Source organism: Bufo bufo, chromosome 3 (assembly GCF_905171765.1).
Source record: "Bufo bufo chromosome 3, aBufBuf1.1, whole genome shotgun sequence".
Taxonomy (NCBI): Eukaryota; Metazoa; Chordata; class Amphibia; order Anura; family Bufonidae; genus Bufo; species Bufo bufo.
The window spans coordinates 313263967-313324914 of record NC_053391.1 but is presented as its reverse complement, the minus strand read 5'-3'; the positions used below and the strand labels follow the sequence as shown (position 1 = coordinate 313324914).

At 45.3% G+C, this 60948-nt stretch overlaps 1 protein-coding gene across 1 annotated transcript; it reads right to left on the bottom strand.

Annotated features, from left to right (window-relative positions):
* Window positions 1-814: 814 nt before the first annotated feature.
* Window positions 815-25468, bottom strand: SESN2 (sestrin 2). Its single transcript, XM_040424277.1, has 10 exons — window positions 25159-25468; window positions 18252-18317; window positions 18031-18177; window positions 13657-13839; window positions 13226-13402; window positions 12625-12766; window positions 12409-12527; window positions 11497-11687; window positions 11144-11288; window positions 815-1719 (listed from the first exon to the last, which is right to left on the bottom strand). The coding sequence occupies exons 1-10, from the start codon at window positions 25327-25329 to the stop codon at window positions 1633-1635; spliced, it is 1428 nt and encodes a 475-aa protein (XP_040280211.1). The 5' UTR covers window positions 25330-25468; the 3' UTR covers window positions 815-1632.
* Between the last annotated feature and the right edge of the window lie 35480 nt (window positions 25469-60948).

Sequence of the window (60948 nt, the reverse complement as noted above, 5' to 3'; positions counted from 1 at the left end):
ATAATACATTTGTATTATCTTTAACAAAACCAAAACTGATCCGTCTTGAACACCATTGAAAGTCAATGGAGGACGGATCAGTTTTCTATTGTGCCATATTGTGTCAGTGAAAACGGATCCGTCCCTGTTGACTTACATTGTGTGTCAGAACGGATCCGCTTGGCTCCGTTTCGTCAGATGACACCAAAATGCTGCAAGCAGCGCTTTGGCGTCAGCCTCCAAAGTGGAATGGAGACAGAACGGAGGCAAAATGATGCATTCTGAGCGGATCCTTTTCCATTCAGAATGCATTAGAGCAAAGCTGATCAGTTTTGGACCGCTTGTGAGAGCCCTGAACGGATCTCAAACAGAAAGCCAAAACGCTAGTGTGAAAGTAGCCTAACAGCCAGCCGATGTGTCCTTAAGGCTACTTTCACTACTGCATTATATTTCACAAAAAAAATCTAACTGTGAAAGTTAGTCAGACGGATCCGTCCAGACTTTGCATTGAAAGTCAATGGGGGACGGAGCAGTTTGAAAATTGCACCATATTGTGTCAACTTCAAACGGATCCGTCCCCATTGACTTACATTGTAAGTCTGGACGGATCAGTTTGGCTCCGCACGGCCAGGTGGACACCCGAACGCTGCAGTTCCGGTGTCCGCCTGCTGAGTGGAACGGAGGCCAAGCGGAGCCAGACTGATTCATTCTGAGCGGATCCGCATCCACTCAGAATGCATTGGGGCTGGACGGATGCGTTCGGGGCCGCTTGTGAGAGCCTTCAAACTGAGCTCACAAGCGGAACCCCGAACGCAAGTGTGAAAGTAGCCTTAGTTGTCACACATGCCAGCAGGTTTGTCAAACATCCTGGATCCTCTTGTACATGGGTAGCAGGTTGATTCATGCTACTATAGAACACAGCCAGTAGGAATCAGCATACTAAGAAATGGCTTCTTACCAGCACTTGGGACACGTGATGTAGACAACCTTCTGAGAGACAATCTAAAGACCAGAGGATGCCATAACTATCATGTAACAGCCGCATTGTTTACACTGCATCATCTAACAAATATTGAATTGCAGGACAAGCCCCTTATTGAGAAATATTATTTTAGAACATGTAGGCAAACAGATGCCCTTAAAATGTGCAAATCTTTTAAGGCCTCCTAACAAAAAAAAGGCCTAAAAGGATAAAAAGTGGTGTTTGAAACGGGACATCCCCTAATGACGACTTATTTGGCTAGAAGTCAGATGATAGATTCCCACAGGCATGAGGATGAAGCTCTTGAGAAGTGGTCCAGAGTTTGAGATCCATGTAAACTGAACAAAAACTGGCCCATACCACATAAGATTAATTTTTCAATGTACAACATTAATAGCTACAAAGCGTCACAACATGTAAACAGTTATATACAATAACATACATTGTACATACACAAAAGTATTGCTGTGCACAGTACTATACTGGGCAGCTGAGTTCACACTATAAAGAGGTCATGCCCACAACAGGAAACAAGAGTGAGTTGGTGGGCAGCACTCCTTAAAATTTGAAGATCACTCAAGTTTGCTCCTCAATTGTGCAAATTATGCATTAGAAATGCAGCAGCGATGGGATTAATACCACCTTGAATGGCACCAATTCCATGTCCCTGGTCACGTCATGTAACGGGTTATTGCTCTAAGGCCATATAGCAGAGCAGCTTGTAGTCTGGCTTCAAGCAAAAGCAAGTTCAAGTGGGCCTGCAATAAAAAAAATAAAAAAAACAATTAGCATCTCAAATACATGCTTGTATAAAACACTACAGAGGACAACACATTCAATGATATTAGCTATAATTCAAACAAACTGGTGAAGCACAAACCCTGTGAAAACACATTTGACTTGATTGCAGGCATTTTTCTGCTTCCAACGATGTCCTCCTGTCTGCATGTGTCATATCGAATAACATTGTTTTCTGAGTCTAGTTACCAACAAGTCTAACTGTCTCGGTCACAGACAATAACTCATATGGGGCCTGGGAGAGAACAGAGGGACTCCCACCTAGAAGATTTGGGCAGTTAAAGGACTCAGTCCTTTAAAGGCGTCCCACAAAAAAGATTCTAGATCCCACCTGGATCTGAATACTTTTGTAATCGCAAGTAATTAAAAAAAAAAATTGTATAGCCACAGAGTTATTCAATAAAGTGTATCTGTACAGCACCACCTGCTGTTTATAAATATTTTTTTCTTTTTGTCCAGCTCACTGAAGGTCGTACATGCTCAGTTTCATTTTTCAACTTCCTCCTGAGTTTTGATATGGAGAGCATGTGGACCCACCAACTTAGTTGCAGAAAAGACCCCCTGTGCTGCCAGCTTGATATAAATCTAGCAGAGCAATGAATGGGGAGATCTCTGGATCCATGTGAGGTACAGGGCTGGTTCTAGCTTTGTTAGAAAGAGGGTAACATTAATCCTTGGATAACCCCTTTTTTTAATCAAATCATTTTTATTAATCAGGTATAATAAATTTTTCCTGATAGCACATTGTCTTTTCCATCATAATACAGAAATTTTGAAAAGTATAAGCATCAGATGACAAATCCATCTCAGTAGTATACCATGTACACAATTAAGGGTAAATCTAGCAAATTATAGGCACAAAACATAGCATTAGCCTAACCTCACCCCCCCCCTCACCCTTTTTGAATCGGATCATTTTATTGAACAGGTATAATAAACTTTTCCTGGATGCACATTTTCTCTTCCAACATAATGCAGAAAACAGAAAAGTACAGTAACATAAGGCAGCATCAAATGACACATCCATTTCAGCAGTAGACAATGTACCCAATCACGAGTAAATATAGCAAATTAAAGGCACAAAACATAACATAGGCCTGACCCCCCCCTATGAATAGGAGCATGAGGGTCTCTGTCATATCTTATATCACAATATGGGTATGATACATCCATTCATTCCACAATCTCTCCTAACAAACACTTTTTTCCATAATCATGTCATGCACCCTCTGCACGAATTCATCCACCGTTGGCGGACTCCCCCAGATCCACCGCTGTGCCACCAGTTTCCTGGCCACATATAGCAGCCTTCCCACCGCCACCTTGACCAACTCACTTCCTCCAATCTCCGACATATAGCCCAACACACATACCTTAGGATCCTTTTGCAATCTCAACGCCAATTTTTTATTAATCATGGTCAGCACCTCATCCCAGTATCTACCCATCACTGGACACAACCAGAGAATATGCAACAAATCCACTCCCTCCTCCATGCACTTCGGACACATCATTCCTGACACCAATTTTTCGTAAAAATACCGGCGTTTTATATACTCTGTGGATGATGAAAAGCTGTGACAGTTTAGCCTGTTCACTTAAGGACACTCTGGGAACTGCCTCCAATATATCTTCCCACTGATCTTTAGACACAGCCCCCAAATCACCCTCCCATTTCATCATCCACGTCAGAGGGAACCCAGCTAGGAACTTGTCTAGCAATAGAGTATACACCTGCGATATCAATCCGCTCTTCCCCCCTTTCGGGAGAATAAGTTTATGTACCACATCCATTTTAGCTATGACACATCCTTTCCTCACCGTGACATCATAGGCATGTCTCAATTGTAGATACTGATAAAACCAAACCTTGGGGACATTAAATTCTTGCTGTAGACCCTGAAATGATTTGAACACATTGCCCTCCATCAGTTGACCTATACTCATTACCTCATGAGATTCCGAATTCCTAACAGACGTGAATTCTGGCAATAAATTATTGTTCCATATTGGGGACAGCTCTCCAACTCCTCCCACACCTCTAAGCAGTTTGACCTTCGCCCATACCTTCTTCATAAGTTCAATAAGCAAGACCTTCTCTCTCCCCCATGCATTCCCGCCCCCTCCAGTATACACATAAGGTCACGACTTCCCAACCAGTGCTGCAGTATCCTTCCAGTCACATCCGGCGACTGGAAGTCAATCCAGCCCTTAAAGTGCTGACACTGGGAGGCCAAGAAATAGATCCAGGCATTCGGAACTGCCAAACCACCTTCTGTCTTCGGGTACTGCAACGTCTCTAGTTTGATCCTTGCTTGGCCATACTTCCAAATAAGGTCCCTGAACATAGAATGTATTTTCCTGAACCTATCTAAAAGAATCCACACGGGGGCATTATTGAGTACATAAAGCAGCTGAGGAATCATTACCATCTTTAAAAGGTTCACTCTACCCACTACAGATAGAAAGAGCCTACACCAGGTCCTAACCTTAAGTCTAAAAGTAGCAAGCAAAGGGGTCAGATTTAGTTCTTCAAAATCCAACAATCTAGGTGTTATGTACAACCCTAAAAATATTTGAACTTGTCCACACAGGGAATCCTACCATTAACTCGCTCAACCGACAGGACCTGCCCATCAACAGGCATCAGAGCAGACTTTTGCCAATTAATCTTAAGTCCAGAGAACCTCCAAAAATCTGTGACATGGCCGCATCCAGGGATGTCCCAGTATCGCCCAAGAAAAGCAAGGTGTCATCAGCGTACATAGCGACCTTATTTTGTACCCCACCATATCTGAACCCCACAATATGAGGTGACAGGCGTATTAAAGCTGCTAGAGGCTCAATAGCTAGAGCAAATAATAAAGGAGATAGTGGGCATCCCTGCCTGGTGCCCCGAGCCAGAGTAGAGTAAAGTTATGACAACCCCCCATTAGCTCTAATGCGCGCCCTGGGACTCGAGTAAACCGAGCACCAAAGCCCATAGCTCTCAAGACTCCCCACAAATAATTCCACTCTACACTATCAAACGCCTTAGCGGCATCAAGAGTAAGCAAGGCCCTGTCTCCACAATTATCTGGCGGAATACTCAGACTAGCATATAGTCTGCAGATGTTTATAGCAGTCGATTTCCCAGGCATGAAGCCTGTCTGATCTGAGTGTACAATTGTCAGAATCACCCTGGACAACCTGTTCGCCAACACCTTTGCTAGGAGCTTCACATCCACTGTTAAAAGCGAAATCGGTCTATAGGAGTCAGGTAATTTGGGATCCTTCCCAGGCTTGGGAAGGACTATGATTATAGCCTCCTGCATAGAGTGTGGTAGCGAACCTGTCTCCAGTGAATGTTCAAGCACCTTAAGCAATTCGGGGAGGAGCACCCCCTTGCAATTTCTTATATACCTCCACCGATAGGCCATCTGCCACCGGGCCCTTGCCATTCGCCATATCTCCAAGTGCCGCCTCCAGTTCAAGTGAAATCGGCTCTTCTAATCTCTCCCTATCCTCATCTGACAACACAGATAATTGCGCCTCCTCCAAAAAGGCAGTCAAAGCATCCTCAGAACTAGGGACAGTAGATGCGTATAGGGACACAAAAAGCTTTTAGTATGTCCAATATTCCTTTTGTGTCCTGCCTACTGTTCCCAGTTCCTGTATACAAGAGGATCCCCGCTGAGCTTGAGAAACAGACAGTAAATGACCTACCTTCTCACCCTCCTCAAAAGATCTTTGGTGGTAAAAACTACGCTTCCGCTCTGTGGCCTGCATTAAATGACACCTCAACTGTTCCTGAGCTACCGCCAGAGCCTCACTATTAACCAAGGAAGGGAACCTACCAAACACCCGTTCAGCTTCCGCCACTTGTACATGTGCTTTAACATCCGATTCTCTAGACTTGGATTTGTGCTTACTAATTTCTTTCATGAATACTCCCCTTAAGAACGCTTTCATAGCCTCCCAGACTCAGTGTATGGAAGCCGTCCCTACATTAATAGCAAAATATTCCCTATCCGCCAGAGAAATCTCAGATAGATCACCCAGTACATTAAGCCAATGCAGGTTGCATTTCCACAACCTCAGTCCCTGTCTGAGCGCCCCCAGGCACAAGTCAATCTGCACCAAGGAATGGTCAGACAACGACCAAGGGTGATAGATAATACCCCGAATCAGAGGCAACAACGTCATTAACAAGAGCCAGATCTATGCGTGATAGAGAATGATGCGTAGCAGATCTGCACAAATATTCGCGCCTATTAGGGTTACGTACTCTCCACACGTCAAACAAACCAGTTTCATTCATATTATTCTTCAGAGCTGCACTCCCCGGTGATCCACCTGACCCCTCCACCCGACATCTATCCAAGGAGTCGTCCGGCGTGCAGTTGAAGTCCCTTACTAGTAGCCATGGTAACCCAGGGAAGTCCGCCACGAAGGTCATAATTGCACGTACCAAAGGAGAAACAAACGGCGGGGGCACATACACTGACACCAACACCACCTGGATCCCATCAATCTTACACACAATACATACAAACCTGCCCTCAGTATCCACACACTGCTGCACATGTTCATATCTAATACTTTTATGCACTAACACACATACTCCCCTGGAATGTGAGGAATGGATTGCGTGTACCACATGTCACACCCAGCTTTTGTTCAGCCACTGTACAGTATCACTAGTCAAATGCGTTTCCTGCAGGCAACAGATGGCAGGCTGAAAACGCCTCAAGTAGTGAAAAATACACTGTCATTTCCGTGCATCAGCCATACCCCTCACATTCCAGCTCAAAACTTTAATCACCTGTGTCATGACAAAACACTGACATACCTCCCTCTCACACCCCACTCAATCAATTCAGAGTTCATGCCCTGATCCCTCCCCCTACCTAACCCCCCCCCCCCATCATTATCAGATTCCTGCAAATGAGAACAGTTGTCCCCACATTTCCAACTTTAAACCCATAAACAGGGCAATCCATGAGCAACTTGCCCACTAATGAACAACAATCCCCTAACCGCCTACTCCCACCTCAGAATCTACCATGTGGTAGCATTGTAAAGTACACTTAACTGGTGCAACATTATGGTGACATTAAAGTGCAAACACATAAGGAAATCAAACCAAAATGCATATCTGCCTCCTTCAAGTGTCCAGGGACCCATTTCTCAGTTGCCGTTCGTGGACGTCCAGCCACTGTGCCGCTTCATCTGGATCCTTGAAAAATCTAGTGGATCCCAATGCCACCACTCGTAATTTAGCAGGGAACAGCATGGCATATGGAACCTGCAACCCTCTAAGCCTTTTCTTGACATCCATAAAACGGCTCCTCCTCCGCTGCACCTCATTCGAATAATCTGGAAAAATGGACACTGACCCCGTTCAGGACGATCTCTTCATCTCTGGACTGACGTAGAATAGTGTCCCGATCTTTAAAATGCAATATCTTCGTAAGGATAGGGCGAGGAGGTCTGCCTGGTGGGAGCGGCCGCATGGGCACTCTGTGCGCCCGCTCCACCGCATACAGGGAAGATAGGCCTTTCTCATGAAACTGGTGTAACCATTTCTCCACAAATTCAGTGGCATTGGCCCCCTCTGTCTTCTCTGGCATTCCTACAATTCACAGATTGTTCCTTCGCGATCTGTTCTCTAAATCATCCGTCTTGGCATACAGGGCAGCAATGTCCTTCATAGACGTCTTGGACACCATTTGCAAAGGCTGGACTACATCCTCCAGTGACGACACCCCCTTCTCCAATTCAGAGGTGCGCTCGGATATCTTATGTAAATTGTGTCTAATTATAGAAACATCAGACCGCAAACTGCTGACTTGTACTGTGAGCACTTTAACCGCCTCACGTCCGCCCATAGGATATAAACGTCCTATGGGTGGACGTCTATTTCTGACAGCACGTTTTAAAACGTCCTGTCAGAAATAGCAGCTGCACGCTAATCGTGCAGCTGCTGATCGGGTTGCCCGCTGTCAGTGACAGCAGGGCAACCCAGAGATAAGGCAGGGACAGTGCCCAGGTGTCCCTGCCTTCACGATCGCTGCAGACACAGCGCTCACCGAGCGCTGTGTCTGCAGAGCAGGAAGCGCTGTGCGCTTCCTGTTCCGGCGGTCACCGCCGGGACCGGAGAGTGCAGGGGCTGTGTGAGGTCTCAGAGACCTCGATCAGCCCTGCTGTGAGGCTGTACAGCGCAGGATTGCTGCTGTACAGCCTCTATAGGGGTGCATTTCCACTGTAACTGGGGCTACTATGTCAGCCCCAGTTACAGGAGAAATCAACAGTGAAAAAAAAAAAAAAAAAAAGTGAAGTAAATGTCCCCCAGAGGTCTTGTATGACCTTATGGGGGACGAAAAGTGTAAAATAAAATAAAGTGTTGAAAAAATAAAATAAAAAAAAGGTTCACATGTAAAAAAAAAAAAAATCCCAAGTAAGGAATAAAAAAAAAAAAAGAAAAAATAAAATAGACATATTTAGTATTGCCGCGTCCGTAAAAACCAGCTCTATAAAAATATCACATGACCTAACCCCTCGGGTGAACACCGTAAAAAATAAATAAAAAAAACTGTCACAACAAGCAATTTTTGTCACCTTGCATCACAAAAGGTGCAACACCAAGTGATCAAAAACGCGTATGTCCCACAAAATAGTACCAATAAAACCGTCACCTCATCCCGCAAAAAATGAGCCCCTACATAAGAAAATCTCTCAAAAAATAAAAAAACTATAGCTCTCAGAACATGGACACATTAAAACATAATTTTTTGGTTTCAAAAATGCTATTATTGTGTAAAACTTTAATAAATGAGAAAAAGTATACATATTAGGTATCGCCACGTCCGTAACAATCTGCTCTATAAAAATGTCACTTGACTGAACCCCTCAGGTGAACGCTGTAAAAATAAATAAATAGAAACTGTGCTAAAACAACCAATTTTTTGGTCACCTTGCCCCATAAAGTGTTATAATGAATGATCAAAAAATCATATGTACCCAAAAATAGTACTAATAAAACTGGCACCTTATCCCCTAGTTTCCAAAATGGGGTCACTTCTTGGGAGTTTCTACTGTAAGGGTGCATCAGGGGGCTTCAAATGGGACATGGCATCTAAAAACCATGTGGAGTTCCTTTCCTTCTGCGCCCTGCCGTGTGCCCATACAGCAGTTTACGACCACATGTGGGGTGTTTCTGTAAACCGCAGAATCTGGGTAATAAATAGAGTTTTGTTTGGCTGTTAACCATCGATGTGTTAAAGAAAAAAATTGATTAAAATGGAAAATCTGCCAAAAAAGTGAAATTTAAAAATTTGATCTCCATTTTCCTTTAATTCTTGTGGAACGCCTAAAGGGTTAACAAAGTTTGTAAAATCGGTTTTGAATACCTTGAGGGGTGTAGTTTCTACAATGGGGTCATTTATGGGGGTATCCACTATGTAGGCCCCACAAAGTGACTTCAGACCTGAACTGGTCCTTATAAAGTGGGTTTTGGCAATTTTCTTACAAATTTGAAGAATTGCTTCTAAACTTCTAAGCCTTCTAACGTCCTAAAAAAATAAAATGACATTTCCAAAATGATGCCAACATAAAGTAGACATATGGGAAATGTTAAATAATAACTATTTTATGAGGTATCACTTTCTGTTTTGAAAGCAGAGAAATAGAAATTTAGAAAATTGCGAATTTTTCAAATTTTTGGGTAAATTTGGGATTTTTTCATAAATAAAGGTGAAATATTTTGACTCAAATTTATGACTATCATGAAGTACAATGTGTCACGAGAAAACAATCTCTGAATGACTTGGATAAATAAAGGTGTTCCAAAGTTATTACCACATAAAGTGAGATATGTCAGTTTTGCAAAATTTGGCCTGGTCAGGAAGGGGGCAAAGGGCCCAGATGGGAAGTGGTTAAGGGTGCTATTACAACTTGCGACAGCAACCATTATGTCTTTCAGCGTGGGCTCCTCTGTAGACACGGCCCGAAGGCCCACTGTATCTTTTGCAGGGCTTGCAGGAGATGGCAAAAGCTGATCAGCCGTATCCAGGCTGTCGCCATCTATTCTATAGAACCGTCCTCCTGGTCAGAGGTGGTAAGCATTTCAGTCCCCTTATCATTAGACCCAATCGCCCACTCCGCTATCTAGACGGGCAAACTTGCTGAGCTTAGCTTCCGCGCTCTGGCTCACCACCTCTCCTCCATCGGCGCCATGTTGGCCCGCCTCCAGCCTGTCTTGTTTAGTAACTTTGCTAGACTTCCTCTGCATTTTCAGGCTCCCAATTGCAACAGCAACCACCGGACACTTTCCTCTCACCAGGTAAGGTTATTTCGAGAGAACGAAGCGTGCTACCGACAGTTTAGTACAGGATACTCGCAGGAGCAGTGAACAGTGCGTCTCACTCCATGCGCTCAGAGGCCACGCCACTGGATAACCCTTTTAAGTTGGGTGGATGTGTTCTTGAACTAGGGAATGGAACTTGGGTAAAGCCAAACCAGGTGGACTGATGTGGCCATGATGCAGACAAACTGGCGACTGCTGCGGTTTTCAGATTAGATGTTAAAGGGGTTATCCAAGGTTATAAAAAGCTGCCCCATATGCTGGGCCCCTCGCAATGAATATACTTACCTGGCTCCCCGCGCCACTCCTGGTCCCCGCACAGCCGCTTCTCCCCATGCGCAGATGAAAACATCTGGTGTCGGGGGAGCAGCCAATGGCAGGGACGAGCCTCCGTAGCATCACCCGCGATGCTAGGAGGCTCATCCCAGTCACCACCTGCTATTGGCTTTAGGAGGAGAGATGTGGGCCACAGCACCAGGACAGCCCTACCTTCAGCATGCTGCCTGGACTACCTGTAATAATGACCCCTATAGTTCTCCCAGTAATATGTACTCAGTCAGCGGCAGTGAGCATTAGCCCACCAAGAAAATTCCATGTAGGGTCTATGTCCAGTCCAACACTGTGGGTGTTGGACCCCCACTGATCAGACAGTGATGACCCATGCAGCATGGTCTGGGTATATGGTATTTTTTTTAAATGCAGCATACCCTGGGTATTTGTTTTTCCAGGCATTCTTCCTACAGGCCACCCTATAGGACTTAACAGAGGCACAGTGACACTGAACAGAAAGAAGTGAACAAAAACATGCAACTTAAAAAAATGCTGGAATTTTAAACTGTTAATCATGCACTATAAAAGAACAGGAAATAGCACTGAAGCCCCAAAACGGTTGACATTTTTCTTAAGAAATGGCTTTACAACATTACTAAAGGTCACCACAACGTTAGATGTTCTGATATTTTACTGCCATCTGAAAACTTAGTGATGTGATTAAAAGGAATATTTCTTGCAGAACACAAACAATTAGCTTCCAGACTTACCTTTTCCGAATGCTTAAATTCCCTCCAAAAGTCATTATATAGTTGGCGTGTCACCCTCTCTGGATGGCAAGTCACAGTTTTCATATAAACTTTCAAGCTCCTCTCCAGAAGCTGATTCACCTCACCGTAGTCATAATCATCATACCTAAGAGGCAAGTTACCACAGGCTTAATGGGAACCTGTCACCACAAAATGCAGTGCAATCTGCACGTAGCATACACAGTTAACAAAACGTCAATTTATACATTTATATCTCTGCTCTTTCTGAGCTCCATAGCCCAAGATAGGCATTTTATCAGGTTCTCTTTAAATGTTACAGCAAAGTTTTCCAAACAACTTGTTTAACTCCTTACCTGATCCCATAAATGCACTGGATATAGTTCCAGATGGCTCTACGCAATTTGAAAGTGTCTACTTCTTGGTGTGAAGCGATGGTATGATATGTCAGATTGTAGGCTACTTGGAACTTTTCATCCAGCAACTGACCAACCTCTGGATACAATCTATGCAATAGGGAGTATCCATGATCTTCCCATGTGTAGTCCTGGAAAAGAAATGGAATTCTAAAGTAAACTGATAAAGGAACTTTCAGCTTTTCCCTGGTAACCATTTTAGAGCCTCTATTGTGTTGCAGACTGAATTTTGTGTTTAAATTTCTTAAGTCCGCAACGAGAAGATGACTGTCTGCCTGCCAAATTGAATGACTTGCTAAAAACTACAAGTTAGTGGTCTTATGTTCAGATAAGATAACGGTGCTGGTGTTGGCAATTGACCAATTAGCCATAATGAATTGTGCAAAGTATGGCTTCAGTGCTAACCAATTATGAGTGTTATTTGGCTGTTTTAACCATTATGATGACACATTGAGAAGTTACACCCTCCACACCCTGTTGGGAATCTTGCAGAGTTCTGGTTATTCCACTGGTGCAACATCATTCACCTGTAACACGTGGCTTGATCCCCCTACACACGATAGCAGAGGGCAAGTGGTCCTTTTAAAGCCTTCACTTCATAACCACACCACTGCAAATGACTACAGCATGGTCTTCAAGGAGGAGAATGGTTATATGGACACAAACATTTATGGATCTGTTCCCACTAGTGTCTTGGGTCCAGGGAAAGCAGCTCTTAAGGAGCTTCTTATCTGCTTTATAATTTTTCTAAAATCCAGATTTAAGAAAAGTCCTCTAGGACTAAACATGAACACATTCATTTCTTATCATTTGTATTTTCTATTGTCAGAAGAGCAAAAAAGGACGACTTACATGAGCACGGAATGTAGGAGGAGTCTGCTCCCCTCTTCGAGTGAAGTCAATGTAGCCAAAATCTGCGTCATCCAGGAAGCAGAGGACACTTGGGGAGTAGACAGAATGAACCGGATCATCTGTTAAGTACAAATATTGGACTAACTTATGTAGAAACCACACATGTACAGATGTAAGAAAGCTGTTAAAAAAAAAATCATAATGCATATTGCATACCATTAGTAGTGACCATTGCACATTCTCTCTTCTCCCGTTCAAATCTAGTCTCCTTCTCTTGTTCACTTGCCTCTTGAGCCTCCTGATCCAGTTTCTTAATCTGAGCCAAAACACGCTCTGCTTCTTGTGGAGTGCTGGTTCCCTGTGTACACAATGTGCAAAGTTCAGATTCACGGCGCCACAATTGCAATGTTCCCACTTTTGCACTGCGTGAGTTTTTTTTCTCTAGAACTGCAAACCTGCATCTCCACTTTAATCAAAAGAACATTTACTGGCTTTAGTTGTGATATGTCCCCAAATGGTCAAGTGCCATTTAGGGACATTACTTCCAAAAGGAGGCCACACTTAGTATGCCAGGTACTGGAACAGAGGGGAGTGAAATAAGTTATAGGTTACATTTTAACACTCCTTTGGCCCTCATTGAATTTAGTGTCGTGGTGCGAAAAAAAAAAACTTTGTGAAATTGTTCATTTTATGCAACATTCATTTGCTTTGTCGAAATGATTGCAGAATCACACATTAATCCTTCCATTTCACATGTTTATAGTGCCATACAAATAAATGCTACCCAAGTTTCACAAGTAAGCAGTTGACTACGCACCTCGCTAATTGTGACATCAGGGGAAGGGGCCCGCTGAATGCCTTCCTTTCCTTCTGGAGGGTAGATGCCACAAGCAAGAATAAACGAGGCGAGTGCATGGAAGTGGGTGAGCAGAACAAGGGCATGGATCAACTCTGCAAGAGACCAGGCATGTCCAGCTGGAGATTTTAGAAGACACTGGGGAGCAAGAAGAAAAAAAAATCCTTTCAAGAGTGGGTTCACGCAAGTTTTTGATGGCATTTTGAGTACTTATGCCATTTTAGTGGATTTTTTGAACATGCAGTTTCAGGTGTTTTTTTGGTAAACCAGTTCCAGTATTGAACTGGGATGGTCTCCGACTGCATTCAGTTTGTCAGTTGTCCAGGTGCTGTCGGTTCTAAACTCTGAAGTCAAGTATGGCTGATACTGATCCATCCAGTACATCTACTCACCTCAATGTGTTCTTTGGTTATCAGCCATGGCCTATGAGCAAGATATTTATTTAGATCATTTAGTCTGCGCAGCTTGAGAGGTGCAAAGCTCAGTCCTTCCAACCAACGAGGATCCCCACCAACTTGAAGAAAGCATGATGAATGAAGTGAAACTAAATACACACAGTGGTGTCGAGCAGATGCCTGAAAAAAGTCAAGAAAAAGTACATCAACATTTACCGTGACAACCTCCCTTATCCTGCAGTCGCACATCACAATCCAAAAAGGATTTCCAAAATATAACTCAGTCATCCAAAATGAATCAGTTTTGTTTTCCCTTCATTGGTAGTGCGAGTGAAACAGGTGGGGTCCAGACTTGTGTTTGGGAGGCAGCTTGCTGCTGCATAAACCTTCCTGCACTACTTCCTGATCATGATGACCAAGCAAGTTAAAGGTGTTTTCCGAGTGTTTTATACTGATGGGACTTTGGCGCCCGACTGTGTGCCACCAACCTAGGAGGCAATCTTTGGCGCCAAACTTGTATATCTTGAGAACACATCTGTATTCACAAATGTGTCTGGCATCTTGGTGTGTAAATACTATACATAGATCTTTCCATGAGATTATATATACATAAAGATAATCACGCACGTGGTTATTCCTGTACCGCTTATGACGTAAAACATCCTGAGCAATTTTCCACTTACAGATATGGTATCCACGGTCTAGTGGTTCATTGCTCACTATACTGTAAATTTTAATTTTTTTTCTTCTGTGTTACCTAGATTAGGCCACCACCTAGGGACTTACCAACATCATAGGGTCAGCCTAGGGCCTACCAGGAGGTTCCAGAATACAGGATCACCCTTCTCAGGGCGGCCATTCCGTTTATAGGCAGGGTCACCGAGTATAGGGCTATATTTAGGGATTGGCCCAAACCAACTACATCAACCCTGCCTATCAACGGTTAGTGCCACTGAGCATTACAGTATGTATCCTTGATGTGCCGTCATGGTGATACCTTTTTTGTTCTTTTTCTGTGTTATTTTTGGTTTGTGGGAGTTTGTTATTTTATAAGCGATTTGTATTAAAGGCTACATTTTATAACAAGTGTTTCCTGTGACTATAATAATTATACATATACCACCTGTGGTTATTACTCCCTCTGACGGGATATTGTCATAGCTGTGATTTTGAGTGTTTTAGGCCTCATGCACACAACAGTATTTTTTCACGGTCCGCAAAACGGGGTTCCGTTGGTCCGTGACAGTTTTTTCGTCCGTGGGTCTTCCTTGATTTTTGGAGGATCCACGGACATGAAAAAAAAAAAGTTGTTTTGGTGTCCGCCTGGCCGTACGGAGCCAAACGGATCCGTCCTGACTTACAATGCAAGTCAATGGGGACGGATCCGTTTGACGTTGACACAATATGGTGCAATTGCAAACGGATCCGTCCCCCATTGACTTTCAATGTAAAGTCAGGAGTTAATATACCATAGGATCAGAGTTTTCTCCAATCCGATGGTATATTTTAACTTGAAGCGTCCCCATCACCATGGGAACGCCTCTATGTTAGAATATACCATCGGATTTGAGTTAGATCGTGAAACTCAGATCCGACAGTATATTCTAACAGAGGCGTTCCCATGGTGATGGGGACGCTTCAAGTTAGAATATACTACGAACTGTGTACATGACTGCCCCCTGCTGCCTGGCAGCACCTGATCTTTTACAGGGGGCTGTGATCCGCACAATTAACCGCTCAGGTGCCGCACCTAAAGAGTTAATTGTGCGTATCATAGCCCCCTGTAAGAGATCAAGTGCAGACCCCCTCCCTCCCCAATATTATATTCATTGGTGGCCAGTGCGGCCTCCCCTCTCCCCCCAGTTAAAATCACGTTCCGAATCCCCCATAATTGGTGGCCAGTGCGGCCTCACATCTCTCCCCCCCCCCCCCCTAGTTAAAATCACGTTCCCCCATCATTGGTGGCAGTGGACAGTTCCGATCGGAGTCCCAGTTTAATCGCTGGGGCTCCGATCGGTAACCATGGCAACCAGGACACTACTGCAGTCCTGGTTGCCATGGTTACTTAGCAATTTTTAGAAGCATTATACTTACCCTCTAGCTGCGATGTCTGTGACCGGCCGGGCGCTCCTCCTACTGGTAAGTGAAAGGTCTGTGCGGCGCATTGCTTATAGCACAGACCTGTCTCTTACCAGTAGGAGGAGCGCCCGGCCGGTCACAGGCATCGCAGGTAAGTATAATGCTTCTAAAAATTGCTAAGTAACCATGGCAACCAGGACTGCAGTAGCATCCTGGTTGCCATGGTTACCGATCGGAGCCCCAGCAATTAAACTGGGACTCCGATCGGAACTCTCCACTGCCACCAATGATGGGGGAATGTGATTTTAACTAGGTGTGGGGGGGAGGGGATAGGGAAGGCCACACTGGCCACCAATGAATATAATATTGGGGAGGGAGGGGGTCTGCCCCCTCCTGCCTGGCAGCACCTGATCTCTTACAGGGGGCTATGATACGCACAATTAACCCTTTAGGTGCAGCACCTGAGGGGTTAATTGTGCGGATCACAGCCCCCTGTAAAAGATCAGGTGCTGCCAGGCAGCAGGGGGCAGTCATGTACACAGTTCTCAGTATATTCTAACTTGAAGCGTCCCCATCACTATGGGAACGCCTCGGTATTAGAATATACTGTCGTATATGAGTTTTCACTAAGTGAAAACTCATATCTGAAAAAGCTTTTATGCAGACGGATCGGCGATCCGTCTGTGTGAAAGTAGCCTACGGACAAGGATGACGGACGCGGATGCCAATCTTGTGTGCATCCGTGTTTTTTCACGGACCCATTGACTTGAATGGGTCCGTGAACCGTTGTCCGTCCAAAAAATAGAACAGGTCATATTTTTTGGACGGACAGGAAACACGGATCACGGCCGCAGATGAACAACGGTGCATTTTCAGAGTTTTCAACGGACCCATTGAAACTCAATGGGTCCGCCGAAAATCACGGAAAACGGAACAACGGCCACGGATGAACACAACGGTCGTGTGCATGAGGCCTTATACTGATGATCTATTCTCGGATTAGATCGGTCACTGCCACAGCCTTCTTGCAACTTACCAAGCACAGCGCTGTCCATTGTACAGCAGCTGTGCTTGGTACTGCAACTCTGCTCCATTCACTTAAATGGGACTGAGCTGCCCCGAGGTCATGTGACTGATGAAAATGACATCACTAACCTTGGAAGAGACCAGTGCTCACAGGAGTTCCGCAGCCTCTTCATACAGCTGATTGGTGGGGGTGCAGGGAATCAGACCCCCATTGATCAGAAACCGCTGCCCTTTCGTAGGGATAGGTCATCAGTAGGGATGAGCGAATCAACTTGATCTGAAGTCGATTTGCGGTACCTTGGAACCGGACCCGAGTACAGTATCAAGGTTTTTTACAGTAATAATTAATTCAAAGTTATTACATGAAGTCTCGCAAGACTTCGCAAAGTAATAACTTCGGCTCATCGGAGCCAATTCCTTCTAATGCTGTACGGAGCTCACAAGGTTTTATGTGAATCGACTTCGGATGAAGTATCCGAAGTCTATTGTCTCATCCCTAGTAATCAGTATTCAACTTTCAGTACAACCCCAACAATTAAATAGGGGACGGAGGGGATGAAAACATGGCAAAAATCACTGCCAAATGTAGTGGTCATTTCCCAGGAAAAATTGTGCAGCCATTTGCCACCACAGGTTTGGCCCTGTGTATTCAGCTGGACCATGTGGTCTCACCCTAAGGTTTCTAGTGTATGCTCACAATGCTAGTTAGTGACTGAAGTGGTATGTGCCATGTGACCAGTCACAACCATCTTTTCTAATACCAGATGATCCCTTGGTTTATCTAGACAGGACCCTACACAAACATGTGTGTGGGGAGAACCAGGAGGACCCCATGCATGTTATATTTGCAGCCGATCCCACTGAAAATGGCATATTTGTTCACTTAATATACAGGGGGATGACTGTAGACAATCGTATATGGTAGTCAACTACTGAAGTACAATGAAGATGCTCGTTCATCAGGTGATCCTGTCATTCATGCAGGCACCACCGATCAGTTTCTGGGCAGCAGATCATGTGGTGTAAACAGCGATCTGCTGCCCAGTATGAGGAGTGATCCCCAGTCCTCGAACAGTGAAGGAGATCGCTGTAGGTAGATGAGTAGTCTCCTTCACCGAACGAGCAGCCGAATGTTGGGCAGGAACGCTTCCTTCCTGGCAATCAGCTGCTCATCTAAATCCACCTCAACTCACAGCATCATAGTCACTGTGAAAGCAGCCTTAGTTTTAGAATTTGTCAGGGCTAAAACCTGGGACCATTACTTACCATGATGGCCACGTAGTGCCTCTCTGGAAGGGGCAGCGCTCCATCCATACGCAAAAGCTGATGCTGGGTCTTCCAGAATATCCTCAGATATTCTGGATGGAGCCCCATTACTGCTGCGATGTTATCACTCACAACTGGTCGAGGCAACTGTAATGAAGGCACCAGTTAATACAGATTTACATAATGTAACTACAGTACACACGTATCCAGCCGCTTCTTACCTGTGACACAGGGATATACGCACTGGGTCCCCTGGTATCTCTTGGTCTTATCTGATCGCCTGAATCCTGAAACATTACAGATTGCTTTAAAACCGGAAGGATAAAATCATATCCACCCAGTGGAAAAAAAAAAAATATGACGAAGGCAATCTGCACGTGTTTTTACAGGCTTGGAGCAAGTTCTAGCATCAATTACATCAGCTATTACCATATGCGCAACTTGCCCCAGGCATTCCAATCATCAAGCCATTGGAATGCAGAAACACAGTAAATACCAGTATGCTCATGTCAAGCCCTCAGAAGACTTCATCAGGCTGGGTTCCTCACCACAGGAAATTATATAATACCGCACAGAACGTCCAGGAGCGGCCAGACGGCAAAATCTGACAGGCGTTCATACTTCTCAGGACTATTGCCAGTAAACAGATGGAAAGATAAGGATGTTTGAAATGATGGAATAAATGTGAATCTGCTACACAGTAAAACCTCTGAGATGACCTCTCAAAGATGGTAGCACTCTAGGAAAATGGCCCACTCTTAGAGTATATTATGTCACAGGAAATCGGATCTGGATAAAAACCCCTCTTTTGGAGGGGTTTCACCGTTACCTGGTTAAAAGCCATGAGATTTGGTGACCTTGAAGGGGTTATCTGGGAATTTCATATTCATGACCAGTTTAGAAAAAGACTGAGGGGAGATCTAATTACTATGTATAAATATATCAGGGGTCAGTACAGAGATCTATCCCATCATCTATTTATCCCCAGGACTGTGACGAGGGGACATCCTCTGCGTCTGGAGGAAAGAAGGTTTGTACACAAACATAGAAGAGGATTCTTTACGGTAAGAGCAGTGAGACTATGGAACTCTCTGCCTGAGGAGGTGGTGAGGGTGAGTACAATAAAGGAATTCAAGAGGGGCCTGGATGTGTTTCTGGAGCGTAATAATATTACAGGCTATAGCTACTAGAGAGGGGTCGTTGATCCAGGGAGTTATTCTGATTGGAGTCGGGAAGGATTTTTTCCCCTAAAATGAGGAAAATTGGCTTCCACATCATGGAGTTTGTTTAGCCTTCCTCTGGATCAACTTGCAGGATTAACAGACCGAACTGGATGGACAGATGTCTTTTCAGCCTTATAAACTATGGGGAACATTTATGAAGACTAGCGTTTTAGCTCCTATAGTGCCTCTACATAACTTTGGCGCATCCAGCTCCGATTCTAAATGTAAGACAGCTGGCTCGGGCGTAGCTCTGCCAAAAGTGACAAACTGATCATACAGATTTTTCTTTTCTTCTGGTGGATCAGAAAAATGGAAAACTAAACTGTAATGTGAACTCAGCCGTATGTGGACGAATTCTGCAGCATCAAAATGCACACCAAATAATGCAGATTTTATTCATAGCTGGTTTACCACAATTTTTACCCTCTGGATGTCATCCACCACATATTGACATTGTGTGAATATTAAAACTGCCCAGTGGGTCAACTTGTGTGTTAATACTGTTGCAGAATGTCTAGATTTTCAACATACAAATCCAAGACAGAAAATCTGCATCACAAGACCTCATTCACATTTTCGGGTTCATCAGACATCCATGAAAAAATAAAAATATCCATGTTTCATCCATGGAGGATCTGCTTTTGGTCCACAAGTACTTGCCCTCTGTATGTCATCTGTATTCTATGGACTAGAGCAGGCATGCTCAACCTGCGGCCCTCCCAGCATGCCGGAACAGCCTACACCTATCAGCAGGGCATTGTGGGAGTTGTAGTTTTACAACAGCTGGAGGGCCGCAGGTTGAGCATGCCTGGACTAGAGCATCTCCTATCAGTGGTCACTGAAAAACGGACCAAACATGGACGTCACCTGTGTAGTGTCCGATTATGTTTGGTCCGCATCAAGGACCATAGTCCATGTCTCCGATTTTTTTCAGTAAATATTGATGTGTGAAAAAACAGTAATATCAATGGGAATGTGTGCTGTCTATGGAAAATGCAGACAGTACACCTCAGTGGAAAACAGAACTGTGAACGAGGCCTAGATAAGGGTACTTTCACACTTGTGTTATACTTTTCCGGCATTCAGTTCCATCCTAGGGGCTCTATACCGGAAAAGAACTGATCAGTTTTATCCTAAGGCTACTTTCACACTAGCGTTTTTCTTTTCCGTCCTAGAGTTCAGTCCTAGAGGCTCAATACCGGAAAAGAACTGATCAGACATATCCCTATGCATTCTGAATGGAGAGTAATCCGTTCAGTTTGCATCAGGATGTCTTCAGTTCAGTCGTTTTGACTGATCAGGCAAAAGAGAAAACTGTAGCATGCTACGGTTTTATCTCCGGCTAAGGCCTCTTTCACACTTGCGTTGTTGGGATCCGGCATGCACTTCCGTTGCCGGAGGTGCCTGCCGGATCCGGAAAAACGCAAGTGTACTGAAAGCATTTGAAGACGGAACCGTCTTCCAAATGCTTTCAGTGTTACTATGGCACCCAGGACGCTATTAAGGTCCTGGTTGCCATAGTAGTAGTGGGGAGCGGGGGAGCGGTATACTTACAGTCCGTGCGGCTCCCGGGGCGCTCCAGAATGACGTCAGAGCGCCCCATGCGCATGGATGACGTGATCCATGCGCTTGGGGCGCCCTGACGTCACTCTGGAGCGCCCGGGGAGCCGCACGGACGGTAAGTACACTGCTCCCCGCTCCCCACTACACTTTACCATGACTGCCAGGACTTTAGCGTCCCGGCAGCCATGGTAACCACTCTGAAAAAGCTAAATGTCGGCTCCGGCAATGCGCCGAAACGACGTTTAGCTTAAGGCCGGATCCGGATCAATGCCTTCCAATGGGCATTAATTCCGGATCCGGCCTTGCGGCAAGTGTTCCGGATTCTCCATTCAGAATGCATTAGGATAATCCTGATCAGGATTCTTCCGGCATAGAGCCCCGACGACGGAACTCTATGCCGGAAGACAAGAACGCAGGTGTGAAAGAGCCCTAAGGGCTCTTTCACACTTGCGTTATTGTCTTCCGGCATAGAGTTCCGTCGTCGGGGCTCTATGCCGGAAGAATACTGATCAGGATTATCCTAATGCATTCTGAATGGAGAGTAATCCGTTCAGGATGCATCAGGATGTCTTCAGTTCCGGTACGGAACGTTTTTTGGCCGGAGAAAATACCGCAGCATGCTGCGCTTTTTGCTCCGGCCAAAAATCCTGAAGACTTGCCGCAAGGCCGGATCCGGGATCAATGCCCATTGAAAGGCATTGATCCGGATCCGGCCTTAAGCTAAACGTCGTTTCGGCGCATTGCCGGACCCGACGTTTAGCTTTTTCTGAATAGTTACCATGGCTACCGGGACGCTAAAGTCCTGACAGCCATGGTAAGTGTAGCGGGGAGCAGGGGAGCAGCATACTTACCGTCCGTGCGGCTCCCCGGGCGCTCCAGAGTGACGTCAGGGCGCCCCAAGCGCATGGATCACGTGATCACATGGATCACGTCATCCATGCGCATGGGGCGCTCTGACGTCATTCTGGAGCGCCCGGGGAGCCGCACGGACTGTAAGTATACCGCTCCCCCGCTCCCCGCTACTACTATGGCAACCAGGACTTTAATAGCGTCCTGGGTGCCATAGTAACACTGAAAGCATTTGGAAGACGGTTCCGTCTTCAAATGCTTTCAGTACACTTGCGTTGTTACGGATCCGGCAGGCACCTCCGGCAACGGAAGTGCATGCCGGATCCCAACAACGCAAGTGTGAAAGAGGCCTAAAAAAACTGAAGACTTGCCTGAATGCCGGATAAGGCATTTTTTCCCATAGGATTGTATTAGTGCCGGATCCGTCCTTCCGGTATGCGCAGACTGAAAAAAAGGTGAAAAAATAAATGCCGGATCCGTTTTTGCCGGATGACACCGGAAAGACTGATCCGGCATTTCAATGCATTTGTCAGACGGATCAGGATCCTGACCTGTCTGACAAATGCCATCAGTTTGCATACATTTTGATGGATCTGGCAGACCGTTCCTGCCAGAATCCTCTGCTGCAAGTGTGAAAGAACACTAAGTGAACATACCCTTCTAGCATTTCAACAAACATGTAAAAAGCCACTGATCAAGAGTGACCATTCTGATTCATAAACTGCAATCAAATCATCCTTAGCATTATAGGGGTTTTCCAGAATCCTGATATGGATGACCAATGCCTAAAATAGGTCATTAATATTCAATTGGTGAGGGTCAGACACAGGCACCTCCACCAATCAGCTGTTCCTTGCAGCCTCGGTGCTGGAACGATCACTTTGAATGGAGCAGAAAGCACAGCACCGTTCAGTGTAGTGGCCATGCTGGGTTACTGCAGCTCATCTCCCCTTGAGGTGAATAGGAGCTGCAGTAACCCAGCACGGTCACTACACTGAATGGAGCAGTGTTTTCTGTTCCAATCAAAGTCATCATTCCAGCGCCAAGGCTGCAGGCAACAGCTAAGCGGTGGAGGTGCCTGTGTCCGACCCTCACTAATCAGAGTGTAATGACCTATTCTGGACATAGGCAATCAATACCCAGAAAACCCCTTTAAGGGGGCTGGACACAATGAAAAATAAAAAGCTGCCTTCATCCAAAATCACACCCACACCTGTCCATGATTGTGTTCAGCCCCATCCACAATCTGTAAGCAAGTGTGGTGCCAAGTCAGAGGTAAAAAGGCTACTTTCACACTAGCTTTTTTTTGCGGATCCGTCATGGATCTGCAAAAATGCTTCCATTACAAAAATACAACCGCATGCATCCGTCATGAACGGATTCGGTTGTATTAGGTCTTCTATAGCTATGACCGATCCATCATCACCATTGAAAGTCAATGGGGGACAGATCCGTTTTCTATTGTGCCAGGATGGATCCGTTTGGCTCAGCTTCGTCAGGCGGACAGCAAAACGCTGCAGCCAGTGTTTTGGTGTCCGCCTCCAGAGCGGAATGGAGACTGAACGGAGGCAAACTGATGCATTCTGAGCAGGTCCTTTTCCATTTATTTTAAGGCTACTTTCACACTTGCGTTAGGAGCGGATCCGTCTGGTGTCTGTACAGACTGATCCGCTCCTATAATGTAAACGCTTGCATCCGTTCAGAACGAATCCATCTGCATAACTGTTTTTTTCAGATCTGACTTTTCACTTCGTGAAAACTCAGATCCGACAGTATATTCTAACAGAGGTGTTCCCATGGTGATGGGGATGCTTCAAGTTAGAATATACTAAAAGAACTGTGTACATGACTGCCCCCTGCTGCCTGGCAGGTGCTGCCAGGCAGCAGGGGGCAGACCCCCCTCCCCTGTATTTAACTCATTGGTGGCCAGTGCGGCCGGCCCCCCCTCCCTCCCCCTAATTAAAAGAACCGACCCCTTATCATTAGTGGCAGCGGAGAGTTACGCAATTTTAGAAGCATTATACTTACCTGCGATGTCTGTGACCGGCCGGGCGCTCTTCCTACTGGTAAGTGAAAGGTCTGTGCTATAAGCAATGCGCCACACAGACCTTTCACTTACCAGTAGGAGGAGCGCCCGGCCGGTCACAGACATCGCAGGTAAGTATAATGCTTCTAAAATTGCTAAGTAACCATGGCAGCCAGGAATGCAGTAGCGTCCTGGTTGCCATGGTTACCGATCGGAGTCCCAGCGATTAAACTGGGACTCCGATCGGAACTCTCCGCTGCCACCAATGATGGGGGGGGGGGCGGTCATTTTAATTAGGGGGGAGGGGGGGCCAGCCGCACTGGCCACCAATGAGTTAAATACAGGGGAGGGGGGGGGGGGGTCTGTACAGTTCTTTTAGTATATTCTAACTTGAAGTGTCCCCATCACCATGGGAACGCCTCTGTGTTAGAATATACTGTCGGATCTGAGTTTCACGATCTAACTCAAATCCGATGGTATATTCTAACATAGAGGCGTTCCCATGGTGATGGGGATGCTTCAAGTTAAAATATACCTATTAATAGGGACTTCTGACTTTACATTGATAGTCAATGGGGGACGGATCCGTTTGCAATTGCACCATATTGTGTCAACGTCAAACGGATACGAAAACGCTGCAAGCTGCGTTCGGGTGTCCGCCTGCTGAGTGTAATGGAGGCGGAATGGAGCCAAACTGATGCATTCTGAGCGGATCCGCATCCACTCAGAATGCATTGGGGCTGTACGGATCAGTTCGGGGCCGCTTGTGAGAGCCTTCAAACGGAACTCACAAGCGGAACCCCGAACGCAAGTGTGAAAGTAGCCTAAGGCTACTTTCACACTGGCTTTCTGTTTGTGAGATCCGTTCAGGGCTCTCACAAGCGGTCCAAACGGATCAGTTTTGCCCTAATGCAAAAAGGGGTAAACGTGATGGAATATATCCCAGAGGTTTCACAAAGCATCCCTCATATGTGCTCATCACAGTGAGTGACGACATCAGGGATTACAGGGATCTGTAAAGCAGAGGAAGTCAAACACAAGGTCCCTAGCCTTAGAGCCTCCGGATCTCAGACGCAGCCATGTGAACTGTGACCTGGCGCCTCCAGGAGTACATGCAATCACCGCTAAAGCTGATGTAACTTACAGCCGGAGTTACAAGCAGGCTGCGGGAGAAGAGCGGCTCCAGACAGTCAGCTGGTCGCACCATGGAAACCGCAGGAACACGAGGCCCCCTAGCGTTCATCCAGCGGGATTACATGTCCCAAGTGCCAGGAGCGGACAGCTGAGCGAACCTGTTACGTGCTCCCAAGGATTAGAGCAAAGGTCACCAGAGCCTTCCAGCCCCACTGCTCCAAGGAGCCCACCACAGGGGGACACACGGAATAAGGGAAAGCTGTAATAACTTCACAGCGGCCAGGAACATGCAGACAGCATTTTCCTAGGACAGTGTTCACACTCAACACACACCTTCATGATCCTGCGGGCACAGCACAGCTGACATCCGGGATAGCACTCCTCTCGGAGCCTTGAGCAAGCACAATGACTGCCTGCCACCCTGATGGGGTTAACGGAGCACAGCGCTTCCAGGGTTGCGGAGAAGTGCGGAGCCGGAACAGAAGCGCACAGAGGTACATGCATAGAGCTGCTTCACATCGGGAACCGCCGGTGGTGCTGCTAAATCACCTCACTCATGGCTGCGGACCGCTCAGAAGTCCTGCGAAGCGACCTCTTGCTGTATTTATAGCCTCGTCAGCCCTAGACCCTTACACTGTACTTCTCCACCAATCAGAGCAGAGCTAATCCCAAGCTACGCCCCGCTGAGTTCGCAAGGGTTCACGGGAGTTGTAGTGTTGTTGATCTCTGTAATCGTTTTTAGGTGAGAAAAACAACTTTAGGCGTTTATAGCTAGTGGTGGACATGATTCAGCAGCTGGTCTAGAGGGGTGCCAGCTCTCATAGAAAAGAGCGTCACCTCAGAGCCCTGCAGATAACGCCTCAGTGTAAAGGTTACCACAAGTGATAACTCAGCATCTTGTGACTGGTGATAATAACAAGCCATGGGGAAGAGAGATCGCTGTGCTAGGCTCACAGGGCCCTGGAGAAAACACTGGCTCCCTGGTGCAGGCCAGTCCACATTGATAAAAGGCAGGCAATACCACAGTGCAGCACAATATACTGCCTCAGCAGAACCAAATACCACAGTGCAGCACAACATACCGCCCCAGCAGAACCAAATACCACAGTGCAGCACAATATACTGCCTCAGCAGAACCAAATACCACAGTGCAGCACAATATACTGCCTCAGCAGAACCAAATACCACAGTGCAGTACAATATACCGCCCCAGCAGAACCAAATACCACAGTGCAGCATAATATACTGCCTCAGCAGAACCAAATACCACAGTGCAGCACAATATACTGCCTCAGCAGAACCAAATACCACAGTGCAGCATAATATACTGCCTCAGCAGAACCAAATACCACAGTGCAGCATAATATACTGCCTCAGCAGAACCAAATACCACAGTGTATCACAAAATACTGCCCCAGCAGAACCAAATACCACAGTGCAGCACAATATACTGCCTCAGCAGAACCAAATACCACAGTGTATCACAAAATACTGCCCCAGCAGAACCAAATACCACAGTGCAGCACAATATACTGCCCCAGCAGAACCAAATACCACAGTGCAGCACAATATACCGCCCCAGCAGAACCAAATACCACAGTGCAGCACAATATACCGCCCCAGCAGAACCAAATACCACAGTGCAGCACAATATACCGCCTCAGCAGAACCAAATACCACAGTGCAGCACAATATACCGCCTCAGCAGAACCAAATACCACAGTGCAGCACAATATACTGCCTCAGCAGAACCAAATACCACAGTGCAGCATAATATACAGCACAAAATCCTGCCCCAGCAGAACCAAATACCACAGTGCAGTACAATATACCGCCCCAGCAGAACCAAATACCACAGTGCAGCACAAAATCCTGCCCCAGCAGAACCAAATACCACAGTGCAGCACAATATACTGCCCCAGCAGAACCAAATACCACAGTGCAGCACAATATACTGCCTCAGCAGAACCAAATACCACAGTGCAGCACAACATACCGCCCCAGCAGAACCAAATACCACAGTGTATCACAAAATACTGCCCCAGCAGAACCAAATACCACAGTGCAGCACAATATACCGCCTCAGCAGAACCAAATACCACAGTGCAGCATAATATACTGCCTCAGCAGAACCAAATACCACAGTGCAGCATAATATACTGCCTCAGCAGAACCAAATACCACAGTGTATCACAAAATACTGCCCCAGCAGAACCAAATACCACAGTGCAGCACAATATACCGCCTCAGCAGAACCAAATACCACAGTGCAGCATAATATACTGCCTCAGCAGAACCAAATACCACAGTGCAGCATAATATACTGCCTCAGCAGAACCAAATACCACAGTGCAGCACAATATACCGCCTCAGCAGAACCAAATACCACAGTGCAGCACAATATACTGCCTCAGCAGAACCAAATACCACAGTGCAGCATAATATACTGCCTCAGCAGAACCAAATACCACAGTGCAGCATAATATACTGCCTCAGCAGAACCAAATACCACAGTGCAGCACAACATACCGCCCCAGCAGAACCAAATACCACAGTGTATCACAAAATACCGCCCCAGCAGAACCAAATACCACAGTGCAGCACAATATACCGCCTCAGCAGAACCAAATACCACAGTGCAGCACAACATACCGCCCCAGCAGAACCAAATACCACAGTGTATCACAAAATACTGCCCCAGCAGAACCAAATACCACAGTGCAGCACAATATACTGCCCCAGCAGAACCAAATACCACAGTGCAGCACAATATACCGCCTCAGCAGAACCAAATACCACAGTGCAGCACAATATACTGCCCCAGCAGAACCAAATACCACAGTGCAGCACAATATACCGCCCCAGCAGAACCAAATACCACAGTGCAGCACAATATACCGCCCCAGCAGAACCAAATACCACAGTGTATCACAAAATACTGCCCCAGCAGAACCAAATACCACAGTGCAGCACAATATACCGCCTCAGCAGAACCAAATACCACAGTGCAGCACAATATACCGCCTCAGCAGAACCAAATACCACAGTGCAGCACAATATACCGCCTCAGCAGAACCAAATACCACAGTGCAGCACAATATACCGCCTCAGCAGAACCAAATACCACAGTGCAGCACAATATACCGCCCCAGCAGAACCAAATACCACAGTGCAGCACAATATACTGCCCCAGCAGAACCAAATACCACAGTGCAGCACAATATACTGCCCCAGCAGAACCAAATACCACAGTGCAGCACAAAATCCTGCCCCAGCAGAACCAAATACCACAGTGCAGCACAATATACTGCCCCAGCAGAACCAGATACCACAGTGCAGCACAATATACCGCCCCAGCAGAACCAAATACCACAGTGCAGCACAATATACCGCCCCAGCAGAACCAAATACCACAGTGCAGCACAATATACTGCCCCAGCAGAACCAAATACCACAGTGCAGCACAATATACTGCCCCAACAGAACCAAATACCACAGTGCAGCACAATATACTGCCCCAGCAGAACCAAATACCACAGTGCAGTACAATATACCGCCCCAGCAGAACCAAATACCACAGTGCAGCACAAAATCCTGCCCCAGCAGAACCAAATACCACAGTGCAGCACAATATACTGCCCCAGCAGAACCAAATACCACAGTGCAGCACAAAATCCTGCCCCAGCAGACCCAAATACCACAGTGCAGCACAAAATCCTGCCCCAGCAGACCCAAATACCACAGTGCAGCACAAAATCATATTTCACATGAAAACTTACAGTTACTTGGCTTGGCCCTTGGGGATCTCGGACACCACTTCAACACTTTGCCGGGGGCTCGGCGGAGCTGATGTTGTGCTTTATCCTAATGAGAAAGATTTCATAATAAGGATTTGGAGAAAGGGCAGAGGGATAGCAGAGCAGGGAGAGGCTGGTGCTGCTACTAGGGGGCTCATACTATGTGGGAGTAATAAAGCCCACCATAATGCCCCCCCAGTAGAAATAATTCTCCTTATTATGCGGCGACACATGGAGGCGATATTACTGGTATGCAAGTCCAAGGATTGCAGAGGGTTAATCCTCCTGTGCGGGGTGGAGACTATAGGAGGAAACTTTTAAATAGAGAATCATATTGGATCTTTTGCATGGAATCTAGCGTTTCTAAACGTTTAAATCGAAAACATGATTTGATCCTTCACTATTGACCTGTAACTCTTTTAAGCTGTTTTATATGTATAAGTGTTTGACGGCCAGGTGAGGGTGTGACTTAGATAATTGTAGCCACCTGATGTTGTTTTCAGTTAGCCACTATTTAAAATCCTGTGTTAATGCAGTCTCTTTGTGGTCATGAGTTAGGATCAGCATTAGGGGATCCGAAACGCGTAGACATGGACTGTCTGTATGGTTTTTAATGCACTATTTTCAATAAAAGCTGCCACGTTTAATGCAGAAGCTGGATTACATTTTTTCCTTTCTATGATCAAGAATTCTACGTCCTGTTCCCGGCGGTAATCCGTGCTTTAACAAATATTCAAAGCCAGGTGAGCACACCGAACCCTCTGTTATTTGGACATTGTAATCTATGAGGCTGTATACTCCTGTGCGCACGATCGATGCCGCTCCGGGACATATGGCCCGCTCATGGACCGTATATTTCGGAGGGCATACAGTCTTGTGCAAGAGGCCTCAGGCCTCTTGCACACCACTGTATGTATTTTGCGGTCCGCAAAATACGGATCCGCAAAAAATACGGCTCTTCTATCTTCATTCAGCAGGACCTGGGCTGACGTCACTGCGCTCACTACGTGGTGAGCGCGATTACGTCATCAAAGGTCCTTTTGCAGGTCCTGAAAGAAGAAGAAAGAACACGATGCCGGCTGCGCGAACAAGTGGATGAGGTGAGTTAAATTTTTTAACCCCTCAAGCCACATTTTAGTAAGCATTCTGTACTGTATTAAGAATGCTATTATTTTCCCTTATAACCATGTTATAAGGGAAAATAATAAAATCTACAGAACACTTAACCCAAACCCGAACTTCAGTGAACAAGTCCGGGTTCAGGTCTGGGTACCACATTCACGATAAAAACTGAACGCAACGCAATCGCAGTCAAAACTGACTGAAATTGCGTGCGCACTCGCACGGGTTTCCCGCACTGCACACGTGACCCATCCGGAGCAAATCCAGGACGCCTGTGTGAAAGATATATAGAGAGTATGGTGGCTCTCTATCGCCTTTCACTGTGGATGGGTGCTACTAAGCCTGATGACTCACCCGGTCAAATAAATTAAAAATGTATATAGAAAGGCTGAGCACTCTCCCAATGGACCACAATACAGACTATTCAAAATTAATTATATTTATATTTATTACACCGATATATAGATCAGAAACTAAAAATGCACCTTAAAAAATACAATACAATATAAAAATTATTTGAATAAAAAGCGTTCAAATAAAAAGCGTTCAAATAAAAAGCATTAATGATGGTATACAAAAGATTAATGTATGCAACCTGAATAATATGCTGATTGGAAGAAAAAAGGAGTCAATATCTATTCAATATGTTCAATGTGAAAATAATTTTCGACCATAAGAAAATAAATGTTCGAATAAAAATAGGAACAAGTTATTTCCTTTCGGATAAATGTCCAGACTGGAATATGGTATTCGATATGAACTTGCAATAATAATGTGTTCAATATGTTCAATGTGAAAATAATTTTCGACCATAAGAAAATAAATGTTCGAATAAGAATGGGAACAAGTTTTTTCCTTTCGGATAAATGTCCAGACTGGAATATAATATTCGATATGAACTTGCAATAATAATATCGGTTAGATATTATTCAATCAATATTCCCTGTATGGCAATGCGAAAAGGAGGAACATTCACTCTTGCGAAATGCCGTCTGGCTATAGCTCACGGTGGCGTCCCACGTGGCTAATGGAGTCAGATTCGGCTGGTACCTGTTAGTGATGATTCAACAGGAGCAATATGAACGGAGTAGCCCTCTGTGTAAAGGTTCTTTAGTAGGAGAGTCTTTAAATGCAGCTCTGTCACTTCAAGGGTTTAAATGTTCGCTATATGCCATATGAATCCATCAGGGTAAAAAGAAGTCGATTCCAGTAGTTGAAGTCAAAAACGTCCATCAGCTGATGTGCGGGTCTTTTGAAACCAGACGCGTTTCGGGGTCTTTTCCTCGCCCCTTCCTCAGTGGTAGCCCGCAAAACAAAATGAGCCCCTTTTTATACCCAAAATCCTCCATAATTGGGCAAAAAGGGAAATCTGGAATGGATCTAACAACTTGTTTGAGTTGGTTGCATGTAAAACCCGATATGGAATAGAAAACTTATCAAACATCACCAAAAAGACCAAAATCTCACAAATAATTCCTTTTAAATAATCCATAATGAAGTTATATATCAACATACAATATAGTCTATAAAGCAAATAGTGCTCTGAAGAAACGCAGGTGCGATTCTTCTAACTCATGTGTTTTTCCCATGCGTTTTCTCAGAATCCTACATCTACAGACCATACCTAAACAAAAGGCTCAGGATTTTCCAAGAAATTTGTGTAAAAATATTTAACAGCATATAATACATATATATGTATACATATATAGGACCATCTGTATCCCAATGATATAATTTTCCGAAAAACGCAATTGCGTTTTTTTTTTGATCAATGCGGTTTTCATGCGTTTTTCATGCGTTTTTCAAAAATTTTGATCAATAATGGCTCTACATATGTCTGCATGTTAGTCCCAAATGTCTTGGGTAATTGTAGCATATAATATACCACATAAACCAGATAACTATGAATAATATAGGTTAAAACATACTATATATCAGTAATTAAAATTTATTTTTCTATTTTATTTAAAAAAAAAAAAAAAAAAAAAAAAATTTTTTACCATTGAGTGCTATTTATATAGTGTGTTAATGAGAATGCATATGCAATTAAAATTAAAATATCGCTTTTTATGTTGATATCATATGTGGGTTAAAATGGATAAAATTACAGGGCACTTGCGAAAAGGTGTAATATAAAGAATAAAAGACATGAAATATATTCATAAACTTCCTCATTTGTCTATTTTCGATAATTACTTCACTGATCATTTCATGGGTGTTCTATAATGGATCTTCCAAATATTTGTACAGTGACTTTTTCAAAAGCCATTTCAAAGGGGGAAAGAACCCAAGAGTAGAGGATTGGGAGCCCTCCATCCGAGAAGGACCAGAGTGGGTAAACCAAACCACCTCTGGGCCTGAGTCAGATGAGGGGCGCCCAACCTAGGTGGGTGTTAAAGAAAGCCGTAGAGTTCTGATTCGGCATTCAAGCCCGAAGGTATAATTGAGTCAAAATTAAAAATAAATCTGGACTCAATACGGGACATTTGTTTAATGAGGTCCCCGCCTCTCCAGTGGGGTTTGACCCTTTCAATGGCTGCGAAGGACAAGACACCTGGATTTTGATTGTGATACAATTTGAAATGTCTGGAGACAGTATGTTTGTCTGATCCAGTCTTAATCTTTGTAAAATGCTCCGAAACTCTCTCCTTCAAAGTTCTTTTCGTGCGACCAATATATTGTTTGTTGCAAGGGCACTGAAGAATATATATTACGTTTTTACTGTTACAAGTCAAAAAGTCCTTAATTTCATGTTTAAAACCATTCGAAGTGGATAAAACTTCTGTTGTTTTCTTGGAGAAAACAACAGAAGTTTTATCCACTTCGAATGGTTTTAAACATGAAATTAAGGACTTTTTGACTTGTAACAGTAAAAACTTAATATATATTCTTCAGTGCCCTTGCAACAAACAATATATTGGTCGCACGAAAAGAACTTTGAAGGAGAGAGTTTCGGAGCATTTTACAAAGATTAAGACTGGATCAGACAAACATACTGTCTCCAGACATTTCAAATTGTATCACAATCAAAATCCAGGTGTCTTGTCCTTCGCAGCCATTGAAAGGGTCAAACCCCACTGGAGAGGCGGGGACCTCATTAAACAAATGTCCCGTATTGAGTCCAGATTTATTTTTAATTTTGACTCAATTATACCTTCGGGCTTGAATGCCGAATCAGAACTCTACGGCTTTCTTTAACACCCACCTAGGTTGGGCGCCCCTCATCTGACTCAGGCCCAGAGGTGGTTTGGTTTACCCACTCTGGTCCTTCTCGGATGGAGGGCTCCCAATCCTCTACTCTTGGGTTCTTTCCCCCTTTGAAATGGCTTTTGAAAAAGTCACTGTACAAATATTTGGAAGATCCATTATAGAACACCCATGAAATGATCAGTGAAGTAATTATCGAAAATAGACAAATGAGGAAGTTTATGAATATATTTCATGTCTTTTATTCTTTATATTACACCTTTTCGCAAGTGCCCTGTAATTTTATCCATTTTAACCCACATATGATATCAACATAAAAAGCGATATTTTAATTTTAATTGCATATGCATTCTCATTAACACACTATATAAATAGCACTCAATGGTAAAAAATTTATTTTTTTTTTTTTTTTTAAATAAAATAGAAAAATAAATTTTAATTACTGATATATAGTATGTTTTAACCTATATTATTCATAGTTATCTGGTTTATGTGGTATATTATATGCTACAATTACCCAAGACATTTGGGACTAACATGCAGACATATGTAGAGCCATTATTGATCAAAATTTTTGAAAAACGCATGAAAAACGCATGAAAACCGCATTGATCAAAAAAAAAACGCAATTGCGTTTTTCGGAAAATTATATCATTGGGATACAGATGGTCCTATATATGTATACATATATATGTATTATATGCTGTTAAATATTTTTACACAAATTTCTTGGAAAATCCTGAGCCTTTTGTTTAGGTATGGTCTGTAGATGTAGGATTCTGAGAAAACGCATGGGAAAAACACATGAGTTAGAAGAATCGCACCTGCGTTTCTTCAGAGCACTATTTGCTTTATAGACTATATTGTATGTTGATATATAACTTCATTATGGATTATTTAAAAGGAATTATTTGTGAGATTTTGGTCTTTTTGGTGATGTTTGATAAGTTTTCTATTCCATATCGGGTTTTACATGCAACCAACTCAAACAAGTTGTTAGATCCATTCCAGATTTCCCTTTTTGCCCAATTATGGAGGATTTTGGGTATAAAAAGGGGCTCATTTTGTTTTGCGGGCTACCACTGAGGAAGGGGCGAGGAAAAGACCCCGAAACGCGTCTGGTTTCAAAAGACCCGCACATCAGCTGATGGACGTTTTTGACTTCAACTACTGGAATCGACTTCTTTTTACCCTGATGGATTCATATGGCATATAGCGAACATTTAAACCCTTGAAGTGACAGAGCTGCATTTAAAGACTCTCCTACTAAAGAACCTTTACACAGAGGGCTACTCCGTTCATATTGCTCCTGTTGAATCATCACTAACAGGTACCAGCCGAATCTGACTCCATTAGCCACGTGGGACGCCACCGTGAGCTATAGCCAGACGGCATTTCGCAAGAGTGAATGTTCCTCCTTTTCGCATTGCCATACAGGGAATATTGATTGAATAATATCTAACCGATATTATTATTGCAAGTTCATATCGAATATTATATTCCAGTCTGGACATTTATCCGAAAGGAAAAAACTTGTTCCCATTCTTATTCGAACATTTATTTTCTTATGGTCGAAAATTATTTTCACATTGAACATATTGAACACATTATTATTGCAAGTTCATATCGAATACCATATTCCAGTCTGGACATTTATCCGAAAGGAAATAACTTGTTCCTATTTTTATTCGAACATTTATTTTCTTATGGTCGAAAATTATTTTCACATTGAACATATTGAATAGATATTGACTCCTTTTTTCTTCCAATCAGCATATTATTCAGGTTGCATACATTAATCTTTTGTATACCATCATTAATGCTTTTTATTTGAACGCTTTTTATTTGAACGCTTTTTATTCAAATAATTTTTATATTGTATTGTATTTTTTAAGGTGCATTTTTAGTTTCTGATCTATATATCGGTGTAATAAATATAAATATAATTAATTTTGAATAGTCTGTATTGTGGTCCATTGGGAGAGTGCTCAGCCTTTCTATATACACGCCTGTGTGAAAGAGGCCTAAAGAATAGCTTATATCCGGGTTCAGATCCTTTTTAATCAGCTGGCGGGGGTGGGGGGGGGGGGGGGGGCTCAGGCCCTGTAAGGTGTATCATGGCCATGGGCTTTCGATATATTGCTGTGAAAAACGGCAAGTAGTCTAAAGGAAACCCCATGAGGACTGTCCGCATTTTAATTAAATTAACACTTCCTCTCTGTAGCCTTCTTTCCATTACAAATGCTATGTGGACACCACCCTGTATCCTCAGGTAACAACTGGCCAGGAGACTGGAGTACTAAAAGTACACGCACACAGCAGTGTCGTTTATGGGGATTTTTCTGCGTTTTTTGCTGAGTTTCCACACAAAGTGCCGATTTACCCAGATCGAACCCTTTGCTTTGCAAAAAGTGAAATCTGCACTGCAAATCCGCAAAAACAATTGTTGTGCTGCAAATCTCAAAATCCACACCGCAGGACAATTTCCGTGCTGAAAATTTCCACACAATGCATGTCTCATCTACTTGGTACTATATTAGGCTACATAGACACGAACGTTGTTTGTTTCCGTGTCTGTTCCGTTTTATTTGCGAATAGGATGCGGACCCATTCATTTCAATGGGTCCGCAAAAAATGCGGACAGCACACTGTGTGCTGTCCGCATCAGTATGTCCGTTCTGTAGCCTGCAAAAAAAATAGAACATGTCCTATTCCACGCATCTAAATCTGGTTATTGCCGGAATGCCCGTTAAAATGAGTGGGGCAATAATAGCAGAACAGAATACTAGAAATGTATGCAATGGGTGGCCTCCCCCCAGGGCCCTCTATATATTGGTGTAGGAATGCCAAGTGGTGTAGTGCAGCCTAAAATGTCTCTTTATGTGTGTCACGGTGCTCCTACCTGGATACGGCTGGACCCTAAGCTTTGGCTCCAAAGCAATAAATAGGGGAAATAATTGAGGGGTAAAAGAATAACTTAAAGGGGTTGGCCACCAAAAGTATAAAAACAAATACACTGCCCCAGACAATAACTAAAGCCAAGAGGAATTTGTATCATGACAGATATACTGTATATATATCATTTTTCTACTGCATTTAGCATCGCATGCTCCCATTAATGAGAGGCTGTGTGGGTGGAGCAGCTGCAAAGTGAAAGTAAAAATCCCAGCATGCATCACAGCAAGCATCTTCAGAGGAGTGGTCACATGACATCCCTGGCCAACTGTGATACCATAGTAACAACAGCACCTTAGGTGTCATTTCTTCAGTGCAACTTTAGAATAGAAGGAAGAGGGACACTATGTGCCTAGGGCTACTTTCACACTAGTGTTTTTGCAGAATCATCATGGATCTGCAAAAACAGTTCAGTTACCATAATATAACCGCATGCATCCGTCATGAACGGATCCGTTTGTATTATGTCTTCTATAACCATGACGGATCCGTCTCGAACACCATTGAAATTCAATGGGGGACAGATCAGTTTTCTATTGTGCCAGAAAACGGATCCGTCCCCATTTGCTTACATTGTGTGTCAGGACAGATCCGTTTGGCTCAGTTTAATCAGGCGGACAGCAAAAGGCTGCAAGCAGCGTTTTGGTGTCCGCCTCCAAATCGGAATGGAGACGGAACGGAGCCAAACTGATGCATTCTGAGCGGATCCTTTTCCATTCAGAATGCATTAGGGCAAAACTGATCCGTTTTGGACATATCTCCCCCGTATCAGGACCGCCACTGAAATCCGGGACTGTCCTGCCGGATACTGGAAGGAGGTATGGCTTTAGGCCTCATGCACATGACCATAGCCTGTCTGTGCCTGTATTGTGGCCCGCGAACAGGGGGTCCACAATATACAGGCACCAGCCGTGTGCCCACAGTATCAAGTGAATGGGTCTGAAATCTGAAAGATACGGTGTATTGCGAAATGGAAGCACAGAGCGGAAACCTATGGAGTGCATCCATGGGTTTTCTGTCCATGCCTCCACACCGCGAAAAAGTACTGTCAGATGCAGATTGCAGACCCCATTTAAGTGAATGGGTTCACGTCTGCAGACAGTGGGCACACTGTCGGTGCCCATGCATTGCGCATTGCAATGTATATACACGTATGTGTAAATATATGTATATACATATGTATATATACATATGTGTATGTATATTCATGTATAAATATATATATAATATATACACATACTTAGACATAAATACATACACACACATATATACATATCCACATACATATACACTCATACATATATATATATATACACACACATATATATATACACATACATATACACTCATACATATATATATATATATATATATATATATATATATACATACATTTGTGTAAGGGGCTTACGGTAGTACAGTGAAGAGCCCTGGGAAAGCAGGGAATGAGTGCAGTCGGTTGTGGTGTGCCGAGGATGAGGTAGGCCTGAGAAAGAAGAGGGCCTACCCAATGGAAAAGATATGGAAGAAATGAGTTGTAAATGAGTGGAGTGGTGGGAGGGTCAAAAGCTCAGACCTCAATGATGCAGGAGCCAGGTAAGGGGAGTGCCCTAAATAGGCTGGAGGCGGACCTCAGCCCCTCCCACAAATCCAGGCAATCTGCCTTAATACTTGTGTAAGGGGCTTACTGTAGTACAGTGAAGAGCCCTGGGAAAGCAGGGAATGAGTGCAGTTGGTTGTGGTGTGCCGAAACCGAGGATGAGGTAGGCCTGAGAAAGAAGAGGGCAAAAATGGAAATAACCAGTTTATTGTAGCCAATTGATGTATCAATAGCTTAACCCGACATGTTTTGGAAAGCCACTCTTAAACTCTTGTGTTGGATTGGGAATGTATTGCGCGTAAGCGGATGACTCCCAGCGCCCCAATCCCCTGATGACACGAGTGAGGATGTTGGCACTGGAGGCCGTGGACGTGGCTCCAATGCGAAAGGAGTGCCCTGAGTAGTTGGCTGCGTTGAGGCCTAGTTGTGTGAGGGATGACCCGACATGGGTCATGAAGGTGGTGGTGGTGAGTACCGAACCATGTAGTTGAAGTAGCGGTTGAGAGGGTAGAACTTGTGACGCTGATTGTGAGCATCCAGGACCCTGACTGGACACCATCTGTTGTGCGTGGGGTAATGTGAAATGTTGACGGGTAAGTGCTGACTATTCTTGGAGTGAGGTAAGGACAGGATGTAGTGAAACATGTGTTTCGACAAGTGGGAGACAAGAAGACAAGGTGAGGTTCGGGTCGTGGAGGCTGTAGTGAATTTCCCGGAACTCAGGAATCCGTAGAAGACCAAGTAAATGCCGTATTGATGATGGAGTTGGTATCTGTTTCCAGAGGCGTGGCGTCCAGTAAGTCGGATAATGCTTTGAAGATATGATTGATTATGGGTAGCCCCTGGGCTGGACGTGCGGGTTCCGTTTCCTGAATATCTCTGAGTATGGATTTGATCTGGTGCGAGGACATGAAGCTGATGTTATCGGGGTGTAGCATATGATGATTAGCATATGATGTTGAAATGCCAGTGAGATATGGTTTGATGGTGTTGTATGACATGAGTTTGAGGTGGCAAAAAGAAGCCAACCCCGGAAGAGACGTCATGACAAAAGGGGGTGCGTGATGTTGTGTTCCAACAGGACCTGTTGAATAGTGTGAATGCTCTGTCGTATGTTCTATGTGTAACGTCTGATAGTGCTAAGCGGGACAAAGACTGGCTATGCCGCATGATGCCTTCTAATCCAGAATGAGCTGTTTGAAATGATGGAGTGATGGAGGCCGTGGGTGACGCTTGATGGGAGAGCTTGATGAAATGCCTGAAATTTGACGCGAGACAGACTGACAGCTGCCGTATTGCCCACCCCCGGGACATGGAAACAATGTAAGAAGAAATTATTGCAAGTGGCCAACCAAGGAAGTCTCCGCAGAAACCTCACGATTGTGAGAGATTTGGAACGATCCTGTTGAGAACTGGCAGGTCGTATAGTTTGTCTGAATAGCACCGGACCGACATGTTTGCCCATGAATGACCCCATGCTACGGCAGCCGCCACGATGGGGTAGATCTGAAAAGCGCTGAGGCAGTGGAGAATCCTTCCAAACCCCGGACCGCAGGAGGCCAGCTGCCCCACAGCCAATCGTTCCAAAAAAAAAAAACGCGAAGCCTGGTAGATGCCGCATCTGACCAGATAGAGGGGGAAGAGTCCGACGGCTGAGGGAGAAACAAGCTCCCGCCATTCCAGGTGGACAGAAATCTCCCCCACATGCCCAGTCCTGCCTGTAGCGTGGGCATCCAGGGACAACCCGTGCGAGTCGTGTAGGAAAAAGGGGAGAGGTGCAGGAGTCGTGATATAAATGAGCGACCCTGAGGTGAATGCGCATGGCAAAGATCAGGGAGCCCATCAGGGACTGCAGTTCTTTGCGGTTGCCGGTGCTGAGTTGAAGGTAGTTGACTATGTGGGCGAGAATGTCCTGGATCTTCCTGGATGGCAAACTGGCTTGCATTGAGGCTGAATCCAACTGGGTACCCAGGAAAGGTGATGACCGTGTCTGGCCCTTCTGTCTTCTTGGTGGCGATGGGTACCCCAGGTTCCTCCTCCGGTATTATGTGCGCCGGGCTGACTTCTTGGTCCTCCCGGCTAACGGTCGACGTGATCGCTGGCAATCCGGCCGGCGCCGGTGACGCTGCCGGTGGTGGCCCTGCCAAGGAGAGGGTCGCGGTGACCGATTCCAGCCTCTCTAACCTGGCGTTGACTTTAGACATGGATGACATTTAGGGAGGACAGCATGGTATGTACAGTATATCCCCTGTGCTGGACTGGCTAGGTCCTTCCCCTGCCTCCCTGTTATCGATTGGCGTGCGCAGCACCCGGAAAAGCTCTGCTTCCCTCGCCGTGGCGGGGAAGGGAACATGCCGTCACCTTAACTCTGTCGTTATGCGCGGGATTGTCCAGGATCTGATGGGTGCTGGACTGGCTAGACCGTCTCCCTGGGTAGCAGTGACGGATCTAGCAGGGGTGCCAGGTAGGGAGAAGTTCTCTATCCCTTCCAGAGACATAGTAAAACAAAACAGTTGATTAGCTTGGGAAAACACAGGATCGTGCTGGCAAGCTAGCTAGGCCGGACGGCGAAAAATTATAATTGCATGGTGACAGATGAGGCCCTGCTAATTTGCCAAGCGGCTTGAGAGGCTCTACCTATGATTTGGCGCGAGGGGATAATGAGGCCACTCGTGGTAGTGGCAGGAGCGTTGGCCTCTCGGTGACTGTAAGACAGGACTAGGGGAAGGGAGTGACAGGTGAGGCCCTCTCTATGCAACACGCGAGGCGGCTTACTAACGAGTTGGCGCGGTGGGCAGTTGCCTCTGCACGTTTGAGGCGGGGTGTCGGCCTCGCGGGACCACTAACTGATGGCGAAGCCAAGAAGGGGGTAACCTAGTGGGATGATAGTGCCCCTAAAGCCAGCACGCTGACCCTAACGGGACCATCCGAAATGTAAGGAAGATTTTGGTAAATGAGCAGGTGAACGTACCTGGTAGCAAGAAAAATTCTCCGGATACACGGTAGTGTAAAACCAGTATGGGTTGACCGCCTGAAAAAAGGGGGAGGGTAGACATAACATAGTGTGATGAAATGTGCAAATGCATATGGTACATATACATGACCCGGAGGATCATGGCGGTTGTTCATGAAATGACAGCTTGCGCCTGGTGTGAAAAGAGACCAGTGCGGGCCGTGTGGCCATGCCCAGGCGGAATGCGCGTGCCTGCAATTTAATGGAACATTTTGGTCCGTGTCCCTGCAATTCCCTCCTATTTATTTATTATGACACAACCAATTTACTATATATATTTTTTTTTTTTTTGATGACCAGATGATAACTCCTCCCCCCTGTGCTTTTATTGTTATTTATTATTTATTTATTTATTGTTATTATTATTATTTTATTTTTTTTTCGTTGGGGCTGCTGGGGTGTTATATGACTGGAGGGGCGTGCTGGAAGGCCCTCCTGCCGCTCGACGGCGGCCCCCCGCAACGGATGCGGCGCGCACGGCCGCCGGGACACCGCGCATGCGCCGACGGAATCGCCGCGCATGCGCAGAACCCCGGCCGCGCATGCGCAGAACCCCGGCCGCGCATGCGCAGGCCAGGCACCAGGACGCGGCCGGGCGCCATCGGCCGTGCGGCAGGAGGAGCGGTAAAACAGGCAGGAGGCGGGTGGGAGGGGATGTCTGCGCAGCGGTCAGCCCAGAGGAGGTTGGAATGAATAGGGGGTGTGCCGGTTGCACCGCTGCTGGCCCCTGTAGCTGCGCACGAGAATATCTGGGGGGGGGGGGGGCATGAACGTTGTTGGTGAAGTAAGTGAAACATGGAGATCATGCTTGCAGTTTATATGATTGTTGTGAGGAGTAACCTTTGGAGCATAGGAAAACAAAACCCATTTATTTTGATCCCATTCGTCCGAAGTCCCCCCACGGCCGCCGGGACACCGCGCATGCGCCGACGAAAATGCCGCGCATGCGCAGAACCCCGGCCGCGCATGCGCAGACCAGGCACCAGGACGCGGCCGGGCGCCATCGGCCGCGCGGCAGGAGGAGCGGTAACCAGGCAGGAGGCGGTGGGGAGGGGATGTCAGTGCAGTGGTAAGCCCAGTGAAGGTTGAAAATGAATGGGGGGTGTACCGCGGCTGGCCCCTGTGCTGTGCACATGAATACGAGGAGGGGGGGGGGGGCATGAATGTTGGATGTTGAGGGGTGAAATGAAATGACCAGAAAATGGGGAATGGGCTGGAACCATCAGGGAGCTGACCGGAGTGACGGTCCTGTGGGGAGACGCCAGAATAGGCATGAGCAATGAGCTGCCGGTGATTGCTGCGAGCAGCCGTGACATGGATGCAGTGTGTGTGAAAAGAACCATGGAAAAAGGGGGGATTTAATCCACGAACCATTGGTCGCATGCTGCCAGAGCTGTTGACCGGAATGGTGGTGTAGTTTGTGAATGAATACGCATGAAACAGGTGTGACAGAAATGAATGCTGGTGACTTGCATGAAAACCGTGACATTGGTGCGCATTGATGAAATGAGATGAACCGGTACAGGGGCAACCGTGAGGCCCTGCTGTACCGTATGAAATAACTCATACGCATTTGTGCTCCTGCAGCCGTGCACATGAACATGAGGAGGGGGGGGGGGGCATGAATGTGGATGCTTGTGGGGTGATATGGACTGAAAAAGAAATGGGGAACGAGCCTGGACCCCAGGGGTGCTGACCGCAGTGTTGTGCCTGTGGGAAGATTGCTGAACGAGACATGACAAAAAGAGATGCTGGTGACTGTGAGAAAGCCGTGACATTAGCGCAGCGTCTATGAAATGAAACAGAAATGGGGGATTAGGCCAGAAACCATGCCGCATGCTGCAGAGGTGTTGACCGGAATGGTAGTACGGTGTGGACAAATTGAGCATGAACAAGGCGTGACAGAAATGAAATGCTGGTGACCTGGGCGAGAAAGCTGTGACATTGGTGCAGCGTTTGGTGAAATGAAATGAACAGAAATGGGGGATTGCCCAGGAACGACTGCATGCTTGCCGCAGGGGTGCTGACCGGAATGGTGGTACCATGTAGACAACTTGTGCATGAACAAAGGTGTGACAGAAATGAAATACTGGTGACTTGTATGAGAAAACAGTGACATTGGTGCAGCGTTTGGTGAAATGAATTGAACCGGTACAGGGGGCAACCGTGAGGCCCCGGCTGCACCGTATGGATGACTCGCAGTTTAACGGGCAAACGTGACCCACAGTGAACCTGAGTAAAGCCGGAAAAATAGAACCGAAATGCTCCAAATCCAGAACTGATGGCAACGAAAAACTCCCAGGAATTCAGCGACTCGCAGGTAACTCTCCAGGAACTCCACAAGCGACCTCCTCTCTCAAAGCTCAGACCTCAATGATGCAGGAGCCAGGTAAGGGGAGTGCCCTAAATAGGCTGGAGGCGGACCTCAGCCCCTCCCACAAATCCAGGCAATCTGCCTTAATACATATATATATATATACACTCACCTAAAGAATTATTAGGAACACCTGTTCTATTTCTCATTAATGCAATTATCTAGTCAACCAATCACATGGCAGTTGCTTCAATGCAGTTAGGGGTGTGGTCCTGGTCAAGACAATCTCCTGAACTCCAAACTGAATGTCAGAATGGGAAAGAAAGGTGATTTAAGCAATTTTGAGCGTGGCACGGTTGTTGGTGCCAGACGGGCCGGTCTGAGTATTTCACAATCTGCTCAGTTACTGGGATTTTCACGCACAACCATTTCTAGGGTTTACAAAGAATGGTGGGAAAAGGGAAAAACATCCAGTATGCGGCAGTCCTGTGGGCAAAAATGCCTTGTGGATGCTAGAGGTCAGAGGAGAATGGGCCGACTGATTCAAGCTGATAGAAGAGCAACTTTGACTGAAATAACCACTCGTTACAACCGAGGTATGCAGCAAAGCATTTGTGAAGCCACAACACGCACAACCTTGAGGCGGATGGGCTACAACAGCAGAAGACCCCTAAAGAATGCTATCAGCACCTTGTTGAATCAATGCCACGTAGAATTAAGGCAGTTCTGAAGGCAAAAGGGGGTCCAACACCGTATTAGTATGGTGTTCCTAATAATTCTTTAGGTGAGTGTATATAGAGCAAAACAACAGCACTCTCATTAGATGAAAATAGAAAAAATATTATTCACCCATGTGGACGCGATGTTTGTATGTTATATGTATATGTATATATATACAGTGGGATGCGAAAGTTTGGGCAACCTTGTTAATCGTCATGATTTTCCTGTATAAATCGTTGGTTGTTACGATAAAAAATGTCAGTTAAATATATCATATAGGAGACACACAAAATTAGGCAGGTGCATAAATTTGGGCACTGTTGTCATTTTATTGATTCCAAAACCTTTAGAACGAATTATTGAAACTCAAATTGGCTTGGTCAGCTCAGTGACCCCTGACCTACATACACAGGTGAATCCAATTATGAGAAAGAGTATTTAAGGGGGTCAATTGTAAGTTTCCCTCCTCTTTTAATTTTCTCTGAAGAGTAGCAACATGGGGGTCTCAAAACAACTCTCAAATGACCTGAAGACCAAGATTGTTCACCATCATGGTTTAGGGGAAGGATACAGAAAGCTGTCTCAGAGATTTCAGCTCTCTGTTTCCACAGTTAGGAACATATTGAGGAAATGGAAGACAACAGGCTCAGTTCAAGTTAAGGCTCGAAGTGGCAGACCAAGAAAAATCTCGGATAGACAGAAGCGACGAATGGTGAGAACAGTCAGAGTCAACCCACAGACCAGCACCAAAGACCTACAACATCATCTTGCTGCAGATGGAGTCACTGTGCATCGTTCAACCATTCGGCGCACTTTACACAAGGAGATGCTGTATGCGAGAGTGATGCAGAGGAAGCCTTTTCTCTGCCCACAGCACAAAAAGTGCCGCTTGAGGTGGGCTAAAGCACATTTGGACAAGCCAGCTTCATTTTGGAATAAGGTGCTGTGGACTGATGAAACTAAAATTGAGTTATTTGGCCATAACAAGGGGCGTTATGCATGGAGGAAAAAGAAAAACAGCATTCCAAGAAAAACACCTGCTACCTACAGTAAAATATGGTGGTGGTTCCATCATGCTGTGGGGCTGTGTGGCCAGTGCAGGGACTGGGAATCTTGTCAAAGTTGAGGGACGCATGGATTCCACTCAGTATCAGCAGATTCTGGAGACCAATGTCCAGGAATCAGTGACAAAGCTGAAGCTGCGCCGGGGCTGGATCTTTCAACAATACAACGAACCTAAACACTGCTCAAAATCCACTAAGGCATTTATGCAGAGGAACAAGTACAACGTTCTGGAATGGCCATCTCAGTCCCCAGACCTGAAAATAATTGAAAATCTGTGGTGTGACTTAAAGAGAGCTGTCCATGCTCGGAAGCCATCAAACCTGAATGAAATAAAGATGTTTTGTAAAGAGGAATGGTCCAAAATACCTTCAACCAGAATCCAGACTCTGATTGGAACCTACAGGAAGCGTTTAGAGGCGGTAATTTCTGCAAAAGGAGGATCTACTAAATATTGATTTCATTTCTTTTTTGTGGTGCCCAAATTTATGCACCTGCCTAATTTTGTTTAAACAATTATAGCACACTTTCTGTAAATCCAATAAACTTCATTTCACTTCTCTAATATCACTGTGTGTGTCTCCTATATGATATATTTAACTGACATTTTTTATCGTAACAACCAACGATTTATACAGGAAAATCATGACGATTAACAAGGTTGCCCAAACTTTCGCATCCCACTGTATATATATACATATACATATAACATACAAACATCGCGTCCACATGGGTGAATAATATTTTTTCTATTTTCATCTAATGAGAGTGCTGTTGTTTTGCTCTATATACACTCACCTAAAGAATTATTAGGAACACCATACTAATACGGTGTTGGACCCCCTTTTGCCTTCAGAACTGCCTTAATTCTACGTGGCATTGATTCAACAAGGTGCTGATAGCATTCTTTAGAAATGTTGGCCCATATTGATAGGATAGCATCTTGCAGTTGATGGAGATTTGAGGGATGCACATCCAGGGCACGAAGCTCCCGTTCCACCACATCCCAAAGATGCTCTATTGGGTTGAGATCTGGTGACTGTGGCGGCCATTTCAGTACAGTGAACTCATTGTCATGTTCAAGAAACCAATTTGAAATGATTCGAGCTTTGTGACATGGTGCATTATCCTGCTGGAAGTAGCCATCAGAGGATGGATACATGTTCTCATTCTGTTTACGCCAAATTCGAACTCTACCATTTGAATGTCTCAACAGAAATTGAGACTCATCAGACCAGGCAACATTTTTCCAGTCTTCAACAGTCCAATTTTGGTGAGCTTTTGCAAATTGTAGCCTCTTTTTCCTATTTGTAGTGAAGATGAGTGGTACCCGGTGGGGTCTTCTGCTGTTGTAGCCCATCCACCTCAAGGTTGTGCGTGTTGTGGCTTCACAAATGCTTTACTGCATGCCTCGGTTGTAACGAGTGGTTATTTCAGTCAACGTTGCTCTTCTATCAGCTTGAATCAGTCGGCCCATTCTCCTCTGACCTCTAGCATCCACAGGGCATTTTTGCCCACAGGAGTGCTGCATACTGGATGTTTTTCCCTTTTCACACCACACCAGGCTTGAGAAAGGTTCTGGTTTGGAGCCGAAACGTCGTGCATTTCCCACTGGGGTAAATAAAGTTTTCTTATATTTTACATCTTGGAGTGCTGCCCATCTTTTCTATTTTTGTATTTTTGTATTGATCCATTTTGGGCCTGCTGCACCCACCAGCTTATATTTGGGACGGTGCTGCCATTGTTTTTTCATTTTTATATATATATATATATATATATATATATAGTATATAAATTCCGGCAGCACTCGCTTTTATAGTTTATCAGGTGCACGCGTCTCACCCTTGACCTCAGGCATGTATATCCATGTAAAATCAACGCAGCACTGGCTTGAGAAGGATCCCGGAAGGGGATTGAAACGTTGCCTATTTTGTGTCACATGTGTGAATAAAGACACTGCGGTTTTTTTTTACAAGAAGAGTGCTGCGTTGATTTTTCATGGATATATATATATATATATATATATATATACAGGGCCGGCGCCACCCATAAGCAGAGTAGGCCACCGCGTCGAGCGCACTCTGCCTGGGGGCGCCAACACTCTAAAGTCCGAATCCCAAGCAGTAGCACCCGGCAGCCGCCTGCGCCCCATCTGACATCATCTCCTTCTGTTCCTGTACTTGCCGGCCTGATGCACTGCGAGTGCGAGCCTGAGTTTGTTCAGTCACGGCACGCAGCTACGAGATGGTGTATTTAAATCTCATTTAGAAAAGTTTCTCCAGGGATTTGAACTCACGACCTTTCACATCAGAGGCAAGGCATTTACCCACACAGCTGTGAAAGCTGTATAGTCAGATACTTAAAAAAAAAAAAAAAAAAAAGAAGACTTCTACTATAGATAACTTTGATACCTAGTGTACATCCATACACATGACAGCTGCCCCAGTACACTGTGTATGGATGTAGCAGAGCTAGGTGTGTTGGGGCAGCTGTCATGTGTATGAATGTACACTAGGTATCAAAGTTACCTACGGTAGAAGTTTTATATATATATATATATATATATATATAAAACTTCTACCATAGGTAACGTTGATACCTAGTGTACATTCATACACTTGACAGCTGCCCCAACACACCTAGCACTGCTACATCCATACACAGTGTACTGGGGCAGCTGTCATGTGTATGGATGTACACTAGGTATCAAAGTTATCTACAGTAGAAGTCTTATATATATTTTTTTAAATAACTGGCTATACAGCTCTCATGCCTTGCCTGTGATATAGAAGGTCATGGGTTCAAATCCCAGCATAAACTTTTCTGAAAGACAGGCTAAATAGGAACACGAGCACCAAATCTTCAACACTAGAGGCTGGTGGGAACACAGGAAGAGGAAGAGGCCTGCGTCGCATCGTTAAAATACCGGACTGTTACTTTACTGCCACGGGGGAGGGGGGCTATTGGCACCATGATACTGGCACATGGAGGGGGGAGGAGAGAGGCACTTGATACTGGCACATTAGGGGCCAGGGGGAGAGGATGGCACTATGATATGGGGGGGCAAGAAATGGACATGAATCATGAGGGGCAGAAATGTGAAATGATGGGGGGGGGGGGCAAGAAATGGACATGAATCATGAGGGGCAGAAATGTGAATGATGGGGTGGGGGTGGGGGGTACAAATGTAGATTCGCTTGTGTTGACAAAAATCCTTGCACCGGCCCTGACTTCGGGCGCGCAATCCCGCGAGACCAGTGACCTCCAGAGGTGGGTCTCGCGGGATCACGCGCCGAAGACACATGATCTTGGCAAGAGCCATGGCAATGTGGACCTGGAGCACAGCGAGGAGCAGAACCTGGTGAGCATCCCTGGCAACCGCACTCTGACAACCTGCACTAGGGTGTCAGAGGCTGCAGGACAGTGACTGGCAGCAGGGTGGCACACACTTGTGTACAGGGGTCAGGGCACACCTGCTGCTTGACTAGGGGCCATAGATTCTGACTGGCACAGGGTGCCCAGCAGTGGCACATGGAGCCTAATAGGTGGCACAGACTGTCTAAAGGGCTATGAATGGTACAGGGTGCAGGACAGTGCCAGACTGGCAGAGGGCACAAGGCAGCATACTGTTTTATGTTGCCCTGATGGCACAGGATTTCAGACAGTGGCTGAATGGCGCCTGGCAGTGAATAGGTGGCACTGCTCGTGTTTGGTGTGCCAACCTGCTGAACAGCGCAGAGTGATTGGCATCACTGGGATGGTACTAGGTGGCAGACAATGCCTGGATATTATATATACATGACCATAGTCAGACTGGCACAGGGTACGCGACCATAGTCAGACTGGCACAGGGTACATGACCATAGACTGGCACAGGGTACACGACAATAGTTAAATGTTGCATGCAATAGGTGTCTGAAAAAGGGGTGGGTAAAAGGGTGTGGTCAATGGGCGTAGTCAAGGGGCGGCAAAATTAGCTTTTGCCTAGGGTGGCAAAAATCCTTGCACCAGCCCTGTATATATATCATAATTCCTGGCTAGATGTCCTGGTTTCCCTGTTGGTTGTAAGGGGCGTGGCCTAATGACAGGTGGGCATGGCTTAGTGGGCGGGTGTGTGGTGGTAGTGCAGGGGGGGGATGGGGATTGACTAAGTAGCTACTGCAGTAGGGACTCGGAAGGTTTTTATTACAGCCAGCTTCCTGTCAGAGTTGGAGCGGGAAGCAGGGAGCCGACCACTGACAGGAGCAGACTGCACATGCGCATGGATGAGCTTACTCTCAAGCTCCTCTATGTCCCGTGCAGCCATGGACGAACTCAGCTGCACGGTAGAACAGGACGAAAGGGGCGTGGCTTATAACTGAGAGAAAAGCAGGCAGATGTGTTTAATGAAGTATATTAGGAAATTCATTTTTTCCCTGCCTGCCACACTGTAGTGGAAAGTATTTAAAGAATGGCCAACCCCTTTAAGTCCAGACCTTGATATAAAGTTCAATGGCAGCTTTACTTTAATAAACGTTTCTCGCTTTGTCTTGGTTCCAGCAGGCTTTAGCATTAAACTGGCATGCAAACTAAACTCTGCTATACTTGTTTCTCTCTGACTCTGCTGTACTGACAGGCTGGCTGTATAACTCAGCTTCTTCGGTATGCTGTACTTCTTCTCTGTAGTCTGACTCTAGGTTATGCCAGGGAACTTTCCTTCTGGGTCCTGAGGCTTCAAGCTTTGGCCTCCATGGCCAGCAGATCTTAAAAGGACACTGACAGGCCCTATAAACATATTTAGTTATTCCTATGCATTCATAGGTCCATTAATGTGTATTCCAATGATATAAGAGTACCCCCTGTCCGCATTGTAAACCATGTAAAAACAACTTTATATTCATCTGTCAATCACATTCCTTTGTGCCCATGGGGCATTTTTTCTCCTACCTTCGTGCCCAGCCGCACCCCAACTGTCGATTCCTACCCCCGCCCAGCTCACTATTATTCACTGCGCTGGGCGGCTCTTACATTCCCCGATCCTGTCAGATCCGGCGCATGCCCAATAGAGACAGAGAGCAGCCGCATAGAAGAAAATGGGACGCAGGCGCATTCAATTTCAGGCTTGGGAGGGTGCCGGATACAGGTATCCGGCGCATGCGCAGATGGTCCGATTGAGGCCGATGCCCATAAGTCTCTATCGGGCATGCGCGGGATCTGACAGAATCAGGGAATGTAAGAGCCGCCCAGCGCAGTGAATAAAAATGAGCTGGGCGGCGGTAGGAATCGACAGTTGGGACGCCCCATGGGCACAAAGGAATGTGGTTGACAGATGAATATAAAGTTGTTTTTGCATGGTTTACAATGCAAACAGAGGGTACTCTTATATTATTGGAATACACTTTAAAGGGAATCTGGCACCTATTTCGACCATATAAAACCGTTAACATAGCAATGTGCAACAAAGTACCTTCATTCCAGCATGTGTCTTCTTTTTTTTATTCAACTTTTCATTCAGATGAAAAAGCGATTTTTCTGATATGCAAATGAAGTCTCAAGGTGCCCAGAGGGGCGTTATTACTCTGCTCTAGTGCCCAGTAACGCCCCCCTGCAGTGCCCAGCCCTCCTTTCTTCCAAGCCCAGCACGCCTCCTAAGAAATAAATGTACTCCTACATCCTTGCCGAACGGCGCCACCCCTTCCACTACATCATTTAATTTATTCACTGCACCGTCCTTGCTTCCTCCTCTCTTGGCCTCCGAAATCCCGCGCAGGCGCAGTATCGCAGACTGCCTGCGCCTGTACGATACTCCTGCTCCTGAGGGCGATCACCTGCACAGCATGAGGATGAGGGACACTATTGCAATCGCTCATCCTCATACAGCTGCATTGTTTCTGCTGCCCAGAAATGATCATTTAGGTGCCTGCCCAAACAACAGGATCACCTGATGAACGAGTGTTTCGCTCGTTCATTGGGTGATCAGCTGCACATTTGGATGGGCAGATTATCAGGAATAAGCGTTCGCAGGAATGGTCGTTCTCTACAATCTGCTCAAATATCAGACTGTGTAAAACCACTTTTGTCTGAGGGCAAACAATATATGTATTGGGAACAAAGAGACTGTCTGCCCTGTAAAATATTTAGGGACTGTCTAAAAGGTCCCATGTTGAAATGCTGCTGAGATCCCCTGCGATCACAACCGTTTTGTGGAAATGAAGCATTACACAGCAGCCTTTGAAATCAATGGGTCTTTTGTGTAATGCACGGACACTATTTTACATATTCCTCACACTTGCTTATGACCCCCTGGTAGAAGCCATCCCGGGGTTTGTGGCAGATCTGTTTGGCTGAGCTGTACCATTTCATTTGATAACAATAGTTTCTAGACCTTTGTCTCATGGAAGAGGGAGAAAAACGCAGTCATATTAACGGCAATATGTATAAAGTATTGCTGCAGTGCGTGTGCACATCCTTCATGTACTGATTTGCTATAGATATATATATATTGGCTCAAGATTTTTTTTGTGCACTATTCTTAGTATCTTTCAGGCTGAAGTGCCATCTTTGATCAGTGACCTGCGGATGTGTGCTGCCCGTGTTCTCCACAGACAGCACACGTATGTATTTATTTTAATGTGTTTATTGTAAATCTATACATATTTCACTCTATCATTGCACCCTGCGCTTTCCTCTCTTGTAGTTGATGGATGAGTAAACCACCCCCCACATATTGATAGAATCTTGTAGAAGGCAAAGGTGTGATGGGTTGCAGACACTTGCAGGGATCCCAACCCCCTCTTTTGGATACTTGATGGGGGCTGTTTGCACTGAGTATTTACCTGGCAAATCTATTTATCTATTGAAGGTAATTATATTTGCAAAGTAGGATTGAAATACAATGAGAGAACCAACTCAGCAGGTTTAGTACACTGAAGTTTGTATAGTTACATACCACAGTAGTGTGCCTTTTGCTGCGTTTCTTAAAGGAGTTGTCTGGGATTGGGGACATTGCTGTAATAGTACTAGAGTCACATACATATTACATACATGCATGTCCTACCTTTGCTACATATTTCTGAAACCCTGTTTGCTTATAGGAAATTCTTAGCCGGAAGTGACTGTTTTTTTAATACTCTGTGACGTATCGGGTCTCTTGCAGGCGAGCTGAAGCCTCCGCCCGGCAGTGTGTTATTGTAAACAAAAGAGCCTTTGCCCTGCGCAATTTAGTGCAGGGCAAAGGAGAGCATCGGAGCATGAACTGCTCTAATGCTCAAGTCAGGGGGGCTGCCTGGGTGAAAATGGAGGTTTGTCCGGGTTCAGTGCTGAACCCAGACAACCCCTTTAAAGCAACCTTGCTAATCATTTGATATTGGGGTTCTGCAACATTGGCCTCATCAGTTAAGCTGGTGAGACATAATTGCGTTAACGGCCCCTTGTTGTCACTAAGGAGCGTTCCTAGGAATAGTCATTCCCAATAATTATCCTGTGTAAGGCTACTTTCACACTAGCGTTCGGAGCGGATCCGTCTGATGTTTCATCAGACGGATCCGCTCCGATAATGCAGACGTTCACATCCGTTCAGAACGGATCCGTCTGCATTAAAACTTAGAAAATTTTCTAAGTGTGAAAGTAGCCTGAGCGGATCCGTTCAGACTTTACATTGAAAGTCAATGGGGAACGGATCCGCTTGAAGATTGAGCCACATTGTGTCATCTTCAAGCGGATCCGTCCCCATTGACTTACATTGTAAGAGTGGACGGATCCGCTCGCCTCCGAACGGCCAGGCGGACACCCGAACGCTGCAAGCAGCGTTCAGCTGTCCGCCTGGCCGTGCGGAGGCGAGCGGAGCGGAGGCTGAACGCCGCCAGACTGATGCAGTCTGAGCGGATCCGCATCCATTCAGACTGCATCAGGGCTGGACGGAAGCGTTCTGCTCCGCTCGTGAGCCCCTTCAAACGGAGCTCACGAGCGGACAGCAGAACGCTAGTGTGAAAGTAGCCTAAAGGTGCCGCCAATGTTCATTGGGTTAAAGGGAACCTGTCACCGGGATTTTGTGTATAGAGCTGAGGACATGGGTTGCTAGATGGCCGCTAGCACATCCGCAATATCTATTCCCCATAGCTCTGTATGCTTTTATTGTGTAAAAAAACGATTTGATACATATGCAAATTAACCTGAGATGAGTCCTGTACGTGAGATGAGTCAGGGACAGGACTCATCTCAGGTTAATTTGCATATGTATCAAATCGTTTTTTTTTAAACAATAAAAGCACACAGAGCTATGGGGACTGGGTATTGCAGATGTGCTAGCGGCCATCTAGCAACCCATGTCCTCAGCTCTATACCCAAAATCCCGGTGACAGGTTCCCTTTAAAGCATCAATGAGGTGGACACAAAAATATTTTTTTCTGGGCAGCAGTTTGTGCTGAGTAAACAGTGATCTACTGGTCAGAAACAATAATTCTCTGTGAGGATGAATGTATCTCTCTCCTCCTCTGATGAGCAGACAATTATCGGGAACAGACAGTTTGTTCCCGATAATTGCCTGCTGAATGTGCCCATGTAAAGGGGCCTTAAAAGGGTTGTGTAAGAATGGGGGATGGGCCTGTAAAGGAAAGATTACTTACCTGCTTCCTGGCATCGACTCCTTCTCCCAGGTTGCTCTGCTCCGGTGGGCTCCCTCAATATCAACATCCGGTTTGACATCTCCACAACCAATTGCTGGCGGTGGCGGACACCGGATCCCCTTGCATCACATGACAATTGGTGAAACCAGATGTTGACATCGAGGGAGCCCATTGGAGCATCACAGGCCTGGGGGAGAAGGAGTAGGAGGCCAGCGCCAGGAAGCAGGTAAGTAATCTTTCCTTTACAGGTCCAGACAGATAGGACTATCTTACATCCTGTTTAATTCCTATTGATTTGATACCTTTGTGAGTATAATAAAACCAATTTTTATCTGGAGGATTGGTGGACCTTGACTATGTGCCTTAACCTTTATATATACAGAAGGGTTGTTTTGTGATCAAGACTATCCTCTTGTGGAAAGCTGACGTATCCTATACTGATCAAGACTCGGGAAATACAGCCAAAGTGAGGCAGCGCGACTCCTTCGTTGAATTGACTGTTTTGAATGTGAATAAGCCCGCTTCACATGGTGGTCTGCGACGCCAAAAGAAAAACAGTGGTGAACTTTTATTTTCATTTTTATTTAATTTATTCTATTATTTTGATTGAAGAGATAGGAGGGTTTGCCAACCCTCCCATTCTTTCACAACCTCTTTGAGGGATTTGAAGCGCTTGAAGGTACACATACACCTTCAGTAGCTGTTGTCCAAACACCCGTTCGGCCAACAGCTATCTATTGACTCTCTTATCTATCTCGACTCGGCTGAGCACACGTGTTGTCAATGCAGAGAGAGGAGAAATCTACTACCAGGCACCTCTGGTGGCTGTTTATCTCCCAGATGAGCAAAAAGATTGGGTGTTGAAAATTCAACACAATGTTTTCTTCTCCCTTACCACCTCCAAACATCCAATGTCAGGGAGAGTTGGAGCTTTCCGAAAACAACAGGACTTGCTGACGATACTTTGTGTATAGATCCCTTTACAGTATATAGAAAAGACAGATACATCATTTTTCTTCTTCACACAAGAATCAATCTTCAAGATGAATGCATTTGTTTGTGGATCAGTGACGGCAGCACTGCGTGATAGTGTCCAATCTGAGATTCTGGTTAGTAGAATGAAGTTGGTACATTGATATGCAAAAATAAGACTTTAGTTTGTGAGACAAAACAAAAGTGTGCATCACATGTAACAAAAGATAACAAGTCCCCGATGAGGACTGTCAGAGCACTTAACCACCCCCTTCTAGGAAACCATAGTCTTGAAAATTACACCAGCATATCAGATGACTATCATTTTGTTAAAGGGGTTTTCCAACTCTTTGTAACTGATCAGTATCTGATCGTTGACGGTCCGACACCTGGGATCCCCGCCGATCAGCCTTTTGAGAAGGCACCACCGCTGCTGTGAGTGCCGTGGCCTTCTCACAACTTACCAGACACAACACCATATATATATACGTATAGCGGCTGTGCTTGGTATTGCAGCTGCACTTAGGGCTGTTTCACACTTGCGTTGTTCTGTTCCGGCATAGAGTTCCGTCGTCGGGGCTCTATGCCGGAAGAATCCTGATCAGGATTATCCCAATGCATTCTGAATGGAGAGAAATCCGTTCAGGATGCATCAGGATGCCATCAGTTCCGGACCGGAACGTTTTTTGGCCGGGGGAAAATACCATAATTTAGCATATGATTAGTTATGCAGATTCTTGTCATGTAACTGCATTGTTACTGTTTTGCTCTTGGTGGTGGAACAATCTTTTTCTTCTTGTATACTACAAATTCTGTTCTCAGCTCAGTGAGTTATTAGGTTGGAAGAATACAAAATGAAGTCCGTCCATCCATTCCAAAGCCAAAAGGTGGACGTCCAGGTAAAATATCGGAGTCAAAAAGTTGTCTCATCACAAGGTCTATCAGTTCTGGAGCGACAAACATGGCAGTGCAGGTGGCTCGTATGCTTCGTAATAGTGAGATCACAGACATCCATGCAAGCACCATGTGACACGCATTACACAAGCCTGGAATGGTGGCCCAAAAAAAGGCGCAGAAGTCTCAACTTCAATATCGTCATAAGAAGCATCAACTACTTTCACACTTGCGTTTTTGCTGGATCTGGCAGATTTCAGAAAAAACGCTTCCGTTACTGATAATACAACCATCTGCATCCGTTATGAACGATCCGGTTGTATTATCTGTAATACACCCAAGAAGGATCCGTCATGAACACCATTGAAAGTTAATGGAGGACGGATCCGTTTTCTATTGTGTCAGATTGTGTCAGAGAAAACTGATCCGTCTCCATTGACTTGCACTGTGGGTCATGATGGATCCGTCTTGCTCCACATCCCAGGACGGAAAGCAAACCGTAGCATGCTGCGGTTTGCTCTCCGGTATGAGAAATGGAACAGAATGCATTTTGGAGCACTCCATTCTGTTCAGTTACGTTTTGTCCCCATTGGCAATGAATGGGGACAAAACTAAAGTGTTTTATTCCGGTATTGTGACCTTATGATGGATCTCAATACCTGAAAATATTAACTCTAGTGTGAAAGTAGCCTTAAGTGGACAGTACAAGATTGGAAACGGGTGATTTGGAGCGATGAGATGAAAGTCAATAGACTGGGCTCTGATGGGTGCAAATGGGTCTGGAAGAAACAAGAGAAAAGGGGGCTAACAGATCGAGAAATTGAAAGAACTGTCAAGTTTGGTGGAGGAAGCCTGATGATATGGGGTTGTTTCACAGCCAGAGACATTGAATACTTTACTAGGATCGATGGTGGTCTCAATGCTGAGCTATATGTGAGTATCCTACAAGACCTGGGAACAGATTTTGGTCAAGACATGCTTAAATTTGATCGAGAGCATGCCCAGAAGGATTCAGGCAGTGTTGAAAGCCAAAAGGTGGATTTACACAATACTAACAAAATAATAAAAATTTAAATTTAGAACTTTAGGCGCAAAACAGTAACAATGCATTTACATGACACAAGAATCTGCATAACTAATCATATGCTAAATAGTTGCAAGTCCAATATACAGTACAGACCAAAAGTTTGGACACACCTTTTCATTCAAAGAGTTTTCTTTATTTTCATGACTATGAAGGCATCAAAACTATGAATTAACACATGTGGAATTATGTACATAACAAACAAGTGTGAAACAACTGAAAATATGTCATATTCTAGGTTCTTCAAAGTAGCCACCTTTTGCTTTGATTACTGCTTTGCACACTCTTGGCATTCTCTTGATGAGCTTCAAGAGGAAGTCCCCTGAAATGGTCTTCCAACAGTCTTGAAGGAGTTCCCAGAAATGCTTAGCACTTGTTGGCCCTTTTGCCTTCACTCTGCGGTCCAGCTCACCCCAAACCATCTCGATTGGGTTCAGGTCCGGTGACTGTGGAGGCCAGGTCATCTGGCGCAGCACCCCATCACTCTCCTTCATGGTCAAATAGCCCTTACTTTCAACGTTTTCCCAATTTTTCGGCTGACTGACTGACCTTCATTTCTTAAAGTAATGATGGCCACTCGTTTTTCTTTACTTAGCTGCTTTTTTCTTGCCATAATACAAATTCTAACAGTCTATTCAGTAGGACTATCAGCTGTGTATCCACCTGACTTCTCCTCAACGCAACTGAAGGTCCTAACCCCATTTATAAGGCAAGAAATCCCACTTATTAAACCTCACAGGGCACACCTGTGAAGTGAAAACCATTTCAGGGGACTACCTCTTGAAGCTCATCAAGAGAATGCCAAGAGTGTGCAAAGCAGTAATCAAAGCAAAAGGTGGCTACTTTGAAGAACCTAGAATATGACATATTTTCAGTTGTTTCACGCTTGTTTGTTATGTATATAATTCCACATGTGTTAATTCATAGTTTTGATGCCTTCAGTGTGAATCTACAATTTTCATAGTCATGAAAATAAAGAAAACTCTTTGAATGAGAAGGTGTGTCCAAACTTTTGGTCTGTACTGTATGTATGAGATAGCCAAGATGATTGTCTATAAAATGATGGTAGTCTCAGGTTTGAAACTGTAGTGGATGGTAAGATATGGAGCCTGAAAGTCAGAAGTTCAGAACATTGTTACCCTCTAGCTCGTCAGTGTACAGTATATATACAGGCATGCATGTTATGTGTACATGTGCACAGAAGGGTTACTGCACAGGCTTAATTGCTGTAATGTCATATTATTGAGTTAAATGTTGTGATTTGTTTTGTACCTAATAGCATTGTATGGACAATCAATGGTTAACAGCTTGGTTAGAAAGAGACAAAAAAAATGACTACTCCAATTTCCATTTTTGTCGTCTATACGCTGCTTGGCGAAGGGTTGCACTCTGTTATATGCTTTGGAACTGTGTCTTGTTACTGTCGGATGTACTACTACTTCCATTCTGCACTTTAGTAAAGAGAGACTTATTTATTGCTACTAACTGGCCTGGTTACTGACTCCAGCATCCTCTTCAGGGCCATAATTGCCACTCCCATCCTCCTCCACACGCACCCAGGTCGGTTGCTGCACATGCTTTACTCCTAGTAGGATGCATCTACCTATACAGTGTTTCTTCGGGACCCTCAGAGTGATATATCAAGGCCAGTTAAAGACTTTGTTACGCAACTATAAGGCCAATGGTATTCTTTCTAGGACATGGGTGTCAAACATGCGGCCCGCGGGCCGCATGCGGCCCGCAATGAATATCTTTGCGGCCCGGCAGTCTAGTATCTCTGAACATGAGCGCGCTGCTATCGGCGCGCTCATGTTCTCTCAGCAGCACGGGGAGAAGGAAGCTGTCCTCCCTCCCCCCTGTGCTGCTGCCGCTGCCACCAATGAGAAGAGAGGGGGGGGAGGAGGGGCGGGCGCACTGCGCCACCAATGAGGAGAGAGGGGCGGAGGAGGGGCGGGCGCACTGAGCCACCAATGATAGGACTATTCCCATTTCCCACACAGAGCGGCGCCCAGCGATGTCTCAGCACTCACCATTAGTCCTGGGCGCCGCTCCGTTCTCCTGCAGTGCCCCATTACTGTCTCCTCTCCTGCTCCACATGCTGCTGATTACTATCGGAGCGATGGGAGGAGACATCAGCTTCACTAGTGGGCGTTCCTTCTCCCTGCGCTGCGATTGGACAGCGCTACAGCCAGGAAGAAGAAACGCCCACTAGTGAAGCTGATGTCTCCTCCCATCGCTCCGATAGTAATCAGCAGCATGTGGAGCAGGAGAGGAGACAGTAATGGGGCACTGCGGGCGAACGGAGCGGCGAACAGAACTAATGGTGAGTGCTGAGACATCGCTGGGCGCCGCTCTGTGTGGCCTGATAGTAAGAGTCAGTCTTTAACACAATACAGGAGGCGGGTGCCGGCAGCAGAATCGCATTGCCGGCACCCTGCCGCTGACAGGGAGCTGCGATCAGAGGCAGTTAACCCCTTAGGTGCCGCACCTGAGGGGTTAACTGCTGATCTGCCAGTACCAGCCTCCTGTATAAAGGGGAAATTTATCATTGGTGGTGCAGTGTGCCCCCCTCAACCCCCCATCCCATTAAAATCATTGGTGGCACAGTGCGCCAGCCCCTCTCAACCCCCCCAGTATTAAAATCATTGGTGGCAGTGGCCACAGGGACCTCTCCCCTCCCCCTCATTGGTGGTGCAGTGGCAGCTTCTGATCGGAGCCCCAGCTGTGTAAGCCTGGGGCTCCAATCAGTTACCATGGCAGCCAGGACGCTACAGAAGCCCTGGTTGCCATGGTAACATCCCTGATGCTGTGTGCACAAGGCACAGAGCAGCAGGGACAGTGTGAAGTCCTATTCACCCTAATAGAGCTGAATAGGACAAGGGATGAAAGATCCCAGGTTCTCGCCCCTAAGGCTACTTTCACACTTGCGTTCAGAGCGGATCCGTCTGAGACGGATCCGCTCATATAATGCAGACGGTGGATCCGTTCAGAACGGATCCGTCTGCATTATATTGTAAAAAATTTTTTTTTTTTTTTGATGCGGCCCACATAAACTTAAATTTTATTTTTTTTGGCCCATGTTAGCCTTTGAGTTTGACATGCTTGTTCTAGGAGAACCGCAATGAGACTCTACCCCGTTTTTCCCTGCAAATACCCAATTGGTACTTCATTCCTCATTCAAATCCACAAGGCTATTAAGCGCCATCCTGGATGCCCAATTGTGGCTAGTATTGCTTCCGTCACTGAAACATTTTCCAAAGTATATTGATGGGTTGTTACATCCTATGTTGAGAAGTATATACCAGCATACTTGAAAGATAATAATGATTTTTCGAGGGAGTTAAAAAGTATAATTTGGCATGAAGAACTAGCCATGACTTATGTGCAAAACGTATTGACTTGCATACCTCAAGAATGGGGTGTGCAATCTGTCAGATGGGTTCTTACTAAAACCAACAAAAGTATTAGGCCCCTTTCACACGGGCGAGATTTCCGCGCGGGTGCAATGCGTGAGGTGAACGCATTTCACCCGCACTGAATCCTGACCCATTCATTTCTATAGGGCTGTGCACACGAGCGGTGATTTTCACGCATCACTTGTGCGTTGCGTGAAAATCGCAGCATGCTCTATATTGTGCGTTTTCCACGCAACGCAGGCCCCATAGAAGTGAATGGGGCTGCGTGAAAATCGCAAGCATCCGCAATCAAGTGCAGATGCGGTGCGATTTTCACGCACGGTTGCTAGGAGACGATCGGGATGGAGACCTGATCATTATTATTTTCCCTTATAACATGGTTATAAGGGAAAATAATAGCATTCTGAATACAGAATGCATAGTACAATAGCGCTGGAGGGTTTAAAAAAAAATTAAAAATTATTTAACTCACCTTAATCCACTTGCTCGCGCAGCCCAGCTTCTCTTCTGTCTTCTTCTTTGCTGTGTGCAGGAAAAGGACCTGTGGTGACGTCACTCCGGTCATCACATGATCCATCACCATGGTAAAAGATCATGTGACGGACCATGTGATGACCGGAGTGACGTCACCACAGGTCCTTTTCCTGCACACAGCAAAGAAGACAGAAGAGAAGCCGGGCTGCGCGAGCAAGTGGATTAAGGTGAGTTAAATTATTTATATATTTTTTTTAACCCCTCCAGCGCTATTGTACTATGCATTCTGTATTCAGAATGCTATTATTTTCCCTTATAACCATGTTATAAGGGAAAATAATACAATCTACAGAATACCTAACCCAAACCCGAACTTCTGTGAAGAAGTTCGGGTTTGGGTACCAAACATGCCGATTTTTCTCACGCGCGTGCAAAACGCATTACAATGTTTTGCACTCGCGCGTAAAAATCGCGCATGTTTCCGCAACGCACCCGCACCTTTTCCCGCAACGCCCGTGTGAAACCAGCCTAAGGAATCCTTTCCTGTATTGATTTGTAAATCACCTTTCCTCCACATGTTAAGTATGCCCCATGGTCCTTTGTAAAGTCTTTGAAATGAATAAATCCTGTGCCATTTCTTTGTATTGACCCCACACATATTTATACATGCAGATGAGATCACCCCTAAGGCATCTTTTTTCCAAGCTGAAAAAGCCCAAATTTTTAAGCCTCTCTTTATGAGACCTTCCCTCCCATTTAATATTTTTTTTGCCCTTCTCTGAACCCTTCCTATCTCTTGTATATCCTTTATAGTATATAGAGCCAAAACTGAATCCCATATTCCAGATGTGGCCTTATAAGGGGTTTATAAAGGGGTAATATTACATTGG

Bases quoted from the DNA above. Each gene is read 5' to 3' on its own strand.
- SESN2 (XM_040424277.1), bottom strand. From the start codon at position 25,329: ATGCATGTACCTCTGTGCGCTTCTGTTCCGGCTCCGCACTTCTCCGCA. The intron at 12,767-13,225 runs GTGCGTAGTCAA...TTGTGTACACAG, and splicing joins CTGATGTCACAATTAGCGAG to GGAACCAGCACTCCACAAGA. The intron at 11,688-12,408 runs GTAAGTCGTCCT...TTTCTTTTCCAG, and splicing joins CTCCTACATTCCGTGCTCAT to GACTACACATGGGAAGATCA.